This window comes from Limanda limanda, chromosome 17, assembly GCF_963576545.1.
Source record: "Limanda limanda chromosome 17, fLimLim1.1, whole genome shotgun sequence".
NCBI classification, from domain to species: Eukaryota; Metazoa; Chordata; class Actinopteri; order Pleuronectiformes; family Pleuronectidae; genus Limanda; species Limanda limanda.
Window position 1 is genome coordinate 10,104,450 of NC_083652.1, and position 72,089 is coordinate 10,176,538.

Below are 72,089 nucleotides of genomic sequence, written 5' to 3' on the forward strand. Positions count from 1 at the left end.
GTGTTATCGAGACGAGACACGTGGAGGTCATCGTGCGCCCCCTGAGAACCACACGGTAAAACGTTCTCAACTTTCTGTTCACACAGGAACCAAAGGAATGAAGGTGGTGTGAAATATGGCTCGGAGCTCAGGGACTGAACTTGTGTTGATGCTTGATTGCAGCGATTTATTTAATTATATGAACGTGTTGAAAACACATTGTGCAGTCAGATTTACCGTCACGTATCTTAATGACCCTCAGCTTAAGGAGTGCTAAGGAATGCTAATGAGCGCTGCACTGGAGTCACTGAGCAAAACACTTTTAATACTTTAGAAAATACTGCAGGGGCCTTTTTTATTTGAATTGGGAATCAGCTGCTCGGTGAGTAAGCTTGTTATAGACTTCAGGTTGCAGAATGATGAATGCATATTTGATATTAAAACGATTATCAGACAGATTCTCACACTAGACAGTAGCCGGCTGCTGCCAGACGTCTTCCACAACCTCAGGTTCATGCCGAAAATCCCTGTGACATGGTTAAAATATCAACTAATTCAAAACATACGCTGTTATTGTAGATATTTGCATGGATGAGCTCAGTTTCATTTGACGATGTTATGCAGGATGTAGTGCACAGGAGATTCTAACTTCCAACCTCACTCCATCTCTTCCCATCGCTCCTCCAGCCCTCCCTCCCTGTCCCCTCCCCTCCCCAGCTTTCATCTCTCATCTGCAGTTCTCAGGCTGATGTGCCACCATCTTTTCAGTCGCTCCGGATCTGAGAGAGTTTTCCCTCTCACTCAGCAGCTGCAGATGAACCGAGCCCAGCACTCTGCTGCTGCAGAGGAGGGAGCGTGCGAGATGTACCTACAGTTTTACTCGCACGCTCTTCCACTGTGTGAGATAGATTAAAAAAATACTACGATACAGACCAAAGCTCGATAAGTAATAAAAAAAAATACTATATTTCCCCCGTGAGCGTGCAGTTATAGATGAGAAAATCTTTGTCTTCTGTAACAGCAAAAAGCAGACACTTTATTTCAGTTAAGTGAGCGTCAACATGTCCAGTGTGGTTGGTCCTAACACTCGTAACGCACAGGCCTGAAAACCTGCAGAGATCTGATGTAAGACAATCCAAACAAGATGGGCCTCTTTCATCTAATCAGAGTCGTGATTGTTATTGATCCTCTCTCCATCCTGCAAACAGAGGTTAAGGAGTATTTCTCTCATTTCACTGTGAAACAGCGTCTGCCCTCTGACTGGGTTTGGCTCTGCAGAAGTGATGTGATTTTTTTCTTCTTATTTTGTATAGAACAAAAAGACAGGAATAAATGCACGTTTACATGGCTGTGAAGTTATTAAAAGGCGATGCACAATATCATGTTAAATAAGGAAAGGAGAGCAGCCAGTTTGGATGCTGCTGTGACGTGAATTAGAATCTGCTGTAAAACGTTTTCATATCTCGTCCTGGGGAGAGTTCCCTGTTACACTTGATACATTGATACATCTGCTTATTGTTTAAAATGTAGATGGGTGTCTCGGTTTGAGTTAAGTGAGATCTATTGAGTATAAAGCAGCAGTAAATTCACATCTCTGTCCCATGTATACATGCCGGTTTATTCTTCTCATTAAATCAGGTAGGACACGATGCTCTTGAACACCAACATCAAATCTAACTCTGCAAGAAGAGTCAATGCAGGGGCAACGTAACTTTATCTGGAATACCTCAATTGAAAATGCTTGTTTTCCTCACTTTTGTGCTGCTGTATTTGTTTCGGCTTCAGTGTGACAGGGCTGAGGGGGGGGATACACTCCAGTGTTTTCTGAGGGCAGTGGCCCGTCCGCTTCCACTCCGCTTCCTGCCAACGAACAACGTGTCACTTTGACATGTTATTTACCAGACTGTTGCCACTCTTTAACGCAACACTAGAGCGAGACGTCCCCGGGAACAAGAGAAGTGTTTTCTCATCGTCTGTCCTAAAAAAACTAAAAAAATAAGGTACACCGCAGCGAGGGTTAAACTCTAGTGCCTGCCCAGCTTCAGCTAAAATAATATCTGTTATAATAATGCATGATTCCGCTGTAACCCTTCATTTCGGGTAACAAGGTGTTGTCGAAACCACTCACGCTGCCGGGCAGGCCACGCAGGCTAATCACATGTAATTGCTGTGAATTGGTGTTTGAAGGGGGAAGGACCTGCTGACATGCACCTGAAGCAGCAGTCAACAAATCTCACTGGGATTAGTTTCAATGATGATTTCATGCCTCACATGTTTTTTGTGCTTTTGCAACAAGGAAACACTGGCATCTTTTTTAGTAACAGTTATAAATTAGGTAGAGTAGAGCATAAGGGCTACCTATGCAGTAGTAATCAGTACAACATTAACTTTGTTTCAATTTAATACTTGACATTGAAACTTCGTTCTCGTAATATGACTTTAATCTTGAAATACGAATTTCTTCAATATGGCAGTTATCAAGTCATCATAGTTTATAACACCTTCGTAATTATTTTGTTAGTAATAAATCACTCATAACTCATTGTATGCTATTACAGACTTAATTTTCATTCAGTATCCATTTGACCACCTGTTTCCACTAAGGAGGCCCACAAAAGAAGTTCTTGACAAACAAATGAATCTGCTTTCAATTTCATTGTATATTAAAAATATCTATGAAGGTTTTTTGTGAATATTATTTTTTCATTTTATTATTAGGTTTAGTATCCCTTAAATAAATGAATGGTATATTGTAGCATGAATTGTTACTCACAACCTTCTATGCGCTTATCTCAAGAGAGAAATATCTTGACTAAAGAAGAAAAAACAATTTCAAGGCCCATTTGCTGTAAAGTCATTTGCAAGGGACTGAATGAGTGGGAGGTTAATTGGGGAACTCGAATAAGATGCAACGACGGAGCTAAAAACGCTTCAGCTTTGTTCATTTTGCTGGTTGATTTGACTGGATCATGACCATTAGCCTCCAGAAACTGGAAATTAAAGTAAAATGAATGTAATTTGAAAGAGTTGCAATGAGGAAGAATTCATCATTAACACCCGCAAATGTCTTGACTGGTGGAAAAACCCAGACTTGGACTGAAATCATTTGGCTAAAAACAGACACTGGATGTTGAATTTCTGTTAATGATAAGCTTCACTTCACAATATTTACTTTCTAGAGCAGAGGTCTTCAACAGGGGGTCCGCGGCCCCTAGGGTGTCCGCGGAGGTACTGCAGGGGGTCCGCGAAATCTTTGGTTGATTAGACAATTTTTTAAATTTTTTTTTCACAAATTTAATTGTCTTTCAATACACATTAACATGCATCCAACATATTGTGAGGCTGATTTGACCCTCTGCCTGACAACCTCCATCCATCCAAGATTAGATAAGTTGTGTGCTACCCATCAGGGTCCGACATCTCACTAATGTGGGAGTATGTGTGCCATCCACAGATGAGGATTCACTGTCTCTTCTACATGTATGTTTAAAATAAAAACATGAATCTGTGAATTACTTTAATAGCTCAGTGTTGTATGCAAGATGTACAGTGGGTACGGGAAGTATTCAGACCCCTATAAATATTTCACTCTTTGTTTCATTGCAACAATTTGCAAAAATCTCAAAAATTAATTTCTCATTAATGTACACTCAGCACCCCATCTTGACAGAAAAAAACAGAAATGTAGAAATTTTTGCAAATTTATTAAAAAAGAAAAACTGAAATATCACATGGTCATAAGTATTCAGACCTTTTGCTGTGACACTCATATTTAACTCACATGCTGTCCATTTCTGATCCTCTTTGAGATGGTTCTACTCCTTCATTGGAGTCCAGCTGTGTTTAATTGAACTGATTGGACTCGATTAGGAAGGCACACACCTGTCTCTATAAGACCTTACAGCTCACAGTGCATTTCAGAGCAAATGAGAATCATGAGGTCGAAGGAACTGCCCAAAGAGCTCAGAGACAGAATTGTGGCAAGGCACAGATCTGGCCAAGGTTACAAAAACATTTCTGCAGCACTCAAGGTTCCTAAGAGCACAGTGGCCTCTATAATCTTTAAATGAAAGAAGTTTGGGACGACCAGAACTCTTCCTAGACCTGGCTGTCCAGCCAAACTGAGCAATCGTGGGAGAAGAGCCTTGGTGAGAGCGGTAAAGAAGAACCCAACGATCACTGTGGCCAAGAACCAGAGATTCAGTAGGGAGATTGGAGAAAGTTCCACAAAGTCAACTATCACTGCAGCCCTCCACCAGTCGGGGCTTTATGGCAGAGTGGCCCGACGGAAGCCTCTCCTCAGTGCAAGACATATGAAAGCCCGCAGAGAGTTTGCCAAAAAACACATGGAGAACACTCCCAGACTATGAGAAATAAGATTCTCTGGTCTGATGAGACCAAGATTGAACTTGCTGGCGTTAATTCTAAGCGGTATCTGTGGAGAAAACCAGGCACTGCTCATCACCTGCCCAATACAATCCCAACAGTGAAACATGGTGGTGGCAGCATCATGCTATGGGGGTGTTTTTCAGCTGCAAGGACAGGACGACTGGTTGCAATTGAAGGAAAGATGAATGCGGCCAAGTACAGAGATATCCTGGAAGAAAACCTCTTCCAGAGTGCTCTGGACCTCAGACTGGGCCGAAGGTTCACCTTCCAACAAGGCAATGACCCTAAGCAGACAGCTAAAATAACAAAGGAGTGGCTTCGGAACAACTCTGTGACCATTCTTGACTGGCCCAGCCAGAGCCCTGACCTAAACCCAATTGAGCATCTCTGTAGAGACCTGAAAATGGCTGTCCACCAACGTTCAGTATCCAACCTGACGGAACTGGAGAGGATCTGCAAGGAAGAATGGCAGAGGATCCCCAAATCCAGGTGTGAAAAACTTGTTGCATCATTCCCAAGAAGACTCATGGCTGTACTAGCTCAAAAGGGTGCTTCTACTCAATACTGAGCAAAGGGTCTGAATACTTATGACCATGTGATATTTCAGTTTTTCAAAATTTCTACATTTCTGTTTTTTTTCTGTCAAGATGGGGTGCTAAGTGTACATTGATGGGAAATAAAATGAACTTTTTTAGATTTTAGCAAATGGCTGCAATGAAACAATGAAAGCTGTGGATCTATTTTTTCTTTAACATTGCAAAATACAGAATTTTTTTGACACACAATTTCCCAAGGACCACTTTGCTTGATTGAATTTAAAAGGGGCTGTTGGGCCTTAGCAGAGATTTGTACCATTCTAGTTTCTCTATTCATGTAATTTCTACTCTTATATATATCCAAATAAAAAAATTTTCAGGTGCTCAATCGGAGCAAAAATACAAAAAGGTAGTTTCCTTCATCTCTCCTGCCCACTAGTCCTGGTGTAGAATTGGGGGGGCTGCAGGCTAAGTGTCAGGTATTGTCAGTCAGTATCATGGCCACTTTCTGTGCTCTCCACCCTGAGTGAAGCCACGCGGTGCATAACAAAGCAACCTGTGTTTTTTCTCTCCCAGTCTTCTCAGCCTCTGGATTCCTCTCTGTGAGTCGGCTGCAGGAAGGATACAATGATTTTGATGGGGCTTGTTTAGTTTTTAAAAAAACCACAACAACCTTAACACGTCAATGCATCATGATCGCTGCAAGTCACGCCACTTGTGCAATCTGAAGTGTGAAGCGAGTGAAAATGAGCAGCCGGTGGGTGGCTGGTGTGCAGTCGAAGCCACTATCTGATTCCTTGAGCAGAGCCTTGTGATTGTTCCTCCAGGCCGTTTTGTGTGACACGTAAATATTCAATTACTCTCAGATTTACATCATCTTCACCGGATCTGCACATTTTCTTATTTGAACCCAAGGGCCAGTGCACTCTCGATGGACTCTCCCCAATATCAGATCTAAATAACCGGCTGAGCTGAGCGACAACACATCACGCTCACTTTGAGTGTTTTGGTTCAGACACTCGGTCCTCGGTGTGACATTTTCATTCACACCAATTGGAGCGAGGGTTTGTTGCGCCGGCTGTGCGGTGGATTTACAACCGCCCCAGGCTGTCCCTTTTTCTGAACATGTTGACAAGTGAGGATAAAACTGTCTGCGAGGTTGCCAGAGCCTCTTTGTTTCTGGACATGAGTCGAGTCACGGATTTGGCACAAGTGAGCTGGCCAGGTTTCCGGAGCTTCCAAACAAAATCCGAACACCTGCCAAAAAACAAACAGACTCAGCTCTCTGAGTGAGGTTCAGTCAAACTGACCTCAAATCAGTGACCTTCTGTGGAGGAACGCGTGTTCTTATCTGGACTGTGAATCTGACACATGTACATTTGTTAATTTTGATCAGCACCACATTTCTTGCATAGAAACGCTGTTTATTTTACGTGAATAAAAACCCTAATCCAACAACATTAAGTCATTAAAATTGCTTCATACATCAAATTCTAAAATCACTTTCACACAGTTTGGTGTTAGAGCGATTTGCAGAATTATGTGTAAATCTCTTAGTCTCAGAAGTCAGTGCACGATGGTGTGATATTGACTGAGAGCTGTTGTAGCAGGTGGTGTTTAGCAATGTCTGTGTTGTGATTTATTTGATAGAAGGCGTCGGACTTTACGTTTCTGACAACACGAGCCAAAGAACAAAATCCTCTGGTCAATATGTGCAGCCCCCTTAGTACAACAATAGAAAGGGGATAAGTGAAGTGGGAGGCACACCCTTACAATATGATGTTTTGAAAGGAATTGATGAGAAATTCAAACTGGATCAGTTGGGGTTGGGTATTTATTTTCAGGGTGGGCAGGGGAGGTGAGAGTAGGACAATGCAAACTATTTTCCAGGGAAACATTCTGAACAAAGCATGCAGACATACAACTGAATGCAACACAGTTTTACATCTAGAATTAGGTGAGAACCCAAATTGAAATGCCACACACGGTCAGATGAAACAGAGTTTGACCTGTTAACCTGAGGATAGGTGAACAGGTTCGCAGGGAAATATGGTTGAGGTGTCTAAATCACAAAGGAGGAAACGCAAAGTCAAAAACAAGAACACAAGAAACAATCACAACGAGGAACAGACACACTGACCCGAAACTGACAAGAGGAACTGGTTAAATACACAAAGACAACGAGACAAGGGTGAAACTAATGGAGGCGGAGAAGCTCGTCAAAGAGGGAGGGAAACCAGACAACGACAGGAGCTAAAGTAAGAGAGAAACATGAGGACAGAATTTTCAAAATAAAACAGGAAATAAACAGCAGACTGTAATGGAAAAATTATTACATATCATGACACAACAAGCAATTATCAATTCTGGATGTTTAATTCAAACCGTCTGCGGACGGTTTACAAAGGTCAAGTCACGACAACAGACTTGACCTCAATGGCACAGAGCTCAAACATCACGGTGACAGATATGAGGGCAATGGCAATGAGCTCTCAAAAGTACACTCCATTTATACAATCAGATCCCTCCTCTCCACAGTAAAATACATTTGTCCAATCAGCTTCTCTCCATGTCGTTACAGGAAGACCAGACATTGGTCTCTGGCGGTCTCTTTGAAGTTTGAACAAGATGCTAAACGCATCTTGTTCCAGACCCTGTGAGTTTCTCAGAGATCTCCTGTCTCTGCAGGTCACACCTATTAGCCTTTGAAGCTCCCTGCTGCAGAAGACTTAATTGGCCCTTGTTGAGAAACCTTTTGTTCACACTAGACTGAGAAGGCCACGTCTATAGGCCTTCAAGAGCATTATGCATAGTGTTAACTTGAGCTAAACTCTGACTATGAGTCTTAAACACAGAAATACATCTTTCAGTAAACTTCTTTCTATATAAATGTAATCTGTTCCATTTAACCATGTCTAAATACAAAATTCCCATCACAATTCCTCCCTTTTTATCAATCTGGGATCAACATCTTTATAACATCTCATCATTTAGATTGGGAATTTTCCAGGATATGTGAATTAAAGAAGTAACACTAGTCTTAGTGCAAAAACAATACAACAGAGTTACACAATTGAAAATGATCAGTTTCTACAAACTTCAATAACGTATTTTACAATTATTAACATGATGATCATCATATTATCAAAATGTTCACTGTATTGGTGCCACACTTCGTCCTGATCGTGTGTCGAACACCTCCTTGTTGAAGAACATCTTGTTTCAGAGACATCTTGTATGCTCTGACTTTGATGATCAGAAATTTGATGTTGTTCCTGCCAAGCATTCGTGAGCAGGGAAACCATCTCTTTTCCCTTGAATGCTTCTCAGTCGTATAATCATGTGTTGCTGATCTCCTGTTGGTGCGGTTGTGTTCAGCGTGTAGCTCTTCAAATGTGTTGACTCTCCTTGCAACACCTAAAAATTTCAGACTGAAGCTCACACACTGGCACAAAGCACTTCCCGTCCTGTAGATCCACCCCTGGCTCTGGAAATCCTCCTGCGTTGGCCCTCATCTCCAGGTTGACCTCTGCGACCTTCCTGTCATCTGTGTTGAGAGGCATTTGGCTTGCACTCGTTCCATCGACGTCGTCTTCTTCTTCCATCCGCACGTCCTTAAGCACAATCCAGTCTCCTGGTTTCAGGTCACGCAGTCCTCTCTCCATGGATTTAGATAGAATCTCCTCGTCTGCCTGTGGATTTTAAAGAGTACAGGAAACAGTTTAAAACAATATATACCAGTTTGTTTTTCAATGTGTTTTTCAATGTGTTTGTTATGTTTGTTTTTTACTTCCTTCTCTCTCCACTGTCCCATCCCTGGCGGGATGTGGCATGATGTTGCCTTGTGTTGATACTCATACTCACCAGTATCCATAAAGCTATACTTATGAATATGTTACCCTTGTCAGCGGACATCCTTTTGAAATCTTCCATCATGGAATGAGTTCTCCGAACAGTATCTGTTTCACCGCTGGAGAATCCTGTTTAGATGTTTGGGAAACACTTCTGCTTGCATAGAAATCATGTCATAAAACAAAACAGTATTTATTTATTTCCCTAACCTACTTTATTTACTTAATCTTTATTAAACATCTCTATAAATGATTAAACCGTTTGTTTTGAGGTGGATGTCAATCTTGTAGAATCTGGATGTCTCTATTTTATTTGTAACTCAAATTACCTAACTCCGTTAAAAAAGTTTTATTGAATATTATTTAGAGTGTTTCTTGTGTACACCCAATAACCCAATTCATCTATATCCAGCATATGTTACTCCTCTCTCTTGACACACTGACTCCAGTCATGTGTCAATCCAACCTAATGAGAAACATACACAGGTTGAACAAAATCATCCATATCCCACATCAAAAGTCCATCGACCACCAAACAAAACACAGTCTATCAAGACTACTTAATTCCTAAACTAATAAACCCAAATCTGCATTCTAAAAAAAATTAGTTTGATGTAGTCTTGCTAACCGCTCCTGTAACCCACATTAAATGTCAGTGTTAAGAATCATTCAAATGCCTTCCATGTCCTCTACAGACTGCATACTGTTTGCAACCAGTAACACAGTCAAGGTAAGACAATGGTGTGAAGTCAATCTCATGAATGTCTTCTTCAGCCCAAATCACATGCAGAACCCCCATGCAAACAAGCTATCAGTGTAAATCTTGACACTCTCGCCACTAGCATATTTGCATCTCTTTGGTTCATGCATGTAATGATGGGGACGGTTTTCCTTTGTTTCAAACAGAGTCGTAAAACCCCTCTGTCATTCGTTATCACACTGTGATGCTGAAAACCTGTCATCAAACACTTCAGTTTCACAGTAATCAGCTGTTAACCATTTAAATCTGCTCTACTGATAAAGTTTAGAATTTCCTAGTTAAAAACTTTCTATTTGTAAATAGTAATGTCTATCATCCAAAACAATACTGTATCATAGCTGAACCTCCTAGCTGTTGAAAAGTGAATGTTATTTTCTCAAGCAAATATCATTGTTACAGCATATGACACTAGTAAAGTCTTATTTCAAAGTATCACACATATCACATTACTCTGTTCTCTCAGAAGCTGCCATTGCTCTGAGACTTGCTTGAAACTTTGCATCTGTTGCTTTTCCCCTAAAGGAAAAAGTTTTTCTGTTTAAACAAAAGATTACTCATATTCCACAAGAAGATTTCAGATATTCTTTTCTATTGCGTCTGCTCTTCTGATCAGACCAAAATCATATATGTGTCCGTTTCACAAACATGATAGTACCTGTTATCAACTCAGAAAAATCAATAATGTTTACAACAAAACTAAAAATGTCATTCAATTACATCAAAGAAATACATTTTCATGCAGAAATGTGTTCAGAAACCCCAATGTGATTTAGCATGAAAGAAAATCGTTTGTGATTAACTTTAAACCTTTTAAACTAAATTTGTCTTACCAAGTGTTTAGATAAATCTAAGTAAATACCATTTGTGCTCTAATTTGATCTCTCCCCTTGCTCTTTGCAAGAGGATGTTAATTTAGAGGTGAGAAATTTGTCTCGGATCATCCATTGATACGCTTGTGTCAGATCCCCCTTTCTCGTTTAAATAAATGCAGATGTTATTCAACTCTGTCTTCCACTACTGCCCTGCTGTTTTAAAATTTAGCATACTATTCTATCTTCCCCCTAAAGTTTACCCAGCAGTAAAGTGACAACAGAGATAAATGTTTGTCTTGCATTTAGCCTCTAACCACATTATTAAACCCCAATGATAAAAATGGATCTATCTACAACTTTTGCATATGTTTTTCTATCATTATGAGCTATATAACATTCATTCTAAAAGTAATATCACACTATTCACACATGTTTACTGGTGCTTTTAGTTCCTGAACCTAAAAATAGATTTAATTTGTGTGTTTTTAGCAATTAGTTTTATTGATTTCTACTTTAACTATAATAATGTTAACCATATGCTTTATGTGTAACATTAATTCACATGGTGTCTGCAGCTGTGTTCTTACGATATGAAGTTTTGTTGAACTTCTCTCTCTCCATCATGGTCTGCTCTTGATGGCTGCTCTGTCTCCATGATCTCCCTCTCAGTGGAAATGTATCCAGATCAGAACCTATTTGGAGAGACTGATACCTGGAGATTATTTCGGTTACAGCATCCTGTATTCTGTCTCTTATGTTGACTTCAGTCAACCAACACTCAAATGCTCTCCAGTCTGGCACAAATAGCTCCACATCTCTCCCTCTTGTTGCTTCTTTGCTTCGTTCTTGTTCAATGAGCAATTTGATCTTAAGTTGCTTCAACTGATTTAAAGTTATGTTCCCTGTGTTTGGAAAATCATAGTTTTTTACCCACAAGCCAAACTGTGTAACACTATAATGACCATACTTCAGAACCATATCTTGAACTGTAGGAGAAGAAATCTGTGGTAAATTCATCTCTGTAATGGTTGTTTATCAATTTAAACTCTGATTTATTCAGTAGAATACGAATCTTTTGGGAATTTAAGTTCTACTGATATGGAAAAGACCCTAATGTTTCAGAATTAATTTCTAAAGCCAATTATTTTCCTATTTCTTAAAAAACGTCTATTTTCAAATTCGTTTTAAGATTGATCTGAATCTTTTTCTTTTTCTTTTGATATAAGCCTTTAAAACTTACACATATATCCCAAATATGATTGAAATTATACTCACCTTATTCCAGTGTTGAGAATTCCAAGAAATCCTCTCTCACTCACTCCTCACTTTTTCTTTTTCAGCTGTAATTCTCAGATTAGTCTCATCAAATCATGCATGTTACTTGTATCAAATCATCAACATTTGTGTAACGTTGATAGTAACCTTTCACCTTCAACCAATCTTAAAGAAAACACTTTTTAAAAGACAATGAGAAAAACCCCTTCAGTTATAATATTGCCACTGTAATCACCTCTTGTAATTACTAAGTTTTAATTTTAATTCCTCTAATACAATTCTAAAACTCTGCATGAATCAAATTGCCTTAGAGAAAACTTAATTTCACATTTCTCTTAAACAAGACACATGCAGGTATAAAATGTATGGGAATTTATCAGATTTTTCAAAAGATAGCTATGCTGAGACGATACAGACCTGGCCTAGGTCTCTCTGTCACAGCTTTTCCTCCATTTCAAAATAATAATACTATTATATATTTATATTCTACTCTTCTGCTTGTTTACAATAACTATGAGCATGCCGCAGCGCCCAATATTAAAGTAATTTAGCATTAAACTCTTTCGCTAAACCCTGTTTAACATTTTGATCTTTTTTTGAAAAGAATCTTAACCTATTAAGCTTATTGTGAATCCTACACCGGTCTCTAAGACCTCCTTAGTATATACACGTCTGTAACTCACTTCCCTGAATGAGTGAATTTCTTTGGACCTTTTTCCTTAAAAGATCTAAAAACAAGAATTATACCTTACCAGAATGAAACTGCTTGCCTGTCCCAGTCGGTTCTTTAGCCCACCTCAGTGAGCACTCCGGATTCTCAGAACATCAGGCCCACTGAAATAATAAAGGTTTAGTTCCAAACGTACTGCCCCGGCGCAATTACCTACCCTCAGCACCGAGAGCCAGAGTCGCTCACGTGGATGTCACTGCCAACAACAGCCAAATGTAATGGAAAATTATTACATATCATGACACAACAAGCAATTATCAATTCTGGATGTTTAATTCAAACCGTCTGCGGACGGTTTACAAAGGTCAAGTCACGACAACAGACTTGACCTCAATGGCACAGAGCTCAAACATCACGGTGACAGATATGAGGGCAATGGCAATGAGCTCTCAAAAGTACACTCCATTTATACAATCAGATCCCTCCTCTCCACAGTAAAATACATTTGTCCAATCAGCTTCTCTCCATGTCGTTACAGGAAGACCAGACATTGGTCTCTGGCGGTCTCTTTGAAGTTTGAACAAGATGCTAAACGCATCTTGTTCCAGACCCTGTGAGTTTCTCAGAGATCTCCTGTCTCTGCAGGTCACACCTATTAGCCTTTGAAGCTCCCTGCTGCAGAAGACTTAATTGGCCCTTGTTGAGAAACCTTTTGTTCACACTAGACTGAGAAGGCCACGTCTATAGGCCTTCAAGAGCATTATGCATAGTGTTAACTTGAGCTAAACTCTGACTATGAGTCTTAAACACAGAAATACATCTTTCAGTAAACTTCTTTCTATATAAATGTAATCTGTTCCATTTAACCATGTCTAAATACAAAATTCCCATCACAAGACTTAAATAACATATACACAATGTGTCCAACTTAAAATCCACAAAGAAATCATTCAGTCCAAAAACTGTCCTCAAGGGTCAAAAGAGGAAAAGTTCAACAAAGAATTTTGGCATGCATGCACTTTAATTTGCCATGTACACTAGAATGGAGACCAGAATTCTCACATGTGTAAAGGATAATAGTGCAGATTTGCACTTGATTTACCACTTAACTATTAGTATTAGTGTGTTCTTTGCCTGGGGTCCACAGAGTCCCCTGAGATGATCTTGAGACCGGAGTGGACACAGGTGAGTGGACCTGCAGGAGCCTGCACACAGAGATTAGATGGAGGCAGGAAACTGAAAGCCACGTCCACCAACACACTGAAACACACAGAGGAGTAAGAAACAAATGGGAGACAAGATATTAGATGAAGGGAAAAGCACCATATGAGACACATGAGGAAAAAGAAATATAACTTATACAGAGCAAGGAGCATGCACTTTTAAAAAAAATTGAATTTACAGAGCCACCTGCTACGTGTTGCTACAATAGATACCCAGAAGCCTTGTACATTCAAATATTTATGAATATTGTGAACACAAAATCTTTAGCTCATTTATGGAAACGATCACAAACATGAACATTGCTGATTTGCCAGAGCTGCAGGGATCAATCTATCTGTAATGTGAGTAATTGGATTTTAGAAACACAAATCGTTCCCCTTCACCTTTATAGCACTAACTGTACCTGCCACTATCACCCTGGTACTAGCTGCTACTATACATCGAGACGGCTTGGTAACTGGAAGGGAAGAAGACAAATACCAGCACATTCTGTACTGTACATCAACCTGAGGGACTGAGTTATTTGCATCTCTCTAGGCATTGGTATTACAATCACACATTCCCTGGCAGCTTGTTTGAAATGCTTCTCAGGGAGGCCTGAAGTACAAATATTCTTTGAAAACTAAAGATCAATTGTCTCCAATGATCAAAAACTACAGTGCGGGACCGATTCCCTTTGAAGTTTAAGGCAGTTCCGCTGAAGGCTCCTGATTTCAAACATTGCTGATTCAGTGACATTTCATAAGCCCTGCAGTGCATTATCATCCTCTAATGTCCTTTGAATAGTACGATGATGGCATCTTACAAACGGTGCACTATTTATTCTTGTCTGCACTGGGTATAATTTGACAATGGTGATGCAAAACTATAAATGCATTTGATATTTGTTTGCAGTTTTTCCACTTGCCTGTTCCAGATCCAATCAGTCCATCGCTATGCACTGTCTGCCCTGTCTGCTTCAAAGTGTATATGTCATGCAATTGTGAATATGTGGCAATATATATATTCAAAATTGCACTATTTATGGCATGGTAATGCTGATAAATGGAAAAGAAACTTGTTGCGCTGAACCTTGTCCATGTAATTCAAATTTCATACAAATTTCATACATATTGTTAATGATGTTCGTATTTTTATTAAAATATGTCTCTCTTGTTAGATAGTGCGATGTTTTTTAATTTGTAAAAAAATTTCGACCTTCCATGGCTCATGGAAACCATCATGTCCTTCGATGAGACGGAACACATTTCAATTCAATTATTTCCATTCAATTCAGTTTCGTTTGTATTGCGCCACATCTTAGCATAGATTATCTCGAGACACTTTTATAGATTAAGGTTGAGGCCATACAATATCATAGAGAGAAACCCAACAGTTCCCACGATGAGAAAACACAACGGAGATAGAGAAAACATCCAAAAGAAGCAGACTGAGCGGCCATCTTCCTCAACCAAGTAGAAATGAGGGTGAGAGTAGAAAAAAAAGGGGGGGGGGGATATTGAGACCTTGACCCATAACGAATCCTTCAATTACATATTTCATATATATTTCATTCTTTATATGTTGTGCAAGATACCTCAACATTAACAAAAACAAATATATGAAACCAAAAATAAACTCCCTGTTGCAGATGGATCGATGTTCTACAGTTTACTAGTGCTAATAGTTGTATAGTACAGTAGTGTCAGATCTGGATCCTGCAGCTCAGGAGTCAGAGAAACCAGCAGAATGAGAGAGAGAAAGCATAAAGCTGATAACATGAAGAATGGCTTACTAATGGGGAAGAGAGAGATAATGTTCCCCCAGCTGTCTAGACCTATAGCAGTCCAAGGATTGGGAAAGTTCAGGGCTCACCTGTTTATTCAAAGAGGAAAGAGTCAAGTCTGCAGAGAGGATTTCTGCCTCCAAACTGGGGACTGGTGTCACAGGAGAGGAGCCTGGTAACGAAAGTCTCTGCTTCCCATTCAACTTATGGAGACTCTAAAACAACACAAGTCCTGATTGTTAACAGGGAAGTGATTTGCTGGAATGATCCTGTACTATGAGCTCTTTGAGATACAACAGAGCTCGGTCCTAAGGGCTTTATATGTAGGGAGAAAGATTTTGAAGTCTATTATGGATTTTACAGGGAGTGGAGTAATCCTCCACAAGGACTGCAGGTGTACATCAACAGTTTGTCAATAACATAAGAGGATTCTAGGGAAAAGATAGAAAAGATAGACAAGTATAAACAAAACACACAATGATAAAACATATTCATATTTCCCCTGTTGCGCTACACATTTATATGATTTTGGTAGAATGACTGAGACAGTAAAGCAATACAGATTTGTAACAAAAACATACACCTTCAATTATTCCTTCACCATAACCTACAAAATATTAGTGTGGGAGTTTTTGAGTCATACTGATAATAAGGATTTCTCGGTCTAAAAGTAGAAATACATGGTTTCTTTTTTCCGTGACTTTTTGAGGATATTTCAATTTTCTGTATATTGTACAGAGTGAAGAAGGCTGTCCTTGAGACTTCTTTTATATTTGAGTGGAAGGACATTCCTCACAGTAAAACCGGAGAAGAAGTCGACACTTCGCTTCACTTGGTGGTTCTCAGTGAAATTTGTTTATAATCAGTTCTGTTGATTATCAGAAGCTACTCTGATATCCGAAAAAACAAAGAAATAATACCTTTTTTTTTTGTGGTGCTTTTAGAATCACAAACCAGCTGCTGTTTGCTCTGTTGTCTTGAGATGTCAGCAGCTGCAGCAAATCACACCCAATGTGAGAGGATGATTAGTTTCTGTGGGACTCCTGGTAACTTTCTATGTAAAAAAATGTGTTTGGTGAAGACACTCCTTCAAATAATGCCTTGTCTCATGGGACTCCTCGGAAGTATTATTTTTAACATTCTGTGTGAAGCGTGAAAATGTCATTGTTTCAGTTGGTAGGTTTGAAAATAGTGTTTTTTCGATTTCCCTCCAGTTAAGTGTTTTTGAGCTTGATTAGAAATCATTTCTGTCAGTGCCAACACACCTGAATATCACATCACTATTCACGTACAGTTGAATGGGAAAAACTTGAAGCGTGCATTTTTCCTGGAGTATGGTGTAGTAGTTTGTAGATTGCTTTGCAATCACTGGTAGTCGAGTTATGACTGGAAGTTTTGACTGGAGGCGAATGTAAGAGACGGCGTCATCCAAAAGCTTTAATGTTTCCAAAAGTCTGTATTTCAGGGGCTTAATAACGGTGTGGACAATCCTTTAGGGAGCAGGAGCCAATCCCAGCTGACATTGGGCGAAAGGCGGGGTTACACCGTGGAAAGGTCACCAGCGAATCACAGAGCCAACATGCAGAGAGATGTGACAACCAGTCACATCTACGGTCAATTTAGAGTCTCAAATTAACATTACACTAATCTGCATGCCTTGTGACATGTGGGAGGAAGCCGGAGTACCTGGAGGAAACCCACACAGACATGGGGAGAAGTTGCAAACTCCATTTAAAGTAAAAAAGTATACCAACCGCATTGCCGCCCCTAAAGCAAAAGTTGTGTATTTTAAAACTAACATAATAACAAAAATAATGTGGATGTTGTGGTGGTGTGTCATCTGTGATTTAAGGCCAATTTATGCCTCTCCGTTTTTTCTATTACGGATAGATAAGACCACCCTATCCGTCGTGAAACGCCCTCTCCGAGTGCTTCGGACAGCTTTTCGTACACGTCTGATTTTTCTAACTATCCGTCTTCATGTTGGAGACCCGACGGACCGCTCTTGGCTGTGATTGGTCCGCGAACGACATAATTTCCGTATGACGTCATTTCCGTATTTCCGGACCTCAAACTTCCTGTTTACTTGTAGCCACAAACACGAACACAACCACAGATATGAACACAACTATGATTCTACGATTAATGTGACGTGTGTGTTAAGCCAGCGGAGTTGTCCGGCTGACGGTGGCTCGTTAGAGCACTGAGGGCATGTGTGCACGGTCACATACGGTTATAACGAGCTTTCAAAACGGCACTAGCAGGCTAGGCTAGCGGGCTAGGCTAGCCACCATGCTAACTGCGGTGGTAACAGTGCAAGAACCCGCCGTCACGACTTTAATTCCACTTCTATCATGACACTGTTTCTATAATACCGTCAGGTTAGAAGCAAACACTGGATAGTAGTTGTTAGTGCCGGGAGTCCCTGCTGACTGTGTGTGGAAGCTGGGGGGGAGCTAGCTCCGGGTAGCTTCTAGCTACATGTAGCCTCAAGCAGATTCAAGCTGTGGAATCAGCAACACAGTTCTGAAACAAGACCGGGGAACCGCTGCGCTAAGAAACGATTACATCAGCATCTTGACCCGCTGGGTGTCACTTTATTTAGTTCTGTTAGTTGCCATGGTTCAGTGTGTGGGACGCAAGCTAACATGTCAACAGAGACACGTGGACTTCTTCTTCCCAAATGGGGTAGGCTTCTCTGAGCTCGTCTTCCGTTGCGCCACCTATGGGTTTGGCGGGGAATTGTTTTTAGACGGATATCAAAAATCAATCAAAAAGACTCTTTGTCCACCGCTGAGACCTCTCCGAGAAACGGATATGTAGAAGTATATAAGAGCCTTTAGTTGGCTGGCCAGATCAAGGAAGACAGCAAACAATATTTCCAGCCTTTTTAAGATCAGTACAAGTTTGTATAATACAAGGTGAACTACGGGTTGATATCACGATTTGAAGGATGAGAAGTGTTTTTTAATAATCTAAACCAAACTGAAGCCCTGTGTTAAACTGCAGTTCCTGTCGACTTAACACGGCCCCTCTTTGGAAGCTCATCAGGGCCTCGGCGCAGCGATATGTGTGACCTTTGCATGATAAACCACCAGGGGCCACGGGTCTGACATATCGTTTTGTCTTGGGAGTCTTTGGCAAAGAGGCTCAACTCCCCTCAGTGCAAGAATGCATGACAGCATTCTGGGATTTCTGAAAGGCCACTATCCGTTACCAGAGCATTTATCAAGCAGCAGGGAATCACTGTATTTGCTTGGCCCCATGCATCAAACCCGATCACCCACATCAGAACCCTTTATTATGCGCTATTGTGTTCTTAGCTTAAGGAGAAAGGAGAAACATTTATGTCCGCACACTGCTCTGATGTTTTCATCATCACCTCTTTGTATCCATTGTATTCGGCCAATGTACTTAATATTTGTTAATAGCCTGTACTGCAAGAGGTGTAAATTACTGAGACTTATTCCACTGCTGCACTTGAGGGCTGTGGATGTGAGCATTAATTTAATTCCTGAAATAAATACAATAAAAAAACATCTCTTCTTCTAAGTAGACATGTGTGTCTGTTTAAGTAAAGACAAGAACCCCACCACTAGACAATGTTGTAAATTTGGTAGGGTTCTTGGCAAGAAAAATGTCAGACAACACTCCCAAAATGAATGAAAATACTAGCGATACAGGGCTGGAGAATGTGTATTAATGCAATAAAGTACTCAAATCACCAGTGGTTTTCTCAAGTATTTCATTTTAATTCCTGGATTCTGGACACTCCAATTACAATAGTCCATACATGCAGTAATACAGAGTGGAAGAACCCAACCATGAACCTTTAGGCTGAATTTATCTGCTCAAAGTTTATTTTCATACCAATCTAAGAAATGATAGCATGAGCTGTCTGAAAAGTTGGGAAAACAAATCGAACATACCGTAAAACCATTGAAAATAACTGACAGTAATAATAATTATGTGATTTGTACATCAAATACAGATAACACTGGCAAAAACTCCCATGTAGTTCTTGAACTTTGAAGTGCCATCATCATGCTTGCCGCATGCAGCTCACAAGTCATTTATTCTGGGCGAGAGAAAAACACGTTGGGAAACTTTCAGCTTCAGCGCCTTGAAGAGGCGCGGAAGCGTTGGCATGTCTAAAAGAATAAGACATTCACTTCAAAGTCAAGCAATGATATGTGTCAAAGCACCAGCGTGACTTTGACAAACTGGGAAAAAGGCGTCAGCAGACAGAATTGCACAGGCTTTCTCTTGACACTTTGTGGTAGGTCATCATTCGATGCTCACAGATGACACAGGGAATGGGAATTTGATTAAAACCCATACTAATGCAAGGAAGTTTATGAAGCACTTTTTACAGACGGGAAACGCATAGAGAAATAGAAATCACAGAGGAACAATTAAATTAAACAGATGCGAAGGATTAAAACACACGATTGAGCTGTGATTGTAACAGTTCATTTCACAGTATCTGGAAATCGAGTGCCAGCGTGCAGCCCTGCAGTGCGATTTCTGTCTGTGCATGTACAATATTTATTTACTGACGGGTTCACAAAGGTCTCAGTAATCGCTCACTGTAACTGAACATGTCCTCAAATGAATTATTACAGTATGAACTCGGATCTCTCTGTCATTTCCTTAGCAAAGCAGACCAACCAGTTGTCTAATGGTGCATAACATACTTTCTGTGCATGGAGCTATGCCATGTTTGACTGAATTGGTTCAGACTGAATATTGGTGATGGAACGGTTTTAATGAGTCAGTAGTCAAACAACTTTGATGCTGTGAAACACAGAGGCTGACAATTCCAGTGGAGCTCAGTGCAAGTCCCAGTTAAGTCAGCAAACATTAATAATCCTCTTACATTTTGAGCCCATGTAGTGCAACTTGTCATGCATTTCAGATTGATTCTTTTGTTGCCTCCATATAGCTTTAGAGTCTCTCTGCCAACCTCACACCATTAGGCTGTGCCCATTTTGCAGGCTGACAGAACAGATGAGACCTGTTATGTCTTTTACTCTTTTTTTTTTCTTCTCAGATTTAGAGGGTGTGTGAAGTCGTTCAGATGTAAATTCCAGTGCTTCCATGTGAGGAGAACTGTTGAAATCGGAGGTAAATGTTGAGTGGGTGACTTTCAGCAATTCATCACGAAGATGACAGGCTTGTAGATTTATGTTTTAAAGCTGCATTAACAAGTTATTGTCTCTTCTAGCACATCAGTGTCTTACCTTCTGTGTATGTGATGACAGAATGATGACAGATCACATACCTCGACTTCGGGCTGGTAATCATTCTCTGACAGCAAAAATATTTGATATTTGCCAAAGGTAAAATGTTGCCCAGAACATCAATGATTGGGTTGTAGCCAAAACGTGAAACAAACTGAAAATTTCAAGTCAACGAGCACATGCAGCACATATTTAAAATACTGAGACTGGATTTATCTTATTATATTTTCATGATGACTGCTCAGAATATCATTTAGTGCTGCCTCTTTTTCTTCCTAAACCTGCGGAAAGTATAACTAAGCTCGTAATGATGTTGAACGCTTTCCAATTTCACCCACTCTTATTTTGAAATTCAAATCTTTCTGTGCTGTACATTGATACATGTTCTTCACTCTATTCCATTTATTCCTAGATTCATTCTGTGACAAAGCAATTATTATAATACATTTAATTAAACTAATTTTGATTGACTGTTCGAATGATGTTTGTTGCACATTTGTGTTTTATATCAAACATGTTGAAATATCACTTGATTGTCCATCCCCTGGCAAAGAAGAAGAAATCGAGGCAAATCAAGACATAACATTACTGTTGCTTTCCATCACGGAAGGCAGCTCTTAGAAATGATCTCTTCCTCAGGTAAGTAGGCTACTGGAAGGCCAACTGTCATGAATGCTAATGCTGGCTTTATAAAAGATACTTACATTATAGCACATTTAAAATAATACATCAACAATTAGGGGAAAGTGCTTAAAGGATATAAAGGGTTATTGATCGATTGTCTAGCTGCTTCCCAGATCCAGTCTTTTTGCTAAGGTAAATTACTAACCATTTCTTTTAAATGACAGCTATAGGAGTGGTATCAAGTTTAACCCTTTCCATCGGGAAGATTCCTGTACGTGCTGTCACTCCAATTTCACAGAAATGTCAGTATTCATTCATTTACAGGCATACAAACTCAAATAGCAAAATCGAATGAGTAACTGAAATCAGAGCAGAGAGCCGGCTGGAGTGAGCAGGAAATATCCTAAAATATTTACTATGTGGATTGGGGGCAGTTGAGGGCTTCTGAAAGAGGAGACGGTAAAAGACAAGAGAAGAAGTGATACTGACTGAATGAGCCCATTGTCTCCGGAAGCATGGAAGTAATGACACAATGGAAATGCTTTGATAAGTCACATTATACTAAACCAGGGCCAGTGTGATTGCAATGAGCTTCACCACGATCTATGATAATTTCCCTCTGAGAATCTATCCCAGGCAGACAGAAGCAATCTCATGGTTTTGCACTCGCTGTCATTATGGTCTCCAGTTTTCCCAAAGTAAGGGCATTAGTTCCCCAATTTCACAGAGTCACGTTTACGAATGATTTACCATTATTTATTCCAAAATGCCCACACATTAAGGGTCAATGAGGCATCGCATCAGCAGTCCACATCCTTAATGCATGTTTACACCACGGATGGTATTTTATTCACACAAAACACTGACGGATTTATGATTTAATTTCAATAAAGATGCCAATGACTCTCAAATTACATCCGATTTAACAACACAAACGTGCAGTACTGATCAAAAAGGCCAATTTGAACATTGTTCTGACAATAAATAACTGTAACATAGAGACTATGAGGGTTTCAAAACTGTAAGTCTGCAAAATGTTTGCTTGTATCATGTTCAGTAGCTCATCTAACTAAAGCCGCTTTTTCACTGGTCAAACAACCCCACTTATTTCCATTAACATCTACTTAAATCTATATTTTGTCTGCAAAAAGAAAAAAAACATTGTCATTCCCTCCTGGGACAAATCACTTCTCACACCTTTAGCTTTTTTATCAGCTCAGCAGTGATGGAAACATGACACAAGTGAATTTCTTCTCCTTCGACTTTTTTTTGACCGTGTAGCCGCTGATTCTGCACCGGCATTAAACTTCTGATTTTTGCCGGGTGAAAATAGCCATGAATCAATATATCGTTTACATCTTGGGAAAAACGTGCAACAGCTATTTTTTCTTCATATTGTGCAAGATGCAACCCATAGAGGTGGGATAGGGCCTCAGGTTACGATACGTTTGCAACATCGAACGTGACCAGGAATAAAACAGGATAAGGCAAACTCTTACTGGCAATGGGGAGGAGTCAATTGCATAAACCTACTAATTTTGGCGTAGAAGAGGTATTAGGTGGTCAACGATTATTGTTTTATATTTAATTTGTAAAAATCGAATCTGCACATATTACAGATGTATTAAGGATAAATAGAAGCAAATATAAGCTAAAATTATTATCTTATAAAAAAGGCCCCTTTGCCCTTGAAATGTATTATGGTGGAACTTGGGTGTATGCGGAAGTTACTGTTCAGTGACTCGCAGTAATACGTGATACTTTCCCATTAGTGGTTAAGTGAAACTCTTAGTGTTGTTAAGACTGAAGAACCAATGATTTCCACCACCTGCTGGGATTTTTAAAAGCTTCAGGATCTCTAATCTTGAGCCGCTTATAGCTGCATGAGGCCAGCGGGGTTTGGCGAGAGTGACAAAAGTGGTGAAAGTTTGGGTAAGTGGAAGTCATTTGGCTGGGATCCTTATTGTGTTCTGCCCTCCTGAACTTGCTGTTGGGCACAATCCCTCAGTTGAATAAGAACTTAATTATCTAAGTTACAGACTCAGACTGACTGCATTTATCAGGCGTCCTGGAGAGGGTGTCTGTTATCACTGAGTACCCCTTCTTTTCCTCTGGGGGTCCCTCGGGCACAGTCCTGTGCACTGAAATGACTTCCTCTGTGATCCCACATTTAAATGGAAGGCAGCGGGCAGAGTCCAGCCCTCAGCCAGCCAACACTGAAAACTTGTTTGAATTGCAAAACTGCAGCCTCCATAACAGTTACGTTATCATTTGTCTTCCAGTTTCAGCTTTCTTCTCCAGCAAAATGCCATTGGAATATAATGTTGTTTAGCGGATGACTTGCTAAGCCATACTGCTGCAGTGGGAAAATGGACGTTAACCAATGAGGTCTGATAGAAAAGTAAACCGACAAAGAAATAATCCCTTGATTATAAGAATCATTGAATAACAGCAGTTGTTATCGATCAAAAGCGGAAGCAAGGAAATGTTGTGAGTGGAATCAAAGTTCATGTGAGTTGTATCAAAGTTCTTGTCAAGGAGCATTCGCTTTAATGAGATACAATCTGACAAAACGAGATTGCGCAGCTTCATTTCCTGGCCTTGATTAAAGTTTCAAAAGGCAGAAGGGTCGTATTTCAATTACTGAACATTTTCTTTGATTTGTGCTCGCAAACAGGAAAAGAAACTAACAAGAGAGCATGTTTTTACTGCCGTACGTATTCTTTTCCTGCCACGGCGTAGAGTTCTTTTATGTTTTGCATGAGAGCAATGCTATGCAAATCTCTACCTCGCTTGCATGTGAAACAATCTATGCGTTCCCCCAGAGGGTGGCTACCGACCGCTGCGGTTTCCCTGCGGCAGGTACGCATTTTCCACCACTGCTACTTAATTAGTTGAGTGCATGCCTGGAGACCTGTTCCGCACTTGACCTTTCTGAAGGTAAGGCAAGCAGCACATGCTCAACAGACCCAAAGGAAATGAGGTGAGGGGAAAGGTTTTCACAGAGGTTAGTGGTTTGGGTGTACGTACAGTAGTTGTGCATGTGCGGTCGTGTTAGTCCATCTTTCCTAAAGAATACATGGCTCCTTTAATGGGGAACCTTTCATTAGTATGGCACAGAGCTTGTGGGTTGTATTACATCAAGCATGAAGCAGCACGGCGGAGACACAAGGAAATACCGACGTGCCTCTGCAGACTAAATAAATCAATCTTTTTGTAACATCTTTTAATTTAGAGACACAGCTTGAAGTGCGATGCTCCGTGATAGAACATGTTCCTGGGAAGAGCGGGATGACATATTCAAAAGGTGCACTGATGCAGGTAGGGGTTAGCTCGCATGCCATTTTAGCATTTAATGAGATTTCCTCTGGAGGGGTTTCTGGCTGCCAGGTTTCAAATCATCCAAAGGGAAGTCTGCTCTTCTCATTGTCCATGGGAGAAAAAGGAGCATCCTCATTATCCTCCACGACGTGGCTCATTAGGGGGGGCAAGGAGGTGTCTCGATATAAATACTTCAACCCCCAAATGGAAATTGTCTTGTGGGTGATACTGCCTTTTCCAGGCTGAAACTAGCAAACGCGATGCATTGAAAGCAGCCAGCAAATAAATAATGTAAGATTTGTTTTTTTTCTATCACGTTATTGATACATATTTTTGAGGCGGGATATAGCTACTGAGTTTTCTAGGACACAGCACATTTGCAGCTGCTTCTCTTTAGATGCTGTACCCACAATGCAGAGATTATAGACACGAGCTTGTAAAGTGTGCAGAGTGTCAGGGTGGGCGCATCAGTAGAATTTCAATCGCTTTTCAAGGCAGGCCTTATGAAAGACCTCAGCAGTATAAGGAGTCTGTAATTTAAATCACCCATCATCATTTGTATTTATCCAATAAAAAAGTAAAATACAAAAGGCTCTGTTGGATAATTTCATTGAGTGGAAGAGGAGGGTTATACCCAAGAGTCTTTGAAAGTTCATGACATTTACAACAGCATCTTTGGTATTTGCTTTGAAGGTTAGAATGGTCAGTCTGACAGCTTTTAGTTGCTCGGTGAATACTTTGTTTTCTTCTAATGAGGAGTAACTAACTACATTATATACATCTGTATTCATGCGTTTCTCCCTTTGGTACAGCTACATGTGTGACATTGCGGATACTGTGAAGCATACATAAATTTAATGATGACATGCATTCAAGGGAAATAATTGTTAAAGCTGCCATTTTCCTCTCCGTAAATTTGTATTCTGTTGAGGCGGCATAAAGACCCCCCCACCCCCCCAAAAAAAACCCAGAATACCCTTTAACAATAGTTACATGGACGGTCACCAGATGCAGGACAGATAACATATCAAAATATTCATTGGGTATTACACTGTGACAGTGGCGTGGGAGACTTTATTTTCCCGCTGCCATGTCTTGAAGCCCTAAGCATGCTGGGCGAGGAGTTATAATGAACTGAGCTGAGATAAAGTTGAGCATATTGCTAAACTGGCATGTGTGGTGATGGCTCACTAAGTAGCAGGCAGTGGTAGACAGCATTGGCAGGTTAATGAAAAATTAATGGAGAATATCACAAATGACAGCTTAAATACGGCTGCTGGCCATCAGACATGTGCTGGAGGAGCAGTCGGCATGCAAGCGAATGTGTAATTTCCTTAATACGGGGAGGTCACATTGTCACATTTGCACATTAGTTTAAGTGAGACTAGATAGCGCCGAGGAATTCACCGCCCCGTAGCAGAGGACTTAACAATGCACTGAGTATAACACTGATGCAAGAGGTCACAGAAACAGATACATACTGTTTCACCATTAGCGTAGCATAGCACATTAACAAAGGTGAAAAGATGTTTTCCTCGGTTAATCATATTAGCTCATCTAACATTTTCATTAAATAGCCCTTAAGAAAAATGGATAGCATTGTTACGTTTGTAAAATATAGTGTTGAGTGGCATTGCTTCATCCGTCTCATGTTTTGTTAAAAGAATGCTATTCATGCACATCTCTTTACTGGTAATATTTTTGTTTGAAGTATTTTAGAATGTGAACCTCATGTGACAGACTAAAGTTAAAGGCTTTGACGATTCTACCAAGACGTCTGGTTGTTTTAATGGATTCTTCAGTGAATGCTCAAATTATAACTATTCTGACACATCCAGAATAAAGTTGTGTTGATTCAGTGTTTCATGCTTCTAAAAAAAAGCTGATTTGCCAGAGAGTAAAAAAAAAATCACAATAACAATTCAGGGAAACAATATGTCAGCATTGGTAATTTTAGCAGTAATGGAATAACATATCGAAGTCAGCTTACCATAAATATAAAATCTCTTTTTTACTTTAATGATTAATAAAAGCAAAAATAAATATCTTCCCCGAATTTGATTCAATAATTGCGTAGGTCGTCGATGTTCCTAATCCTTTGCTATTACGACATTAATGTAATGTTCACATCAAGAAGGTCACACTTACTTTTTTGTCATATTTCATAGAACACAGATTTGGATGGATTTCTTTGTATCAAAATCCGTTATTGCAAGGCTTCCAACTTTCTGTGCCGAGACTTTTGGAGGTTTCGTAGGGGAAATTGTCAATGACAACTCTGATTGGCTTTCAGGTTCAAATTAAGGAGGTTAATCTGGCTGCTGATCATTGAAACCCATTCAGAGAGGGAATGAGATCGAGTCCATCAAATGAGAACATTTTTAGCATTAATGAGATCAATGACACGCATGGCAGCACTTGGTAAGAAACATTTTATCTCTCAAGAGACTCAATGCAAACTTCTTGTTACTATATAGTTATAAATTCTGCAGGAGGGTGAAAGACCTGCTCATTCTTCTGTTATCATAGTCCCACAACCTCAGGGCATATTTCTGATTGAACTCTGTTACTAGACTCTATAACTAGACACTAGGTTTTTTGCTGAGTCAAGAAAAAGTGGAAAATATCTCAAAGGAATACTTCAACCCTTTTGCCTTTTATTTCAATGATCACAAAAAAAATACTATTACATAAAATAGCTGAATTGAATTCAACAAATGTTTAACTTGTATTATCTCTCTTTATACAGGTTAAATTTTTTTCAGCACAGCACATTTATTATTTTTAAATTTGTCATTTGAGCTTAAGTCAACAATAAATAGATACATTTCAGTGCAGAATAGCTGCTGGGTGAGTTTATTATTCATTTTTTGAGATTTTACCGCAACTCCAGGTTGAGATCTCGTTTTAACCGTACACCAGTGGTTTATTCTGACTAGAAATTATGAATATATAAACAATCTAGATAATGAACATTCAAGCATTGCATTAATGTAGCTCTGGTGTTGGTAGTAGCCGGTTGATGAATTCACATGTCATGTTCTGTTTACAGTAAAGAAAAGTCATTATGTCATCATTTAAAGGAATGGCACTTGTTATCAGAGCAACTCAGCATTATATGAATCCATGTGTATGATTAGTTTCTAATGTCTGAGCTTTTATATTCAGCTTGCCAAGTTAAACATAGATCAGTAGATTTTAACATTTTTACCCTCGGTCAATTAAATTTTAAAATGTCTCTGGAGGTAGCCAGACTGTTTCTATATAGCGCCCTCAGTCCCACTTGAAGTCCTGTCCCACTGTTTCATAGAATTTGGTATTAAATGGCCTATAAAACTCCTGCAGCTGCTCTATGACCTCCTCGTCGATCAATACGTGAGTCCTCCCCTTGGATTTGCCGAGGCAGCGTGGCTGGCTGCTGCTCTCCGGCTTCTTCAGACAGGGGAAGCCTTTGGTTCGATTAAAGTAGAAGTGCTTGTCCGTGATTATTCGTTTCAGTCCCAAGAAGTCCTGAACGCGGCCCATCTCCCCCGCTGGATCAGTGATCAGCCGCTCGCCGCTCACAAAGTGCATCTGTGACGGGCGAAAGTACTGCAGCCAGTTCTCCAGGTACAGGATGTACATTCCGATCCGAATGGCGTTCCAGGAGGTGTCAACGAGACCTAAACTTCTGTTCTTAAAGGCCAGGTGCTCAAACGTGGGAATGTCGGGCTTCTTGGAAAGAGTCTGCGTGTAGTCGGAGATGGCTCTTGTGACCGGGTTACGCACCACAACAATCAGCTTGGTCTCGTGGGACATGCTGGAGATGCGTCTGGGTGCCTCTCTGGTGACGAAGTAGCTGGGAGTCTTCTCTAACGTGATCTGGCTGTCTAGTGTTCGCGGCATCAGTCCCCTGGGAGAGGGAAAAACAGAATGAGACGGAAAGGATGAGTCAGCAAGAGTTTTTATTTTCATGTACAGGAGGAGTTTCACATGGTGTTTCTGTTTTGTGGATGATAGTGATTATAGAGATGTCAACGTGACACAGGAAGTTTTAATTTTCATTAATCCCTAGTTGGATCACTCATATTTAAACACATGTATTATGTGTTGTGATAAATCCAGATTACCAAGTATACAGGTATATTCTTTAAATGTATCTTGCTTTGACTCACTTATTCAACAAACCCACACTTCAGCCACAGTTCTGTACTATGTACATATTACATGGTCAAAAATGTGAGTCTAACCAATGCTCTGCTGATGTTACCGCATGTTATTCATATAAATACCGGAACCATTGTGCTTCAAAGTAGAATAACAGAAACAGAATCATACCTACAAGCGTTGATTATTGTGTAAACTAACAATAACACATTTAGAACGCTAGTGCAGGTCTCATTGTAAACATGTGTGTTTGGAATGGGCCTGTGGTGGTGCTGGTTGCAGGTTTCCCTCTGTTGTAAAAGTGAGCTGTAGTAATTGCATCATGCCCAGTAAAGGCCGACTGCTGGACTCAGTCCACAGAACCTTGAAGGGGCACTACCACTGCTACAGAGTAGTGATGGTAAGTTCGGATCATTTTACCGACTCGGTTCTTTGAATTTCTTTCAGCAAAATGAACAAATCTTTTTTCGAGTCATTTCAACGGGGGGGGGGGGGGGGGGGGGGGGGCACGGTCCCCTTGGAGACAGCCATGACTGACAGCTTTTGTGTGGCAGATCATATTTTTTTCAAGAAAACCTCTATTAAATACAGTACAACATGACAGTTTGTATGTTTTTAAATTGTCATTTATTATCACATTGGCATTTAATTATCACGGCAAACAATTACACTGCACTAAACTGTTAGTGTAAATGTAAAGTGAAAATAACAAAACCAGTCAGTATGACTTGTGAACGAATATCATTCACGTCTTCCTAAAACGGCGGTCACGCGAAAGGGAATGAGGTAACTGTTTCCTCTACTAAACCAATGCAGGTCACGTGAAAAAGGATCCAAAGACTCGTACCCGAACACCCAGTCAAAATGAACGAATCATTTCTGTTTCCTCTAGCTACCAGTACTGAGCCTATGCATGCAGGTCACGTGAAAAATGATCCAAAGACTCATACCCGAAAACCCAGTCGGGAAATGAACGAATCATTTCTGTTTCCTTGACTGAGCCTATGCAACAGTCCCGATGCGCAGCCACAAGAAAATTAACAAATCTCTCTTTGAGAGGACTCGTTACTCCCGAGTCCTTGTAAGGAACGACACATCACTACTACAGAGTGCTGGTCGCTTGTAGTCAAAGATTATTGAAATCATCATCTCTAAATCGCATCAAATTCAACACTGCACTTCATTGGACCCTTAACAATACACATAGCAAGTGTGAGGCCGATAAAATTCAACATCAAATGACAGTTCCAAATTTACGTGACTGTCAACTGTTGACTGTTACTTTGAGGACAGTATTATTACTTAAAACTAAAGTTTAAGGATACATCAAATAATTGAAAACCATCATTCCGTCAAACTTCCAGCAAACAGATCATATTCAGACGAAGACTCCCTAAACAAAATGTGATTCATTGGTAACTGGACAGCTTGTACAACAAATACATGGATCATAATTATCATCATAATGCTGCCAAGCTCATGGCTTTGCAAACTACAGGCAAATATTTACATTTGTCATGTGTGTTTCCCTTCCAAGCGTAATATGTCATTCTGCTTCAACACTCTGCTTCAGTTAAAGTTGATTAATGGCCATCTGGTGTTGGCTGAAGAGACACTTCCATATCATCCTCTCTCTGTTTCCTGCTTCCTTTAAATAGAAAAGTGACTCCGCTGTAGCGTCAGCAAAATCACTCTGCAGTTGGTGAAAGAATGATTCCAAAACGGGGGCCATTAAACTGGTCTTTTACTTTTATGATTACAGAGAATATAGCGGCTGGATTTCTCTGTTTCACAGCGTGTGAATCAGTCTCTGGATTTCAGGTATGTTACCAGGCAGTTCTGATGATTAAACAACACACTTTCTTTATTATTACTGTGGGAAGGCTTCGATTAAAACCTAACCTTTCTCAAAGCATTCTCTCTCAAGGTAGGGGTAGCCATAGCTTACCACTAAAGTCTTGGAAATATTGATCCATTTAGCTTTATTTATGAATCCTGAGTATCTGGCTCGGGTGCCTCAGGGCCACTAGGCAACTATTAATCTTTTATGAGAACAGCACCTTTTCGAGCAAACAGCTTTGCAACACACTAAAAGAACTCGCAGCCATCTTCCAGGAGGTGCAGAATCTCAACAGATTTTAGGTTGTCTCCTGAGGGAACTGTCTTCGTTATCTGCCTCCGTCAGTTCCGTATATTCTCACCGCCCTCTGAGATGAAGATTGTGTTGGTGAGAAGAATCTCCTGCATGTGCTGGTATAGAAACTGCAAAACTGTTCAAGACCGGGCTGACAACGTGGAACACATACAGCAGAAGGTCACAGATGGCTCCGGTTAAAATAGTGGCAAATCTAACTACATGAACAATACACATAAGCTTGAAAGATGAAATGTTTCCCTCACACAGGATGTATTTGTCTGGATACAGAGTAAAAAAAATTCTGAGGTGAGTGTGTCCATCAGAGGAACTTGCAACATATGCTAACGTATCTTGAGTTATTGATTTTTTTTATAGCTGCTATGTTTGTTTACTCTGACTGAGTCTCGGCACCGGATAAAGTACACAACTGTTACGTGGAGGCTGTAGCAGGCTGAAGGGATTGATATAGACAAGATGGTAATGGAGGTGTAACAACTCTGACTGGAACATGTGGTGAGAACAGCGGCACCAATGGGATCAATTATAGCAGAAGTGTCAAGCAGGGTTAAAAATTATATAACACAGATTTGGTTTCATGTAACAGACACACTGCTGCTCTCACAAATTTCTGTCCAGTTTCTTTCTATCCTGCTGTTGTTTGAGGTTAAAATGATGACTTGAAACTATCGCATTGTCTCAACCAAACAGTACATTAAACTTTTGGTCCCAGGAACTGTTTTCAAGGAACTGAAAGGTACATGCAGACCGCTGCACACTTGCACTCCACCTGAAGTCCAAAGACCAAGGGAGATTAGAGAAAAATAGCCTGCTGACGTATGAACAACCGACGGCTACAACAAGCCACCCCACTCCAGTCCACCAGGCGGCAGTAGTGCAGCAGTCCATCCAATAATAATGACACTATATAAATAGATCAACACTACAACTGTAAAGAAGGAGAGGATTCAAATTGAGCTGATTTTTACGAGCTATAGCTGAGATCGACCGGCTACAACAAAAGGATTTGACCAATTAGGTTGAGTACTCCACTCTGCAAGCTTCACCCCAAAGGTTCCACTACCCCCGAGGGAAGGGACTTTTTTCAGAGGTAGAGATTTCCCCAGAGATTAATTTAGAGCCTGGCCCTTGCAGAGGTTCCTATTTCCTGGGGAAAGCTCATATGATGGAAACATTGTGTTTCCATCATATGATGGAAAGTGGTTTAATTAGGTATGTTACCTAATTAAAACCACTGTGTTCTGTCCGAGTTATTATTACTTTATTATTATGATATTACTGTTTCCACAAAAGTGGACATTTAGGTTAAAAACATGGTGTAAATTACCTAGTTTTGAGTCGATTTCACTGTCGGGGCTTACGGACAATTGGATGACACCACAGGAGCAGCATGGAGTTTTTTTTCTTTTTTTACGTTAAGTGGTCACCATTTACCTAAATTGTATGCAGTGCTGTTTACCCCTGAAACACCACAAGTGTCACTTCAACCACCCCTCCATCGGCATAGCGCTGAATAGATAATGAGTGAATTTTCATTTTTGGATGAGCTATTCCTTTAGCATGTAGTTTGAATACCTTGCTTAGAAAAATATGTTTTTGTAAGGAAGTAATAAAAGAAGTCCTGACGGAAACAATATTTTGGGGTGTTTCTGCTTGGGGTTGTTTTTTTGCGAGCAATGTGAAAACTTGTAAAAAACAGATGGATAGAAACATTCTCAAATACAATCTGCAGTAATTAAAATTAATTGTGAGTGAAGGTTGAATAAATCGGTAGAGTCTCTTCCGAGATAATTCCATCCGTGACAGAGCTGCGTATGGAGAAACAAGTTGCTACCAATTAAGTGACAAATTCATTGTATCCTCAATATCTGCTCGCACGACATTAGAGGAAAACAGAGGCAGACGCGGCTGCTGTGCATCATCTCGCCGCGACTCTAATCTCGCTCGGTGACTCATTAAATTGACACCCACAGCACCCATGTCCACTGTGCTCCGGGTGTCTGATGTTTCACCAGTAGTCAGGTGTCCAATCAAAGGCTCGTTTAACTAGCTGGAACTGCAACCAAGGACGACAAGGCGCAATCCGATGATCAAAGCATGGCACTCTTTATGGTTTTTAGCCGTAAGCAGGGCCATTTATAACAGACGCTTGCATGAGAGTAGGTGCAGCTTCGACCATCATCTTCCAAGTCACCTGTCTTGGAGTGATATTAATGAGGAACACTGCGGGGATGCCTGTTCTGTCTATAAACATGTTTTTTTAATCAAGCCTTGATAGTCGCGGCTCATATTCATATTCATTTGAGTGGTTATAAAATAAGATTTTAATGGCTACGCATATATCCTTAATGGCCATATGTCCTCTTTTAGGTGATATAACAAGTAGGATGCAACTGAGGAGATGAAATTCACCATTTTTAATACATACTTTTCTTTGCCGGCTCAGACACATGGCAGCCGCAGCCCCATTTAACGTATCTGTTCGTTACTGAGATAACAGGAGTCAAAGCGGGAGGGGGACACGTTGTACCTGAGGCCCGGTGTCTGAACCAGCCGTCAGAAATGTGCTTTGCCTGAATATTTCTATTTTTTTTTTACTCCTATGCCCCCAAGAAAGTCTCAGCCCTGCACACAGCATCTGAAACCAAAAGATAAAACCGTGGGTCTTTTCTGTGGCAGGTAATGGTGTGTTTTTAGTTAAAGCTGCCCATATCTCACTCTGTAATAATTATTTGTAATTAGAAAAACTTACATGATTGTAATTCTAGCGGAAATGCCTGGAGGATAATCACTGATCCTTTTCACAGCGACTTTGTGCAGTAGAAACAAACTTTAAAAACTCACTTAAATGTGAGGATGTCGCTTTTGGGGAACACGGGCGGTCCCTGACACACGATCCTTGATTAACTGACATTTGAGTGAAGTGCTCTGATTGATCACCAGCTTCTCACACAGCGTCAACACTAAATTCCTCGGGGGTAATTTACAGTTTTCTTCACAATCCCTGGTAAAACTTAACGTCAGGACGCATTACAGGCCCGGGAGTGACATTTTAATCACTCTGGGAAAATGAAGTCAGGTGTGGAGGATTTGTTCAGTACTGTAGATGAGTCCTGTTCCTGGTTAAATAAGATAACACGGTGGAAAGCTCATTCTGGCTGGATGCGTCAGCGTTGCATGTGATGCTGTAATTGCACAATTCTAGTGGTAGTTTGTGTAAGCAAATGGAAAATTTTGTTTTTCTAAGTTCTGTTTGTGTTAATCATTGACACATGTAGCTTTGATTTATCATGATCATATATTTATATTTTTTATAATACTCATTCCATTAAACAATACATCTTAGTTAATATAATAGAGTTCTGGTCTGTAATAATGCCATTGAATGATGTATGAGCTTCGTTGTCTCCAAGAGGAAGCGTTAATAAACAATAAAACTATCGCCCTTCTGCAAAGCTTACCTTCAGGTAGTCAGGGTCAACAGTGGATACAGCCATTGCTACTCATTAATTTGCTACAGTAAGCCGAAAGCTAGTCTGCATATTGTAGTGACCCTGAAACAGCCTGCAGGCCATCTCACTGAACGATTTATCTCTGTTGGCGCAGTGGAAGCAGGAGGTCTGGAGTTCACTCTCAGTTCCCTCTGGAGCTGCTGTATCATTATGGAAGAATACGCCACAAACATGGTTGTCTTTGTCTGAGAGGAGCAAGGACTCGCCATTACGCCCAGATTAACCATTTTCTTGCAGTATTGTTTTCCACTGGGAGAATACGCTGCACTTTTGACTGCTGCAGCGCTAAAGCAGGATAACAGTTAGGCTGTTAGACTTTGACCGATGACAAGGACATTTTTCATTAAAATGAATGCTGAAAATTTAAGTGTGTAACATTTGAAGTATGTGGACCTCTAAAGCAAAAAATGTTTTTATACTTCTGTAGAGAAGTCTGTATGTGTCAGTGGACTGGTTTATGAAGGGTTGAATGAGCTCACACAGATCTGACGAACATCTAATCAGGAAACAGGAAACTTAGTCCTTAATGAGTTTCATGCATTAGTAGCTACCGCAAACATAAATTAATAAACATAATACATCAATAAATCTATTGCTGTGATCAGAGCGAGCTAATGTTCATGGCGATGTGACCATTATATGAAAAAGAGGAACAATATTATAGCCTCTTGCTAGTGTCAGAGAAAATACTTCGAAATCAAAAAACATAAGTAATGAACATAATTTGTTCAGCGGCATTAAGATCTCTACAGACAAATAGGGCAGATGAGAGGTTGTTATAAAATTAAAACAACAAATAAGAAACGTCACAATCACATAAAACAGGATGTCCCATCAGAAGGTGTATCTAAATGTGTATATAAATATTTTATGAAGTTTATATATTGCTGCATCACTTCCTGGATGTAAGTTTTCTTAATGCAGTGAAACATTGACTCTTCGGCTCCAGACAATGTGTCTTGTTGGACCAGGGAAACTTCTAAAGAGCAAACGCGGGTTCATCGGGGATGCAGACCATCAGAACGAGTAAAGGTCAGCTTTGAATCATCTGCTTGTGAACAATCAATAAACTCAGAATTTATTACTGTCATTGTTCTCTGGTCTGAACTTAAAACAGAATGTTGCATATTGTGAGTCTAAGTTTTCAGTGTGTGTTTGCAGCAGGGCTACACTTGCAAAATGCAAGTTTCATCTCAAAACAACAAAGAGAAGTGTTTGAACATTACACACACAGTCAAATATACATGTGGTTTTCTAACATGTGAAATGAAGACATGTAAGAACACCAGTTTTGCATGTTGTGAGGTAAAGAAAATGTTTAATCTTCTCATGTTCTCCCAACTCACACCTACACTGATCTACTTACTCAACTTCAAACTAACCAGTGTTGAATGCGCATCATCTTCCCTATCACTTGCAATTAATCAAGTTATATTGCGCAAACAGACAATTACTAATATCACAGTTTAATGAGTTGGGAAATTCAGGCGAACACTGGTCTGAGGAGGGTTTTACTCAGAAGCAATTCATCACAATGTGAAGTGTTTCTGCAAGGCCAGGGGCACCGAGATTTAGAGAATGGCCTTTACCTCCCACCGGGCAATAAATGTTTATCATTACAAGGGCTAATAATGAACCCAGACCATTAAACAATATGCGGGCATATGCATAGGCTGGGCCGGAGAGAGAGGTCCAAATCAAAGTATCTATTACATGCTGTGTTTGTCCAGTCTCTGGAGTAATTTAACAGCAAAACAGTTACACAGTAAATTATAAGAAGAAGGCTCCCGGGCTCTCATTGCCAATGTGTTATCACAGGGAGCAGCATGCAGAGTAATGATGGCCAATCCTTGGTTATAGTGTACACAAAAAGCTCTGGTGTGGAGACAAAATGTTGCTTCATGATGACATTTCTCGTACTTTAATATATTTTATTATCAGAGGTACAAAAGGTGAAATCGCATTGCATCTTTATGTTTACGAATCCTCAATTACAGCAGCACAAAATCATGCGGCAAAGTGCAAAAGTAAACCGAACATCGATGATGAAATCAGGACAGAATATGAATATGCAATATATTTAAATGCATTGCAAAGTGAGACTTTGTGAGACAACTGCTTTGGGTGCGAGTGAATTCTGTTTTTGTTCATTTTTCTCACATGATTATGTAGGATGAGATTTATTTACTGCATACATGCAGAGTTAGATCCGTGGAGTGATATGATCTAACAGTGAGGGGATGTATCACATTTGTTGTGAGTGCTCTGTCCTATTGTTGGAGCATTAAAGTGGAGAGTAATTCAAAATCAATAATGTTTATAGGGAACACTACATTTCCAGAATATGCCGTCACTTTTTTTATTGTCTGTGTGCTGGACATTATGTGCGGTGCTTTTAATAAACAGTCTATGGTGCAGAGGGAAGTTTGGGTACATCCTACCTAGTTTGTCTGCAATGCAGATTTTATAGTCAAGGTTTTTCATAAAATGAAACAGAATTTGCTTTTATATTTTTTTATATTATCGTCAGAACCAATTTCACAACTTTTCAATACAAAAAGCTCTGTAGCTCAATATTAAGCATTGAAGCAAGAAAAAGGAACATTGTGCCCCTACTCTGAAGGGAACTTGCGAAAGAGATAATTGTTCTATAAATGTCGCGGCCATGACGGAGATCAGCAGCCTGTCTATGGTGAAGTAAAAATAATCTGATCGTCAAAATGATGTGGTGAGACAGACATTATCGGCCTCAGGCTTCCACTGGCAGACCACTGCTGTAGTTGATCTGAGGACGTAGAAGAAGGTTCAACTCGGTCCACAGACTGACGGCACTCTGCCCGTCCCCACTAAGTGTCCCTAATACTCCTCCTTAATTGTGACACATTCAAACCTCTTTTTCTTTGTGAAAACTTTCTTTCAATACTTTGAGAAACTGACTCTGGGAAACAGGGTTTCATACAAAGCATTTGTCCTGAAATGTCCTGAAAAGCCAATACCACTAACAGACCTGCTCCCTGCCGTCCAAACCCATTAACAGTTTATTTCGCGCAGGTAGACGGTGCAGAGACAATGTTCCTATGCTGCGTGGTTCTCATAATGTCTGTGCCACCGTTCTTCCTAAAGATGTCATCTTGCTCTTGCCTGATATGACGCCATATAGATCCGGTCTCCGCTGGAGAGGCTGCTCCATTATTAAAGAATCACTCATTGGGATTACACCAGTGATGACATCTGATCATTAATCACCGACAACAGAGACCTGCTGCCTTGAAAGTCTATTAAGAATTAACAAAGAGCAGTCCAGACGAATACAACGATCCTTCGGCCAATTCATTAACGAACAGAGGTGAATAACAATTCAGCGTCTCGAGAATCAAGCATCTATTTTCTCTAATTTAATGGAAGACAAATTGGTTCCAAATAGACTGTCTAAGAGACTTCAGGCCTTTTCTTACCCGCATAATGGTATCAAAACACATTTATAGCAGGTACTGTAATACTGTAAAAAAAAACAACAACTGCATAATGTATTTAACCTTGGACCAAATCCTATTTAATCGCTGTCATTTCAACTCCAGTCTCTTGTTTTCCTTGAAATAACAATTATTCATGGTTTGGGCTGCAGAAGGGAAATGACTGACACTTGCTCTCCTTGAGCAATAACACGTTGAATTGATCTGAGCAATGAGCTGTCACATTAACATATGGCATGGGAAAGTGTCCGGGGATAGCGAAATAAAGACGCCCAGACAGACAGTGAAAGCCTCTGAAATGTTAAGCTGTTTCTAAACTTACACTGTTTATTTTGTGCATTTTTTACCATGAATTTACAGTGAATTTCTGCGATGAATGGCTCTTTTCAACAGATGAACTCATAAAATCTGGTCTTTAAAGGCTTTTGGCGACGTTTTACCATCATGTGAATTGCAGCTGAAATAAAAGTGTTTTATAATAGTATAATTCACATGAAATGACCTCCATTGTGATAACATTGACAATATAAATGATCGATTGAATCAGCGATGGGCAGATTATATCCTGCCCCTGCACACAGTCAGTAACACCTTCAGTTCCTTTGTGCAGTTTTACAGCGGGCATCTTAACTGACCTCATCATCCGTGGAGCTTTAAGAAGTTCATTCCTGGTTTACAGTATCGCCTGAGGCAATGTGTCGGTCAAGGGTATTTTAAAACGGAGACTGGACAATCCACACACCTTTAGAAGGTCTGAGAAAGAACAAAAGGAGACGGAATGGGGGAGACAGATGAGGAAAAGCTTCTACAGGATTCGATCCCTGGTCAGCAGGGACACGCTGGGTTTGCCAAGAGGTGAAAGTGAACAAGCTGACAATCTCGTAAGGTGAGATAAGGCCGGTTGACTTTGAGACGTGTCAAGAAACAAACTAGATGGTCGTTAGTCAGGTACTGGTGTTTGGGAGTAATGGGTGTACGATGTACAGGAGTACTGGTTTGTGCAGGCCACTAATACACATTTAAGAAAAGATTTAGATTTCTGTTAATTACTGAATAATCAAAATATCACACCTTGTCCCTCAAGTCAGTGCTGACTCATTTAATATGTCATCAAGATTTGCACACCTCCCCCTTGTTAACTTTAAGATACCTACAGTGATTTAATTACCTAATAACATTAGATACTGAAATCACTGTAGCATTAGGATTAATATGTAAAAGTTAAATAATGCAGTCACCACAAATTTATATTTTACTGCTAATAAAACAATTCTGACAAGTCTGGCAGACGAGAGACTGATCATCTCTTAAAAGTGAGCAACACACCATATCAAAAAATAAATATATAATCAAAATCAGTCGAAGAATAACGTTAAACTGCTGAAGATATCATTTGAGAGGTTGAATAATAATCACTATTATACCATAATAACAGTTTTTAATGAAGATTGCACATCAGTGGTATATACTCAAAGATAACACCTACATCTACCTGAAAGAATTTACATGAGAATCTCACTTTCTACAACATGGGACCTTTAAGTAGTGGTGCAATGTTTACTGCATTCACCTTCTTTTTAGCAAACTAACCTTTAATTTGAACACAAAGTGCAGTTTAGGCTGATGGGGATGTCATGTATCGGCCTTTTTATAAGTTTGACCTGATTATGGTGATAGAGGACAATGCATATAAAACCTCTAATAATATATTAAGCCTGAACTGAAGTGGCAGACTGACCTGCAGACTAATCAATATCAAATTACAAGTCGTTAATGTATCAAATGACTGGACTTTCCACACCAGCTCTGATACCAGATAGAACTGGTACTCTTCTTTTATTGCAAATAGTAATGCTTTACCATGTGATTAGTTCATAATGGTAAAGTATTTATAACCACTGCATGTCTCTGAGCCGCACTGGATTGAAGACAACTCATTAATAATGCAGAGTTAGGCCGGACCATCCCTCGCTGTATAATGTGCAGTTTTCTGTGTTAAATGAGAACAATCTAACGTTCTGTCCTCATCAACCTTTCTGATGGTACTGTTCCAGAGCTCCCCGCCTCCCAGAGCCAATTAATGTGGACCTGGAGAATATTCGCGGCTGCAGCCTCTCATACAGTTTCAACACTTGCTGGGGAATCGACTGGAAGTGCCTCTGACTCCCGCGAAATCAATAGAGCTGAGATGCCCTTTTAAGTCTTGATGGAGTATAGCGACATGTTTTTGTTTGATCTTTATGATTCTGCAGAGAAATGGAATGAGTGGTGAGAAAAGTTCAAGGAAATTGGTGGTGGTGGAATGTCTGATTTATCCGGGTCCTGCATGGTTTTGTGAACACCCTCGTGCAGAATAAATGAGGCCACGTGTGTGTTCTGCTCAGGAGGCGGCGTAATGAACACTGCGCCATTTTTATTCTGATCCTAAATGATCCGTCACATGGTTAATGTAACAGGACAGACTGTGTAACCGAACCGAACAAGTAGCCACTTCTCTGAAAACTGATGGGAGTGTAATTCTGCGTCGTGCATGTTTCTGACGTTCTACGGATATTAGCTAGTATTTTAAGATATGTTAACTGGGGAGTATTTTTAACACGTGAGTGCTGAAAATGATGAGTCACCTAATTAGCACGTCCACAGTCTCTTGTGATAACACCAGAGGCCCTTTGCATTTGCTAATGAAGATTGTGAGATGTGGTTGATGGCTCGAAAAAAAAAAAGAAGTTGGTCCTCGTGTTGAGTCTTTTATCAAATATAATTACACCTTGCTACTTAAACCAAGGTCAATAATGAACCTCTGCGCTCGATCGGAACATCAACAGAAAATTGATGGATGACCAGTTTAGCCCCGCGAGGCTATAATAGTGATTAAAATGATTTCGCCAATCTGCTGTGGTCAAGGTCAAGAATGACCCTGAGCTCAAACTTTGCCCTTCTTAGATCATCACATTAGCATTGTAGCATTTAATAGCCAGACAGTGACCATGCAAGATGCTAATGTGTAGCGTGTTAGCATTTTATTGGAGTAGTGATATCACATTGGCAACAATATTAACATTTACAGCTTCCTAAATATTAAGTTTTAATGTTGCTTATTGTTTTATATGTTCATAATCAATCCTGCTAAAAAAAGTTATACTCATTACCTCCACCAAAGAGGTTATGTTTCACACCATTGGTGTTTTGCCCATTCGTCCATCGATGAGTGTGCAGTTTGGTGCGGATCCAAATAAAAATCCATATGTAGTGAATTTAAATGTGGGTGCACAAGGGGAATGTTAGGCTTTGTTATTAATAGCCATTCTAGTTATTGATTAATGTAGATTATTTTCAGGTTTCTGTTTTGTGTGGCTCTTGAGATACATCTCCTGGTCACTAGTTTTCTTATGTGTGTAGCTTGTGGACTGAGCACAAAGTGATTTCTGACGTTGCATGTTAAAACCCCAATGAAAAAGTAATTGAAATAATTAATCAAAAAACTAACGGATCGATTACCCATTGATAGAAAGACCGACATACAGATATATACAGTATATGAAAAGAGTTATTAAAGAGATCTCATGGTAGCTCACTGAGACAAAGCAGAGAAGCACATGTCCTATGCACAAATTCATGATGCTACTTGCTACAGAGACAAATGTGACAGTTAATCAAAATTAAAGGATACTTTACGTGACATGCCGCCAACGCTACAAACGCTAGTGACAGATAATCACTGAGGGCCAGTCTGAAACAATGAACATCACTCAGTCACTCGTCAAGTTGAATAACACGTGCTGCAGCCCGGATTCTTCCCGTCTTTGTAGCCACGGTGATGTTTATTTATCTTACGTCTGTGAACTGTGTCGCAGTCGTCACCTCAGTGAGGGAGCTCGATTAATCTTTACTTAAATCTAGAGCGACACCGAGAAAACAAAATCGAACGCCTGTGAGGCCCACACCTCTGGCCTGACGGTTTGTTTATTGATGAAGTAAACAGTTGCTACTCCTCAATTAAACTGCATTAAGATGTCGAAGGAATGATGTGATGGATTGTTGCCGTTGTGGTGAGTGGATATGGTCGGAGCAGGAGGATATCTGATGTGCTGATGTTTGATTCCGTATGTTAGAGGATCTACTGCATCTATTTCTTCCGGCATAGTCTGATGTGTTCGGTCGACACAGCCTCACGGGATTGTGTTTAGATGCCATGTCACTGCTGGGAACATTTCCCATCTCAATTCTATACGTGAGCAGTGTGTCATGTCGGGACATTGCAGTAAAATCCAGCATGTCCTTTAACATGTTAGGGTTCAGTCAGTGGAGAAATGACAGGGTGTGGAATGATTTTAAAAAGTGTGTGGTGATAGAATTCAAAATACAAAAGAGGAAATTTGAGTGTTAGTTATATCAGGTTGTTTCAGTTATTACCTCTGCAGAGGAGGTGATGTTTTCATCTGCGTTAGTTTGATAAAAAGATTACACAAGCTGATTTCCCATAAAGTTTGTGGAGGATTTCCGTGGGAAAATTTGGTGCAGACCCGCGTCAGAGGAGACATCCAGGAATTTTGCGAGACAGTTCGTCTTGGAAACATTTCCGTTGATCTCTCAGAAAATATTGAATCATTACGGCGCCAGGGGAGCAGATGTTGGGGGAGTAAGGTGCCTTGCTCAGGGGCACTAGACAGGGTAAGGAGAATCCTCTTGGATTTTTGGACAGATCAATCCAGGTTTGTCTTTTTGTTGTTTCTCCGTGGAGTCGAACCAGAGACGAACCAGAGACCTATAAATGTATCTTAATCATTGAAAAACATCAGGCATGTTTAGGGGAGTGTGTGCAATTTGTTGCAGACCCATATAAAAATCTTGATCTCTTGAATTTAAATGTGGTTACGTAAGAGGTCTTGGCGTAGGTATGATCTTTCTGACTGCAATTCTAGTTTCTATACATTTCCAGCTGTTAGTGAGTGATGTCATGCAGTAAAATCCAGCATTTCATTTACCGCTGTTAGGGTCAGGGCTCACTATTGGGAAAATGACAGGGCATGAAATGACGGGTGACAAGCCAAAAGTACCTAGTGATAGATTTCAAATTGACTCAAGGAAATTGGTGTTTTACCCCATTTGCTGTTCCAGCTGCATCTCAGATGTTTACCTGGTGAGTCTGTGGTTAAGCTTTGTCAACGTGATGCATTGATGCTCGTTCGTGAGGAAAAACCAACTGTATCAATACACGATGACTCCTTTACACTGTTTCAACATTAGGCCTGATGTGTGCATGTGTTTCCATAAATCAATCTACCCTCGCATCACTGAGAAGGAGCAGCCTCTGAGCCCATATTAAATGCCTCCGTGTGCCAAGCTATTTCATAAGGTATCTCACCGGCTTGCAGCTCACTCTGTTAATTATTACAAAGACCGACACCTTTGTTTGTCAATGTGTTGTTTCTAAAACAGTGTAATTTGTGAAATGCACAAAACGATAAAGGCTGACAGCCAGTAAAGTGGCCCCTTAGGAAGTTTTACATCCACTGTTTAAAAGCAAAACGACGCCTTCCTGTGAATGCAAATGAAATGGCAAACCTTGCAGCCTCAACAGTGTAGTGCATGGAGAATTAGGATTAGAATCAGAAATGGCAATTGAAAAGAGGCCTTATAAACAGTTGTTAGGAGTTTAGATTTGAACAACAAAGTTCTGAGTCTTTTTAGTTTAACATTAATACAGGTTTGAAATACTAAAAACGTCTGGTTCATTAGTTTGGGATAATTCTGTTTTCAAACTGATATACTGTCTTGAGTCAGAAAGAGTTCAGTGGTATTCTGTCTTTGAAAATACTGTATTTGCAGTGGGATTTTTAAAAAAAAGCATGTTTTATCAGTGTTTAAATCCCAAATGTAAAAACCTGTTTTGTTACCTTTAAAGACTGATCGTATGTTTTCAGCTCTATAGAACTTTGATTGAAGGAAATAATTCTTGGTCTAAATTGAGGACCTGGGAACGAGTAGAGTTAAAGTGGCACAGTGATTTTAGTTCAGACCCGTTGATGGGTGTGCGCCATTAAACAGAATGGCTTTCTTTGCAGAGATGTTTTGTCTAACTGTTTTGTGTCGAGAGGAGTATAACGGGAATAAGAGAGGGTAATTTCATCAGGTAAGAAAGTCCTTCACAAACCAGGAGTCAGGACCTTCTGTTAGGTTGTAGGACTGAATCATTAGAAATTGTGTATGTCTCATGAGCAAGAAAAGAAATAAGAGATATACTCATTAAAAAAACTAAAAACTGAAATAAATAATATACCTAAACTATTCAGTCTCAACATAAACTGAAGCTAAAAGTTTTGTGCACGTGCAGGACTACAGGAACTAAATTAAACATGCACAGCCCGTTTTTAAAAGCATAAATAGTTACCGGAAATTGTGCAAACTCAGGCTGCTGAACGCCAAAAGACACCTCCTAGTGTGCATGTCTAATGGGACCTGAGCAAACTCTCAGCTGAGCCATGATGGGCAGGTTCTCATATACATGATAATTTCCTGCCGCTTCTGCTGTGTATTCCTGCAGTGCAGCCCGAGAACAGACTTTGTCACTTGTTCCGTGTTGTTGGTGGCGTCGCTCTGTGGTCTGTACCTGCCACGTTGGTGACATTGTGGGTACGTGAGCGGAAAGCTGCTTGGTGGCTCCAGCAGTCAGTGTGTACTGTAACACAATGCCATCAAGTCTGCTGTGGAGGTCATCAAGCAGACATCCGTTTCAGTCAGCATGGTCTCAGCCTTGCAGAAAGCTTTAGGGCTTTTGTTGAGAGAAACCTTGGATTTCTTCTTTGTGATTTGTTTCACTTATCTGAATTTAAGATTTGCAGATAAACTCAATAGGTTAGAGACGGAAAAATATTAATCTGAAAAGGTGTCGATGTTAACAGGTGAAAACATTGGAATCTGGTGAAGTCATAGAGCGTCACACGGGTGGGTGGGCGGGGATGAAGCTGTGGGCTTGTTGCACCTTGTGTGCGCCTTTGCCTCCACCAGCTAAAGCAGGGACATCTTTTGCCTGGGTGTAAGCCTGTTTGAAGGCAGCTGGTAACCTGGGGGCTGCCCATGTCATCATCTGAGCTGTGTGGCTGCTATTGTGTGAACTGATCTCGCATCAGCCTCATGGAGCTGTCTGTTCAGCCCCATGATGCCCGGCTGACAGCTCACATCTGCAGCACGGAGGAAAACAACATTGCACAAACTCAAAAGTAGAAACTTGTGATCTAAGAGGTGAAGCTGAAGTGTGTGTCTGTGTGTGTTTGCATGTGTTGCAGCCTAAAAAGATCTGGTGCCAGGCTGTGGAGTTATTGTACAAACGTGTCTGACGTGACTGAAGTGCCTCAGACTGTGACATTAATTAAATTACTTTTGAACTAAAACCCTCAGGGGAAAATGTACCTCCAGCAAGGATAACAATCCTACACATCGAGATCTTATTCTAGAAATAAATGTATCTGCACCACCCTGTCCTAACTCATACCACCATACATTTCAGATTGTCTTTACATCTAGATCAATACAGGCGGTGGACTAGTGGCAGAAATTTGGACTATGGGCAGAAAAGGTCTCTGGTTCGTCTCTGGTTCGACTCCACGGAGAAACAACAAAAAGACGAACCTGGATTGATCTGTCCAAAAATCCAAGAGGATTCTCCCTACCCTGTCTAGTGCCCCTGAGCAAGGCACCTTCTCTCCCCCACCTTACTCCCTTACTCCCTCCCCCTTGCTCCCCGGGCGCCGTACATGGCTGCCCACTGTTCTGTGTGTCCTGCACCAGATGGGTTAAAAGCAGAGGTTCAATTTCCCTCCTTGCATGAGTGTGCTTGTGCATGTCTGTGCATGTGTTTGGGACAAATAAATGTATCTTAATCAACTTAATCAACTTACATTTTGAGCAGGTTGAAAATTACTAATCTGAGGAAAGTGAAAAAAGCTGAAAAAACTAATATTCTTTGGAATGGATTCTTCCCTAACACATCTCTCCATGCATCTAGTCTGGTGTTTCAGCCCTTTCCTGTATAATAATTCTGCTGTTTGGCATGGATCTGTCAACACCAGGACCCCAGGTGAGTGGGGGGGGTTTCACATGCAGAGCTGAGGGCCCTGGTAGAAGTGACAGCACTGCGGGTCAAGGGGATTTATCAAAGAGTAGGAGCCTATGTGCCAGACAAAATATTAATGACCATCATACTGTGTGTTTTATTTGTTCTCTCACCTGTACCAATCCAGCCCCCTGTCGTAGTTTCTGTCGAAAAAGTGCGGCTCTGTTCCGAGTGCGCGCACATCTGGATGTATCCGGATGAACTCCAGCACCGCCCTGGTGCCTCCTTTCTTCACCCCGACTATCAACGCGTTCGGCAGCTTCTTATTCCCATATCTCTGCGCAACGCTCATGTTTCTCAACTTGGTATCAGCCCAGTGACTCCCGGACGCGGGGGGGGCTTTACTTCGGTCCCGGAGCTCACTGGATCCTCGCCGGGCAGCGGTCTCATCCAGGGCGGACCGGACTTCCAGCGACGCGCAATTCTCTGAATTTCCAAGAAGTTTCTTCCCCCCTGCTGCGGTCTTGCTCGGCGGGCACCGTTTCCCCTCGTATCCCTGGTTGGTCATGAGTGTGCCCCGGCAGAAAAGAATACTATAGCACAAATAGGTGCAGGACAGTGACACGGTGAAGATGAAGGCGAGTCTTGCGCTGAATCTGTTCGTAGATGAGAGGAGCCTATGTGCCATGTCTCCATGGGTTCAAAGTGCTGCATGGTTTTCCATCGGAGTCCTCCTCCTCTGTGGGTCTGCGGTGGGAGACTGGCAGTGATCAAAAATCGCTTCCAAAGTCAGACAGACTGGGACGTGAGGATGGGGGCGGCTGCTTGGAGGCACCAACTGCGCGTAACTGTCATTATTTCGTTTCATAGGCTGCAGGAAAAACTTCCAGGTATAATCTGATTACGCACAGGCAAAAGGGGGGCAGCCCTCCTTCAAACAAGTTCTTCCTGAGTTCCTCTTGAGTTGCGTCTTAAAATGAGTCCCACAGAAAAGTGTCGCCCATCTCTTCCCTCCTTGTGTCCTTGTTGCGCGTCGGGTGTGAGAAGAGGAAAAGTGCAGCGCGTCCTCAGCTCCCCCCCCCCCCCAACTCCTGCTCGCCTCCGAGGGGATTTCGATGCGGAGCCCACCTTTCCTTTTCATAATGAAGTTGCTGAAGATATATGCACTTAAGCTACAGGCTATACATATTTAATCAACCCTCTGACGTCATGCACATGATCATAATTCAACATGCGGTTTTATCTTTTAAAGGGAACATCCCAAATATTTTGTAGGGGGAACATCATGTGTGTGGGTGGGCTGATTCCAAGATGCAACATCCTGAGTGACAGAATCGTTTCAGCATTAGCTCCATTTTCTTTCAGAATGTCAGAGCTGCAGGAGGTGGGTTGACTGACCCTCATGCTCAATGTGTTTTATAACATGCTCCATTTCTGATCCTGCACTTGGCTTTTGAAAGCAGCCATCACCGTGTTTGTAATCAGTTTTCTGCCTGGGTGCAACATGTTTGCTCTTCACTTGAGACAGAATGATTTATCAGGCGCAGAGCTGCATTCTCCTCATGTTGAGTTCTCTCTACACACACACACACACACACACACACACACACACACACACACACACACACACACACACACACACACACACACACACACACACACACACACACACACACACACTGGCATTAAAAAGCACTGATGTTAGGATCACACTTGATCCTCCTGTGTTATCTTGATGTTTGCAGACTGGAATTCAGCGTTTCACTGGGAGCTCTTTCACTGTCATGTAGAGAAGAGAGGCAGCAGCTGCAATGTTCGTGGTCGTCCATTTTTTAATTACCAAAATATGAATATACATTGCCATTCTATCTACGTCTCGGACCCTGCACGGAGGCATAATCTCACACTGGCTTTTGTTTCAAATCAATTTACTGTGTTAGTGGGTTGTATGGAAGAAAATGGAGTAAATGTGTTTGGCATTGCACGCTGACTATTTCAAGGCAATCAGTTCTGTAAAATAAAAGTGAAGCGCACAAGTGAAGGAAGTTGGTTTTCTGAGGGATTAGAATGATGTAATTACACTGTAGGCTATTTGGGAAGTGAAAAACAGAGGAAATGTAGAAGGGTTGCAGATGCTCTATAACCAGCCAGTCATATTTCACTGAACTCAGTGTTCGTAAAAATCCGATTTGACATTAAAAAAATAATGGTATCCTCACGTTGACACACAGAAATCCGACTGAACTGGTTTTCATAAACAACTGAATATTCGAGGTCTCGTTTTTAACGGTACACCGTTTCCTGATCATTAAATTTTGTTTACTGCAAATAACGAAGGATGTAAATCAGGTTTATGCTGTGCACTCGGCTCCAGAAGGACACAGAGAGGTGCTTTGTCACATTATACAAGTAAAATGTCTAATATTCAATGCTGCTTAAACAGACAACAGCCTTGGCTCCCACGGGTATGTACCGCTGCACCATCCGACAGGAAACAAGTTGAGGTTACTTTATTGTTTTTATTTCTGTTACACTATAAAAGCCTCTGCACTTTTTTTATGAAACAATTTGTCAGGCCCGTTGAGCTGGCCCTCGGACAGCATCGTTTCACCTGCGGCTGCATTTCCGTTTGCTTTTACCTTCTTTTTGGTTTGTCTGCCTTCGATTCAAAGATTGCATCTTCAAAGCAAGAAGGTTCCTCGTTTGAATCCTGGTTCTGTGTCAAGTTTGCATCTTTTCCTTCCCACAATCCAACCTTTTTTGGGGTTAGGGTTATTATGAGACTCTACGTTAATCTACTCGTTGATGTCAGTGTGGTGGTTGATTGTCTCTGTTAGTTGGCCCTGGGATGGACTGGTGACCTGCCCAGGCTCCAGTTCCCCTGCTAACCTTTGAAAGATAAGTCATATTGATAATGGATGGATGGATAAGAGTATATAAGGCAGTAAAAAACACCAAAAATGTGTTTGTGAGAAAAATAGCATTTTAGTTTTTGACTCATGCCACGTGGAACCATCCTCTGTAAAATATGGTCAGCAAACATGTCGATCACTCCAAGGTCACATGAAGTCTATCAAATTCGAAATGACAGAAATACGAAACGGGAAAAAGTTCCAACTCGAACAGTTTTACATTTCAAAGGGATGGTGAGAAGTGGGAAACTGCAGTGGAAGCAGTTCTAAAACTTCCATACTTCTTTGTTTTGATGTGTCACTCATGCACATGAGAGAGTGGCCCTGGACCCACAAGGACGCTCATATTTGTAGCTGGTGTGAATGAATATTGGCTCGGAACATAAATTCAAGGGACACGACGAGAGAGATTTAAAAAAAGGGGGAATAAATCTGCGTGGTGGATTGTACACTTACACCTGTGGACAACACTGCACCTGTCCACAGAAGCCGTGTCATTAACAGTCAACGGGGACAGCTCCAGGTTCCAAGGAAATCTGAAATCCCTCCTGAACTGTGTTCCATAAAACCTCAGGAATTAAAAAAAAATGTTTCACTCCCACATTCGGGAGAACTTTGATCAAGCTGAAGTTTCTGTATTCTGTGTGGATGTATGACTAATAGAGCAGACTGTGTTAAAACTTTTGCTGGATGTGTGCAGGTATCCCAGAAATTGCCCCTAATCACAAGCTTCTGCGATACGTGATAGTTTGTCGTGCCGCGAGCCTTCGGAGGAATATGACATTTGTAGGGCAGCGAGCTGACTTTCATGCCGTGCCGTCGGTACTTCTGTTCGACACAAACATGACCTAATCACACACTTGATACACGTCAATGTTGTATCAACACAGCAATCAAAAGCAGCACTTGACCACTTTCTGCTATGAGGTAATTAACCTCACTGACTGTCTCTTTGCTGCGATATTAAAGCTGCCGAGCTGCCCTGGCTGAAGCTAATGTTTCCAGCAGGGAATATTGTCCCTGCAGATTCAAATAATCTTTCCCTTTTAAATTGACCACTGAGGATATATAACCTTGCCAAGCTTCTGCACAGCGGTGCAGTAATGAAACATCTTCCCGTCCTATAACGCCAAGGATATCAGGAAATCTCTTTTAGTTATTTTACCGCTATGCAGAGATTACAGGATCACAGTATCAGTATGATATCAGGACTTGACAGGATTTAGTTATTCCACCCACTGTATGTGATAAACCTGACATTATCCTGCTAAATTATGTGGCACACTGCAGGCTGCTGAAGATGCCAGGGTAAGGACAGTAAGAATTGTTTCTTTGGGGAAAAGAAGAAAGTTTGACAGCCTTGATGAGTTTCAGAATTCACGTTGCCGAGTAAAAAAGGACCCATCTTTATTTGTGGTAAACACCCACTCAGTATTTCCTACGATTCCCATCTGTCTGATGGAAATCAGATTGAGAGTCGACGGTGTATCTTCACGACCTAAGAATCAGTCGGAGACACTTGGAAACTGGAGTCGTTTGAATTTGAAAGTCTCATTTAAATTAGAAATAAAAATGCAGGCTCGATGTGCACTAATGTTTTATTCGCCTCCACTGAATCCAAATTATACGAGCACTGAATAAACCCAGTTCACTGAAATGTCCCAGCAGTGACAAACATGTGGGCATACTCTGATGATCCTATTGCTGCTGCCTCCAATAGAAAAGTCAAGCCGTAATCTTCCCCCCTTTTTTTTTTTAAATGAGCCTTGTCTTTTTTTCCTCTCACTCACTCCTGCACATTTCCAACAATTAAACCAGACTCAAAGACTGATCTAATAAAAAAAAGAGGGCATAAACATAAAGCATCCTTCAAATTAACAAATCTTTACAGCAGTCGTTATCCAGTGCCATCAAAATTTATATCAGAGCGATATTTACTGGATCATTTTTCCGCACATGGGTGTTTTAGGGTCAGAAAAACACTGAGCTCCTGGCACAGTTTGTGATAATGTTTATTTTCATCATTATTTATCATTTAATATTCGTTCACGTAATTAAGACCTTGGCAGGTAAAGTATGCTTGATTAAAAGGATATGTTTTTAAATTGTCCAAGTCTGACAAAAGCTATTATTCACATGCACATCTGGACATCAAAATGCTTTTGGCTTCATGCAATCGTTCCTCCTGTATGTTCATGAAAGACAATTTCCTGACACACTTCTAACGTTAATGTTACGGGACATAATCCACTCTCCTGTTCTGCTGCAAAAATACATTACAAAGCTAACGTGCATCTCACACGAGGCTTCAGCAGTCGGAGGTAATCAAAACAATTGGGGATCTTTCGAAGTTTCAAAGTTTTTTATTCAAATGTTCTTCTTTGTGCTTCCCTGAGCAATGTTTCCTTGCTGAACTTTGGCGGAGGAAAAGAATATTTTCAGAACTGAAAGAGGCCTTAATAAGAAACCAGCTGGATTTGTTCAGCTCAGTCTGCTGAAAGCTCATATTAGTTTGAGATACTTTGCGATTGATTTTTTTTTTCTCACAAAAAAAAGGACAGAGGATTTGGTTCCTCAAAGTTCATCAAGGACAGATCTTCAAACGACTTGTATGAAAAGGAAAAATGACAACAACAATCAAAAACAGTTTGAGTGAACGTACACTCCCTTTGCACAATCAGGGTTTACGTATGACTTTTAAGTTGGGTTAGTAGGTGAGGTGTGAGAGTTCCTAAACAATTTTTAACTGAAGACAGTAATTTTCCATCTGGGCTTTTATCTCCCGAAGATGAGACTCAACTGGATATATTTTTTTTTCTGAAGATGTAATTGATGTATTAAAGGTTGTAAATGAACAACATTTTCTTTGAGATTGTACATGATTGCATCAAAGGATCTTCTCAAATTTATCAGCTGCACATTTGTGACATGGTAAATTATAAACTGTAAGACATGATTCACTTTGATTATAAAAGGGATGAAAATGGAAATCTAAGTCATCCAGACTCTAGATTCAGATTAAAATGTCCATTATGTTTCTCCAATAACTTCTACTTTTCATGAATTGAAACCTTTTTATTGCAAGCACAAATCCTGCTACAACTGCCTTTAACTTAATCTTCTACTTCATCCTCTTCCTCCTCTGTGTATTTGCTGCTGTAAAAAATAGGCAACAAGAACAAAAGTCAAGCTCTGACGAAAGGCCATTGAACAGCAGGTTACCTCTCTCATTGCCAACCGCAGTGTCAGCTAATTGCTGCTGACATTTTGCCCATGTTGTTAAAATCAAAACTATTTTTATGCATTGCTTTCTTTGTTTCTTCTCAACAAGGGGAAGCGGTTTACAAATGCCATCCTCTCCGCCCGTCCGCTGAGCTTCTTGATAGTCGACGTTATAGTCTAATTAACACACAGTGGGCTTTGGCAGGGCTCAGCGGTCTCCTGAACACAGCAAATTAAGTTTCTGATCCTCTTGCACGGAGGGTAGAGTCAGCACCCTGGGATCCGGCTGCCACCAGGTAAGAAAAAATAAATCTAATATGTCAGGAAGTTAAAAAGAATTAGGTACTGCTATAACTGAAACTTTTGGTTTGTTTTGTCAGTGTCTTTATAACTGGAATCTGCTCAATGGTTTTCTGGGGAGGGAGCCCTATATGCCATTGGAACAGCTGACCATGTCATGAACACGCACACATGGAAGTGTAGCGCGGTCAATAGCTGGTTATTCCGAAGAACATGCTGTTTTTGTCTGTGTCTCTCTCTCTCTTTATCGCCAAACGGCCACTTTAATACCAAAAAATACCAAATTAAATCACTGTCTTCCAATTTAACGATTTACCATTAAAGTACCACAGCAGTGCCAACTCAAAGAGAAGTCCACCAGGCATCTTAATGTTTTAACGTTTGCCTAAGAAAGGCCTTTGCTCCAAACGTTACCTACCTGGGAGATAAAATAAAGAAGTTTATGGGAGCATCAACTTGTGTACAGACATTTCTCTGGTTTTAGTCACTTCAGTTCAGCATCTAGTGGTGTTTCAAGTTTGAATGTGTGTGTTTTTGTATACAAAAGCGCATAATGCTAAAACATACTATTTAAGGGCAACGCCACCACACACAGAGCCCAGAGGAGAGTAGACACAGCATTTCATTAACTAGTAGGTCCATACTTTCAATATTGGTATTTTAATATGTTAAGCCTCCCGCCATGAATTGGCTGCAATTCTTGAGAGATGATAAACTACAATGATCTTAAGCAGCAGTGACCCAAATGGTAAGTAACCAAGGTTTCTGAAAGTTTTTTTTAAAACTTGGAATTATTGATTCCAATTTTTCCAAGTAGATTTTGCTGAATATAATCAGGTGTGTATATTTATATATTATTTACAATAAAACTTATTAAAACACCTCTGTCACTGACGCTCCATTGGTTGATGTGATTGATGGACAGCTGCCATCAGAGGAAGGGATGAGTGTTGTTAAAAATGAAGCTGTTCACTTAGCCGTGAGCACTATCTGAACACCGCCGCTTATTGATTGAGACAAACCACATGGCTGATGGATTTTGTGCGTTCTATTTAGGTTTCTGCGACTCAGACAAAGGGTTGCTTCGGCGAGTGATTGATCACTGTGCATAGACGGCTACACCTCTGTTTCTGTTTCCTAAACGCGACACGAGTCGATTGATGGCCGCAAAGTGGGTCCGATGTCCTTTCAGTGGCTCTCCGATTCCTTTTTTCTCCGATTGTATTTCCACGGATGCTTTATTCTTGATGACCAGCGCCTCTTGAAAAGCACATAAACAGGGGGCATCTAATCCCTGCTGTTATTCTGAGGCTCAACAACCCTGAATCCAAACAAAATGAGAAGTGCTCCTCAGTGGGGCTCCTTATCACAGAACAAGCTTGGCCTGGGAAATGGGAAAAAGCAAAGATAATGACATAGGATGCAAGATGTTCTCTTGGCAAACAAACCTGTTGACGTTTCTCGGTTTTGGAAAATTACTTGTCAGCTTCTAATGGGAATAAAGACACATTTAATCAGTTAATATGATGCTTTCATTCATACTGTGTTACTCTCTGTCAAAGTCAAGAGACAAGTTCCATCTTAAAAAATGCATAATTTCATCACAGTTAAGTACGATAACTTTAAATGTCGCCTGTTGCTAACACACCTCGGTTCAGGTTTACCTGTCTCATTTAAAGCCCTGAGAGAGAATTAGCAGTGACAAATATTGATTTGAATGTCCTGTGGCGTGTTTTGTCCGACGAAGATGAGAATTATTAATTTGATGATATTCTGCTTCCAGCCAAACTGTGAAGTGTTTCATTTTTAGACAGTCTGACTTGACCGCATGGACAGAATATTACGTGAAGCGATTAGAAGTTTTCGATACATCCTAAATAGGCAGAAGTTGCAGAACGAAAACTGGAAGAAGAAAATTATATCTTTGTTTTTAAACTGGCTTTTGTCAGAGTGTTGAAATTAAATTGGTTTCATTTATAAATACAGTGTATTAAGTAAGGAAAAAACTGGTTACGTGCAAAATGTTACTTATTTCTAAATGACAAAACTCAGAAATCAATATGACATGCAGGAGATGGGTTGTATGACTGGACTGCAGCCAGCCAACAGGTGGCGATCAAGATGATTTGGCTTCACTTTTGATGACCAGTGTAGTTGTTCATCTTTATATACAGTTTACAGTATACACCCAAAGGAGATGTTAAGTATAAACAATACTACAACTTTGAATGTCTCTAAATATCACTTGAAGTTAACAGACCAATGCAGTGACTAGCAGTAGAGTCCCTTTTCTGCAGGGACGTCTCTTCGATCTCGCATTTAACGCGTGGAAAGAAAGTGTCTCATCAGTGCGACTGAAAGAAACTGGGCCGAGAAAGTCCCCAGGCTTTTTTTTCTAAAGAGTTTCCATCACAATCCCCTCAGAGAAGTTCCCTCCAGGCACTTTGTTTCTTTCCCTTTAATGTATTGCCCCCTGACATTCCCAAACCACATCCACACACCAAAGTTTCCAACAGTATTTCTCTTGTGTTCTGGTATTTCTAGTTAGGTTTTTTGAACAAGCTACACTTTACATACTCATCGTTGCCCAACTCATACTCTAGGTTTGGCTTTGTTGCAGGCAAATTCTCAGACATAGAGACAAAGAGATAATTCCTAAACAAGCTGAAGATCAGAGTTCATTCGGACTTTCTCTCCTGAGGAAAACAAGTAGTTACTCCTCATGTTCTTGGTTGCTGTTTAATCTTAATTGAGGCAGTGTCATTTTAGCAGCTGATGCTGTGTAGAGCTCAGATCATTGATTTTTTTCTCTGGCTGTGGGTCACATCAATTTTCACACTTGAAATTATGCGGTTATTCATTTATTTTTAGAGCAAATTAGACTTTGAATGTTTGCATCACAAACAACCATTTTAGTAGTGAGCCATCAGATCCTCAATACTACCCCTATGGGCCTAAACAAGATGCATCCACACCTCCATTTTTTCCTTAGAATACTATCAAATCAACTCAGCCACAGATACACCTATTGTCCCACACTGCAGAGTTTTAGAGCTGCTGAAACAGAGACGTTTGGAAACACTGCCGAGTGCTTTTTAGTTTGAAAACTCCAAGGCTGGACTGAGTCTGGATCAGCAGAAACAGAGAAGTTTGGATATGATGACACACAACCACTTGCTGATTAGGTCTATTTTGATCCTGACGTAGCTTTCGCTGATTCGTCAGGCTCCTATCACATGACCCCTTACCGGAATAAAACACCCGACATTAGCCTCGGCTACTAGTGAAGAGCGCAACATTGGAAAAGCTACGTAGTAGTATATATATGTAGCCAAGAGGCTTAAGTCCAAATAACAGGTTTTAGTGAAGAAGCAGCAAGACAATATGGTGCATGAACAGTACAGGTGCATAGTATATTTACAGTTAGTGTCTGTTAAAAATCATAAAAACAGACGTGTGACTTTTACCACCATTCCTGCACAAATCAGCTCCCACTCCAAACGCTGAACATTTCGTCTGAACTGACTGAGGTGACGGAGGCAGGCAGAGCGTCTTTCTGCCTGTATTCACACACTCATTCATTTTTAAAGGACCTAATATTGGCCCACCTCTGCCAGCTTCCTCCTAGAAGTAGCTTTGTGGGGATTTTGCAGAGGAGCCTCGCAGCTCATCAGACATCTTAGCGAAGGATTGTGTCAGTGAGGGAGACAGACGCTCGGCTCCTAGAGAGCTCCCCGCCGTGAAAACAAAAGTGAGACCTCAGCTTTCGGCAGCTGTTTGAGAAGGTGTTTGTGAAAAAGTTACTTTATATGTTCTTGTATATTGCAGATATCCTGCAATCTCCTGCAACCGCACAGAGAGAAAATCCTCATGTCTCAGTGCTGTGTGGGATATTGTTTGATATACTCAAGAGTTTTGTTGTCTGAAATGTGCTTTTTTTCTTAGTCCCCCTCCGATCATGCAGATGTGATTCAAGACGTTCCACATCTTCCCAGAGAAAACAGGTGGCAAAGCTCAAGTAACTTATCTAGTTGTAAACATTTACATTTATTTCTACACGGCAGGAAAAGTTTTAACTATTATTTCTCATTCATGAAAAGGGATTAGATATTATTTGTTATAACCCTCACAAACGCCAGTGTATGAAAGTGGATCCCATATGGATCAGCCGGGCACTGAACCAAATCTATTATTGAAGTGTTAGGAAGAATTTTTAGAGCACTCTGAATTTCTGTGGTATCTATAATTTATATTTAAATCCTTCTTGGTCCCTACTACATATTCAGAACTCATTTACTCTCGTCAGTTCAGACTTGGTGCATTTTATCCTCCAGGAATCCTGTCTCAATTACTGTTCTTATCAGGATTTGGATGAGGATTTGAGAGGGAAGGTGCTTGGCAGTGACCATGGAAACAGTAGAAACAATCGGTGTGTTCTTACACAGACGGCGGAATGATTAGATTGTGTAACATTGCTTTTGGTGCTTTTTTTTCTCTTCTTTTTAATGAAATCACATCGTGTTCACCAAGTTCCCATCAAAGCCTTGCACGTCTTATCACAGCTCGATTAAACCAGAGCCACATACATGACGTAGGCTGAGCTGTATCCACACGAAGCCTCGGGATCGGGCACATAAATATTCCATTCAAACATATTGACTGTGGCCAATTTTGATGGAGGTGTTCAATTTTCTGTCTAGTTTGTCTTTTTACAGACTCGGTATCCATATACCACCCCAGCTCTGCCGAGGGTAAACTCCACACACAGCCGGCACCTGTCAGAGGAGATAGTGTGGCCACCATATAGAAGAATGAAAAAATACAGGAGTAGAGGGGCGCTTCAATCATTCATCACCTCTTCCTGCACCACTGTCACAGGGGCACAGATCCAGAATACAAACAACAGTTCTCAAACTGCAGAAATGGCAGCAGATGTTTTGGGCTATTTGTTAGAATTTTGCATGGTAGACAGAACTCCACAGCGCTCTGGAAAAGCTCTCGCAGGAGCACAGGATCAGAAGTGTCAGATTTATTTCCACTTGCTTGTTTGTCTTGTTTTGAAAAAAATTAGTTTCTGTTGTTTTCTGTGCCAGAACACTAACGGAGGCAACAAACTGCAGAACACAACGAAAAAGAAACTAAATGAAATGACGGAAAAACTGCATCAAAAATGTATCCTCTGACGAGTTGATTTCATAAGATTTAAATTAATTAGATGAACCATCTATTATGAAAAACAACAACAAGCTAGCATATCATATGATCAGCTAGTTAAGCTGCTTTTAAACAGGGAAATGTCACTCTCTGTTTTAATGAGAAACACATCAGTGATAGATTGTCACTGAAAACACAACCGTTGACATTATACCCATTTCTGCAAACTCTAATATACAGTAGAGATTGTTTAGAGATCTTATTTAAAATAAAATAAGTTCAAAGTAATTTTTTTTTGCAGATTTGAGACAGGAGTTTGTTCCTCCCTCATCTGCTCCCTGTTAGTTGATGTAGAGCACGTCAGTGATATAACTGAATTATTAAGCATGAGATGATGTTATACAGGATATTTAATTATTGATTAATGGGATTCCACATATGATTTTCTGTCTTTTTCCCTTGCTGACACCTGTTAGATGAAACACACCTTGCAAACTGATGGGGGTTATGCGCCCTCTATCCATCAGGTCAGCGCTGCAGTGTGAGATGGATGAACTCGTCACAGCAAATCCTAAACGCACTGGATATAGCTTTCTGTTGCTTGTAGCTGATGAAGTGAACCTGCAAAGTTGCATCATCAACAGTATACACAAGAGGAAGAAACTCTCCAGGACACAGCACCTCTTTGGACCGAGACAATTTAAAGAGAGTCCCTCGGAACAAGTGTTAAGTCATAAATCAGTTATTTAGCTTTTTGTTATTGTGGCGTTTGGAGGAAATACAGAAGCTGCAGAGAATTTTTCTTTTTTTCACGTACAAAACGTACATATTAAAAGAGTTAAAGAAACACAAAGGGCAAGCACCTTTTTTGTTACGTGCTCAGTTTCTGTGACTAATAATGATGGGCTACGGTAAATCAGTACAAGGACACCATCAAGCAAGAGAAATGCATAAGGGCAGAGTCAAACATACGAGAATGTAGCAATGGTGAAGTTTGACCGGAATATTTGCTTTGTATTCCCCAACATGTGACCATTCACAGATCCTTCACGTCAAAGAAAGAAAATGCAAGTTAACTGGGGTGGGTGATTTTATGGGAATCACCAATGTTCCCATCATAGGACATTCCAAAAGAGGAGGATTGTGATGAGAACTGGAACAATGCACACACACACCACACACCTCAGTAAACTGAGTGTTATAAACATGCTCTGGAGGTAGTGAAATAGAGTTTACTGCTCATATAACAAATATCAAGGTACTGACTGCAGTGTGCAATAAAATAAAAAATAAACCGGCAACTGTTAAAATGAAAGCATTTTCCTCCATCTTCCTTCAAAAGTTAAAAGGAATTCGAGAAGAAATTCCTGCTCTTTTCAATGGATTACAGCAAGTATCTCAAAACTGAACTTTGTTTTGCTGTTTGACCAACAACTTTCCAGCTCCTGTTCACTCTCACCGCTCTCACAGTCAGCAATTCTCTGCGAAACAAAGCTCTGAAAACTCATTGTAGTCTACCCACTCAGCACTGAGCTGCAGACAGACACTGCAGCTGCTGAACATTAGCCATCTGGCTGCAGAAGAGCCCGAAGAGACCGAAACTTGAGCAAAGATTGTATGAATATTGGACGTGTAGATTCATTAGATGGCCCAAAGAATGATGAGTTGTAATGTGTCCTTCACAAGGACCTCACCTGTAATTCCAACACGTTCAATACAGGGACACTATCACTGAAGTATTACAGTGTTCAAATGGCTGGAGAGAGTATAACTTTACCATCTGAAAATGATAACCAGTGTGTTATAGCGCTGCTGCACTGTGGGATGCACGTACAGTTGTTTTCCCTCTTGAAAGGGAAACTGCAAATGAGTGCACCAGAAGGAAGTTGGATGACCCTCAAACTGTGCACCGACGACTTCCTAATGCACGGACTGAAATGCAGCCCTCTCTATTCCCTGTCTTAAGCAAGCTTAACACATCCTATTTAAAACAGATGACAACTAAGAGGCTCCAGATGATGGAGCTGACACATCCGCAGAGTGCAGGCTGTGATGTTCCCGTATTGAAGCTTGAATTTTTGCCACGGCATCAGTGCAACGCTGCTTTTTTGAAGTGAGTTGAAAGAAGTTAAATCCAGAGATGACTGGGAGCCGGGTCCTCATCTGCGACCAAACTGAGAGCGAGGGAGGGTACACAGCAAACCTAATGAGGATGCTAATATTTCACCTCTCTTCCCCAAACAGCCTTCAGACTAATGAGTAGGTTTTCATCGCTCTTACATAAATAGAATATTTTCTGAACTGAAAAAAAAAGGTTTACATACACAAATCTTCAAAGTGTAGAGAAAATCCAAAAGAGTAATCTAATCCCATCCAGCCCCTAATTGAAGATCCATTAAATTCCACTCAGATCTGGCAACAAAGAAACATAGTGGTTTGTATTTTTATTTTATTCCTTTACTTTTTTTACTTTTACTTTACTTTTGAGTGTCAGTATGTGCATGAGGGACACAAAAGGGCACATATTCATAATTTAATTGTTGAATTAATGGCAGTCTTCAATCGGTTAGTCCATTGGCGAGCTGCGAGGAAATTAGATGGGGCCGTCAAGTTTAGAGAGGACAAAAGAACAGTAAAAATCCCTTTGGCCTGAGGAGACAAAAAGCTGATCACACACTTATTAGGCTTCTAATGAGGAAATGAAAGCTCTTGCTCTTCATCACACCACGTCATCATTGGAATTTCTATGTCGCTCAGCATATGCAAAGTGTGGACTTTATTATTCAGGTGCATTTTTCTTTTTGTAGTCAGATTAGTGGTTGTAAAAAACACACAAATCCTCCTTCCTCCTCCACCAGAGGTTTTAAGTAAATATTTCCATGGGGCCTAAACTCCTGGTTGGATCCCTTGCCTCAACAAAAAATCTTCACATTTACAAATTGGAAGGCAAAATACTAAAAAAAATTGTTCCTTCGCTGCAGCTGAAAATACTCTTTTATTCTTATTTATTGAAGCTGCCAGACCACACGTCTACCTCCCACGTTGTTTTATAATACCACGTGCAAAGCAATGACTGGATCGGTTGATGTCCAAATATTAAGTCGACTCAGACGTCAGCACTTCGCTGTCCCAAATATTTAATTTCCCCCAAACAACATCTTCCTCAGGTTTGGGTAAATGACACGCTGCTTTACATTGCAGGGCGGCGGAGGAGGAGAGAAGATGGAGGGAAAAGGAGCAAAGAAGGAGTTTGCAAAGCAGAGTGCAGGAGTATAGACAGCCGAGAGTCAGCGGTGCTAATGTGGGGTCTGAGTGTGTAACCTCACTCTCAGTGTGCTCTGATTAAAGAATGATTTATAGGCCTGCTGGAGAGCCCTCTCAGCAATCCGTCTCCTCAATGAGATTTTTTTTCTCCCTTTCAAGGGGTTTGGTAAATCAAGCCGTCTTGGAGAAGATCTCGGCTGGACAATGTCAATGTGTTACTGAGAGGGAGATGTTGGATGTTACAATCATAGAAGCATGAAGGGGTTTACAGGGGCAGACAGACACTTGTTTGTCACATCCAGAGTTGACCCTGACTCCTTCAGTGAAATGAATCAACCTGCAGAGACATTTTAACATCTATTGTTTCTACAGACTGAAACTGATACTCAATTATAATAATCATACATTATTTCTTTCATTTTAGTTACCGTTTGCATTTGAGATGTCTTTGATGTGGGTTTCCTTGATACTTATGCATCACCTAAGTACATAACCTATAGTTACCTGAGTCCCAAAAGTCTCATCGTCTACAAACATGACAACATTTACAGTGGTGCTACGGTATTATTAGAAACATTTTTTTTATAAAAGTTTTTTTTAAATGTACCCTACAGCAAACACTGTATATAAAGATGGATGTCCCACTTCCTCCCATGATCCAGAAATGAAACAATAATATCCAGGATCTCATTTCGGGAAGTCTGTACAGTAGCAGTAAGGAGATGGAGCCCGGTAGCCAGGTCACACCGATACATATGTTCCACCAATCACGAGTCAGTCTGATCTGTCAATCATGATTTTTCACCCGATTCTTATAGCATCGAATAACAAATTAAAAGCAAACATGGCGTTAAAAGTGATCAGATATCAATTTCATAAGAAGTACCTAGAATGACAAATATTGATTTGCACTTTACTTGGATTTTTGAGTGTGATTGATATCCCATCCACTAACATGGAGGAGGCAGGATCTACGGCAAACGCTTAGCCTTCACGTTTTACAGATCTGTCTTGTCGTCCATTGTTATATTGCCAACAGTCTATATAACCAAAGATTTCAAACTCATGGTGGCGCTAGAGGACAAGTCGACAGACAGACAGAAAGACAGTCATTGCCATGTGTAAAGCCAGGTTTAACAAATGTGGGCAAATCCAAGAGAAAACAACTTGTTTCAAGCATTCAAGGAGAATCAATATGATGCAAAACTAAAGAATATGATAAGTGGCTGTAAAATCATGTAAAAAATAACATTTTATTTGTATTGAAAAACAAGTTTAAGCTGTTTCATTGTCCTATTTATATACATATATAAAGTGGGGATTATATAATAGACAGTAATACTTGATATCATATAAGATTCTCTTCTGGTGTGGAGACTCCTGCGGCAGAGTGGCAGCACTTGCAATGGAAAAGTCACTGCAGAGCTCTGTGACATGCCCATCAATCATTAACAAATCATCTGCAGACTGAATCCTATCTATCAGATGGTGCCATGATGCCATTTGTCCAGACTATGCTGCATGACACTGTGGTCTGAATCACAAGTGCAGCTACAGCGACTGCAACATTGTTGAGCTTTTTCATTTCCATATGATCTCCAAACAGTACAGTATTTATCCGAGCAGGGCCACGGTATAAAAAATGAAATCAGGTAAAACGGCCTTTTATGCTGCGTCCAAGTTTGTATAGTCTGTGTTCGTGACCTTTTTATTAACTGAGGCACATGACTGCTGTGTGTGATGCTTCCCAATTATCTCTTCCTGTTTACCCAATTACATTAATTAGAATGCACTGTATTTACATAACCCAGAACAAATAAGCCATCGAGCTAAACCTATTACAAAGCTTCTGTGGAAATAATTACTCCACCTACTGATGCTGCTGTTATAATGTTGCCACATTCAGGCGAAGAGAACAGGCTGTACTTTGTGTTGACAAAGGGAAAAGACACAGTGTTTGGTTGGCATATTTTTATTATTACAATATTAAGATTGTACATTTGTGTGCAAGCTTATTAAATCATGATGTGGCAAAAACCTACCCCAAAAATATATTTATCAGTGATTTAATCTTTTACTTTCAACCACTGATACACTGAAATAAAATACTATAGCGTTGACATTCTGAAGTATGTCCTGCAAGTTTTGTATTTTATTTTTTTTATTCATCTTACAGGCGTCACAAAAACTCTAACAGCAAATCTCTGTCCTTCAAAATCATACAAAAAAGAAAAACTCACACATTGTAGTGTGGCGGCGCAGCCTATTTGATCCAGTGGATAACAATGTAAACAGAGCCAGCCCAGAGACACGGATGTTTCCTCAGTGTGCTTCACTCTATATTTTGAGAATTGGCTTTTTACAATGTAGCCCACGTACAAAGCTAACCTGCCTGAATAACAGTGATTAAATTGGGCAGACAGCTTGCTCATCATTATGGCACAAGGAGAGGGCATTCAGAGAATGCTTGAAGGTGCTTAACAGTCACCGAACACTATATTTTCCAGCGCTGATTAGCCGACTTAGACCCGAAGAGCGCGGCGGATGATTATTCCCGAGGATGACAGTGGCAACATGTTGGAGTCGCTCTGCCTCTGTAAATGTCAGGCTAAGCGCAGTCATTTGATCTTTTTTAGCATCGTGCCCCCATTGCATATTCCACCTTAAATGGATTCAAGTTCCAGCAGAAAACATGCTGTCCTTGACTATTATACGGAATAAGAGGGTAGCCTTGGTGAGGACACAAAGGCGCCTCTCAGAATGCTAAGAGAGAGAAAAACAAGTTCACTACATGGTTGCTGTAGCCGCTCTCGGGTATTTCTGTGTGAGTAAGCGAGTGGTCCATCTCGTGTGGAAGTGACAGTCCTGCGAGCATTATGTCCGGATTATGTTACAGTTTGTGTGTGTTGTAGCTCCTTCAAACTGAACTGTCTCCCTGGGAGAACAAAAAAAGAAGTACCAATTATAATATTATAGCTGTCTCCAGCAGTGACCTTTTTGCATTTGCTCGGTATGCTATTACACTCAATCAAGAAAGGTCAGTGGACGTGGGTCTCATGCAAAACAATATTTTTTTCCTATATCTCGTCGGCTGTTTGCTCAATCTGATTCCATCAATCCAGTGCACAAGCCCATGTGGTATTCTCCATGTGTCTTTGCAGTAGATCAGGTGCCCCCATGCACTGATGTGACTTGTTGAAATACTGTAGAGAAAGTAACGGTACTTTTTTTTTGTTCACACAGCTGAAGTGTAGAAATAACATATCAAACCACATAGAAGTGGTTTGGTAATCATGTGTGTTAAGTTTTTAAACAATTTGTATATTAGAACTTAATCACTTTTAATTGCACATGGTCAGTTTCATAAAGTTTGTAAGTAATAATAAGGACATGAGTTATAATTGAATGCAACCACAAAATGTGCAATTCTATTTTATTCTATAAATCATCTTTTTTACAGATACTAATAAGTTATTTTAAAGTACCTTTTATTGTGCCTCTGATACACAGTGTGATTTAATACAAGAGAAACTTTGCCCATACAGAAAAACACGGAAGGAGAAGGTTCATGTATATCAGATAGAAATATACATAGACATTAAACATATATGCTAGAATCATTGCTATCATACATTCAGTATAAAATATTTCCAACATTTTTAAATGTATGACAAAAATGAGGTCATTACTTTCACCCTTCCTGTTTTATCTGTTTTCTGCAGCCTTATATAACTGATCTGTCAGACCACAGTAATGATCATGGTTTTCTTATGAATATGAACATCCCACCGTCACTGAACCTGCTGCTTTGCATAGTCATGTCAGTATTTGAGAAGGGAGCCCCTTGGTGGGCAAACTCTGAATTTCTCTCTAAATCTTCCTGTCAGATAAAGTGAGCAGCACTGAAGATGGGCAAAACTTCACATCCCCTTTTACCCTTACATTGAAAAACAACATTTATAATTATACATTATTCCGGAAATAATTCCATCATTTTCAGTTCATAACGAGTCCACTGGTGTACACATCATAACTGACATAACATATATACTTACAAGTGTTAGTTACTTTCTTTTCATATACTGGAGCAATCAAAAATGTGTAAAGGCTTCAAATTATGTGCTCCATCCTGATAAACTGGCCCAAATTAAACCTCTGTTGGCCCATTATGCAAAATAAAATATTAACAATATTTTTATGATTTAAGTGAAAACACAATAACAACATCAAACATTACAATAATATCACTTATATTAATAATATAGTCTATTTGCAGTGCACTTTACTTAACAATGTTAAAACGTGTAGTACAAGTGAGAAACCATGATAATTAAATAATGGAACACGAACAGAGAAAATAGAAAAAATATAATTATATATGTATATTACATATATTATACCTAAATAAATATATATATAATAAGTCAGTGTAAATAGGAGCAGATGGCAATTATTTAAAAGTTCTATAGAAGTAAATACATGAATAATTGAGCAACAATGTAGTATTTCATGTAATAAACTTTTTTTTTGCATGTGATGTTGTGTGCGTGTGTTATTTGCAGGTGTTATTTCTTGGAGAATCAAGTGATGTATGTTTTCAAGATTTTCACACTGACATGTACAGTTCAACCACATAAACACAACCTATAGATTATAAGATTCAATGGCATTCAAAAGTATTGTCCTCTCTGTTTTCTATTATTTGTCTGTGTTCAATATTTGTCTAGAAGTATAGATTTTAAGGATTGGGAAAAACAATGTGTCTCAACATATGATTCATACTTTGCGTCTTGTAGTTTTTTATTATATTTCGATAAAATAAAGTAGGCTCCCACACGATTAGTGAGGCGTCTGTTGCTAGAAACGTGGCTGAGAGTGATGGACTAGAAGTGTAGGAGCTCAGTTGTCCTTGTGTTGATTTCAGTGACCTCTGCAGGGGTTCATTCACGTCTAATCAATTCCCCGATCAAAGCCGGCTGAGCTCGAAATAACCCCTGCAACCGCATCCCAGGCCCCCGCATTCCTTCATACAGATGCCAATATAAATAAATGCTCACTGAGACGACACCAGGCATCGGCGTATTAGATCCCCTTCATAACTTTGCGAGATCTGTGCATATTGGCCCAGCAATAGTTTGTTCTAATGTTTCGCAAACTACAGTATATTGACATAATAGTCCATTGAAGATTGAGCATGGTTAGGCTGCACGAGTTGATAACACAGCAGCTGAGCAAATACCAATAAAAGTATTGTCAGAACAAACTAAGATGAAAGTATTGATATTACAACAGAGCTTGACTTTCTGACATTGAACAATATATGTCTGCAGAGTTTAATTACAAAACAACAGTGTGAGGCACCATTTTCCAGTGTAAGGGAATTTTGGTGATAATATCCATGTGATGAAATATTCGATTTTTCTTTGGTCCTTTTCCGTCCAGGTTCAGGGTCTTGCTCAGCTCTACCTCAGCAGAGGCTTAAACACAGAACAAGAACACGTCTCCTCTGCCCCAAAGCCTCAAATTCTAATGACAAATTATAGTCCTATAGACATTAACCAGGCTCTGAGTCATTAGACAGTTTAAATTATGAGTTGCAAAGTGGCTTAATGGAGTGTTTGATGGATTCTATTTAGCTACCATGCAACACACTTTACAGTTATACACACATACTTAAGCTATTATCATCGTTCCCACGATTATGCCTTACTTTTAACCTTTCTTGTTTTTAAATATGTCTCTGTTTTTTAATATGTGTCTCTGACTTGAGTGTTTATTATGGAAGTGACAATACATCTGATTCTGCTAGGACGGATATGATCTAAGCATTTTAATGTGGTGTAGAGAATGTTCTTGTGAGATATGTGTGTTTGTGTGTGTGTGTTGTGTAAGGTCAGAATTTACTGTCACCTGCGTGCAACCAGGGCCTTTTCCTCTGCTGTTGATGTAGATGTAGTGCCACCCATAGACAGGTCAATATATTACATCTCCATCTGCAGTGTGTGTGTGTGTGTGTGTGAGTGGAGATGGTAATCACACAGACACCAGGCTGAGGAATTAACAGCAGCACCATGTTTGCAATATGTTTTATAGAGTGAATCCAACACGAGGGACTGCAGCCACCATCAGGTGTGTGACATAAATACGTAATGAATCCAAACAATGTTACTGCTGCAGAGTCAATGTGGAAGTGGTGAGGGTCTTATACATCTTCTGTCTTTTCTGAGTCTGTTATGGGTATAACAGTAAACGTAATCATTTACTGGTTGCAGTATAGCATGTTTTTGACCGGAAGTGTGTTATTTAATTGAGATTGAAAATATATGCTCAAATTAAAAAACTAGAAAATTTTAATTTCACCATTTATGATTGTGCCATTTGTATTATTGCATGTTTGCCAATTTGTATGACCGTTTAAAAACTGACCAAACCAACTAATCAATTTGTAAAAGTTGTTTCAGATACTTTTTTTTGATGATGGACTTTTGTTTCACTGACTCATCACTTAATCTATAATAATATATCTTAAAAGGAATAAACACATCTTGAACCAATCGAATTTTAAAACATATTCACTCCAATAGTATTAAGCCGATGAACTGTACGGCTAACCATTACTTTTTGGGCAACTGTGCTGTTGGTGAAGTAGAAAATAAAACGGTTTTAGAGATCTGGGGCAGCAATTTCTACTTCCTGTCATGCACAGATCCCCACAGCAGCAGCTCCAGCAGAGGCATAGATATAGAAAGTTCCTGTTGAGTGAGAGGAGAGAGTGTGTATACCATGTATTGTGTTGAAAAACCTAATATAACAAATGTCCACCAGGCACTAGTTTCCCTAAAAAACATACATATTTATAGTTTATTGTCTGCGATTCCTCCATAGTGGCTGTGGATTGATCTGTTCCTACAGTAATGGGGAGAGAATTCACTGTCAGCCTCCAGCCGGTCGGTGGGTTCCAGCACATTGGTTTTGCTTGATGGTAGATGTCAGTGAGACCATAGAACAAAATAGTTTTGAATGAATGCTGGCAAATTGAATTCCTTCCCCATTTGTTGGATGCCTCAGTAAATGGATGTTTATTGACAACCGTAGTGTGAAGGCCAAGATGACCGACCCTCGACATCATAGCTCGATAATATTAACTGAGACATCCCTGCGGCTGGTCTGCGTGAATAAACAATGAGGGGAAACAACAGAAGTATGAATAAAGAAGCACACTAAGAGAGTGAGTTCCCATATGGTCTCCAGTGGACCGGTGCCGATTCTGGCGTCTTATTTAATCAGTCCTCGTATTTCACCTATTTGTCTTTGTCATCGCAACGACATTGTCCATCGATCAATAACCATAGAGCAGAGTAGTCAACATGAATAATGTGCTAAATTAGGATCTTTAGCAGTTATCGATTATGAATCTGCCCCTGCCCTTGAACCCGCTCGCCGCACTTAACTGGTTTATATGCAAAGAGAGCTTTATGTCCTTTTATCACCGCGAGAGGAACGTACAGTATAGGTCAAGCTCTACATCTATTTTTGGTATTGCTGATTGTGTGCAAGTCTTTATGGTGAGCCAACTGAAGCGCTGCCCTTTAAAAACAGAGAGGCGAATAAAGCATACAAAGCTGCAGTGATTATCTCCGTCCCTTACCCTGGTGGCGAATGTGATACAGCGTGCCAGAGAGACAGGCCTCATCAGGCCAGAGCATTTTCTAGAAAACCGGATTTGCAGCAATCATGGAATAGAGCTGAGGCGCAACGTGGCCAGATACATGCAGTCAGAAATTATGCCTCTGTCTCCACAGGGTAAACAAGCCAACACACATTCATTAAAGAGCTCTCGGCTGGACCTCAAATGTGTATTGACCAGCTGGGGACAAATGGGAACCATTTCCCTCTATGAATTGCAGCCATTTGTTACAGTTTAGGATTGATTCTTTGTCATGGCAGCCACCAGCGTGTGGTCATGAAATAAGAAATTGCATTTCATATCTCAGCTGAAATTGATTCAAGGAGAAATAAAATGGCAGTGTTTTGACAAAGTGAATGGCCTCATCAAGATATGACCGAGGATACATGAACGTGTCGGTGTGTCAAAAACTGAGCAACCGAGCAAACGACTTTATCACTCAATGCATTTCAAGTGTTTATCATCTGTCACGGACTTGCTGTTCTTCCTCGGCTATTTTTACTGCTACTACTGCAAATGTGATCCCTCTATTCAGAAATATATTTACTATTCTCAAAGTATGCACTTATTTATATCCAGTGACAGCAGAAGACACGATGCACTAAATTCCTTTCATATTTTCTCATATTATTGTTGTATATTCCGAAATCTAATTCCATATTATTTTGATCGCTGTGTTAGACACAACAATTGTAATGTATGTGTAATGCAAGGAGCTCTGATGAGAAACAATAATGTGCCTTAAGGATTCTGAAATACAAACATGGCAAAGAACAGGAATTAAATACAGCTAGTATGCTGACAATTGACCTTATCCTCATAATGCAAATGACTACAAGTAGAACAATGTGTTTTCACAATGCAAAGGCATCATGTTTAATGAATTGAGGGGTTTGACAAGCTCACGAGAACCAAACGAGAGAATCTGCCTGTGAGCAACTTGACCATGAACCAAAACAGTCAATGCTGGTGGAAAAGAAGGGGAGTTAACAGAGTCTCTGGCGAGCTGGTGGCATGTCATTCCATGATTTGTTTCACCGGCTCTGCCATCCATTGCTGGAACTCTGCGCAGGTTCTCTGGTGAAGCCTGAAACAACAAGAATGGCACCAGAGCACATACCTCCACCAAGGTCGAACAAGTCCACACAGGATCGTCTAGAGAAATGTGCAGGAAAAAAAAAAACTGATCTTACAGCATGATTTAATGGGTTATTCCCGGGTCCAGGCCCAGGCCACAACCCTATCAAGCTTGGTTGGAAGTAATGCGTACGAATGGAAACAAATATACCAACAAATGGACACGGTTGAAAACATAGCTTGTAAATACATAAATATGCACGCAATGTTTGATGTTTTCACGTAAGCTGCCTGTGACACAAAGCAGATGTTCCCGGCCCATTTGCCATCTTTTCTGGAACAAGCCAAACATAAGGAGCCTAAATCCATGTTACATTTTTATAATACGTCTCTGTGGAGTTTTTTTTAGACAGGAAATGTGTGGGATGCAGTGAACACCCTGTTTCTCCCAGTATTTCCAAATACAAAACCTGTGCCTATCAGGATCAGGCACTGAAGAAGAGGTGTTGCAGTGTTTCTGACAAGATGCCAAAAGCTAATACCTGCAAAGAACAGGTCTAAATATACTAGACTGCTCTGTTTGTTCCTTTTATTTTTGATTTTTTTCAATCTACATTTATATTAAGTGTGAAAGCTGAAAAGGAGTAAGACTGAACTAAGATTCCTTCAAAAATAACCAACAGTTTTTACATGATCATAAAACCCAACCAAAGCACCAACTGTATAGGTTTATGTAGCAGTGGTTTTAAAGGTTATGATAAACACACCTTTCTTTTCAGGTGCTGTGGTGCAAACTTCAAACTAAAGGGAACATCCTTGGAGCCTCCAGGACCTTGGACAGTGACAATCGCATCTGGAGCCCTACATGCAATGTGTGCAGTGCTCTCCTCGTCCAATACCCCGGACGGAGTTATCCAACAAAGCAACACTGACACAGAATCAGTATTGCATTTAACACTGGTTTGAGAAGCCATTACCTTGGCACAGACTAGACAGCTTAATTTAATCTACAAGCTGCCAGCTCCGTCCCCTTCCCAGACTGGCACAGCAGGTGCTTGTTCATTCAATCTGTGAGGGCTGGCATGAGTCAGGGAATTTGATTATATCTGGAAGCCCCGAAAAAACCTGGTGAGGAGCAAAGTTCAAACTGATGCCTATCTGCATGAGTACTGAGTAATCATTGTTTTGGTTCTCTGATTTACACTGTGTGTTTATGCAGCTTCAGTGAAAAGTTTCAGTGCAGGACCATTTGAGAACCCACAATTCATTTTATAATTTCCATTTTTATTTATCTGTCCCCCCCCGCCCCCCCCTCCCGCTTTTCCTCTCGCCTGTCAGGTCGAGCAGATGTTAGAAAACTGTTGGTTATTCCGCTGGTGACAGGATTCTGCAGCCAATGAATAACATAGATCTTATCTCCCCAATCCGCCAGACACATCTGACCGCTCACCCCGCCGCTACAAGTGGTGTTATTATTATTTTTTCACATTTAAACAGGTGTAAAATGCGAAGGTGACAGGAAGCACATGTATGGCGGATCGGAGGTCAGTAAACTGTGTGTGCAGTCTGGGATTTGGGGAGGGGGGGGGGGATAAGGGAGCACATCCAGGCTACAGGGTTTAAATCCACAAAAAAAAGAGAGAGGCGCCAGAAATGTCTGAAGTCAGACAGCGAGCTGCTCTCCAGATTTATCTGACTTAGATGGGATTGTGGTCATGCTGACCTGTTCTCTGGAGTGAAACGTGTACACATCCAAAGATCAAACCCACACGGGCTTACAGCAGCACAGATTTTAAGCGATCATTTTTTAGGCACTTAGCTATTTCATATTTTAATAACCTTTAAACTTCCTGAAAAAGCTACTCTTGCTTTTTTTAATTGTTTTCTGAACTCATTCATAGTCAAAGAGCAACCCGGTTAAGGTTAAGGTTTTACTATTGTATTAACATCAAACTGAGGCATCAAGGTCACTAAATAGTTGGAATTTTAAGTGGGAGATCAGGCAATGAGCTGAATTTGCACACAGACACATGCACAATGAATATTTTTCAGACAATTTTGGCTTTATTCAGCCAGATATCCCTGATTCGTGCGTCTTCACAGCATTGCCACTGTGGTCCCATTTCTTTGACAGACAGAATATAAATTGAAAATTTATATTGTCTTCTGCTTTAGATCCTGATTTGTGAGTCTTGAGGGTAGGGAAAAAGAACCAAGGATATGCCTCTGTCATTTGACACATGAGTTTTTGAATTTCTTCCCTTGCCGAATAAACATCTTTAGTCCTCGCTGCTCATGTATTTGTTCTGGGGTTTTAGCAGGTGTAAAGGCGGCGGTGTCGATGCCCAATGAGTTGCCCTTCTTAAACCATTACAGGTCACGTCTGTTCTCATTCTGCTCACACTAACAAATTACACTCGCTTGACACAGTGAATAAACATAATAAGGGCTGTTTGTTTTTCCGCGTCCTCTCCGAGACAAAGTCACGGCTGCTAAGTGTTTGTTGTAGCTGTGAGGTATTTCTCTGCAGACTACGCCTGAGGTCTACTTAGTGTGGGCTGTTCTATATTTCATGCTTGTTGGTTCTGCATATAATAGACACTGATCACTGAGCCAATGCACTGTTTCCTGGAGCAGTCGGGCGGCTGTGACTGTAGCGTACTGCAGATGGCAGTAGTTGAACAG

The 72,089-nt window shown here is 40.4% G+C and overlaps 1 protein-coding gene across 1 annotated transcript; it reads right to left on the reverse strand.

Moving 5' to 3' along the window:
• Nucleotides 1–27,722: 27,722 nt before the first annotated feature.
• hs3st2 (heparan sulfate (glucosamine) 3-O-sulfotransferase 2) lies at nt 27,723–46,476 on the reverse strand. The gene is made up of 2 exons (XM_061090428.1): nt 45,962–46,476; nt 27,723–28,341 (listed from the first exon to the last, which is right to left on the reverse strand). Exons 1-2 carry the CDS (start codon nt 46,474–46,476, stop codon nt 27,723–27,725), a joined length of 1,134 nt encoding a protein of 377 aa, XP_060946411.1.
• Nucleotides 46,477–72,089: the final 25,613 nt, after the last annotated feature.

Coding starts and splice junctions, on each gene's coding strand:
- hs3st2 (XM_061090428.1), bottom strand. CDS start 46,476: ATGGCACATAGGCTCCTCTCATCTACGAACAGATTCAGCGCAAGACTC. Junction 28,342..45,961: donor AGGGGGCTGGATTGGTACAG/GTGAGAGAACAA, acceptor TCCCTCTCCCAG/GGGACTGATGCCGCGAACAC.